At 51.5% G+C, this 69,649-nt stretch overlaps 2 protein-coding genes and 1 pseudogene across 6 annotated transcripts; 1 reads left to right on the plus strand and 2 right to left on the minus strand.

The window, feature by feature from the left end:
• The first annotated feature begins 825 nt into the window (after positions 1-825).
• On the plus strand, positions 826-27,330 carry NUB1 (negative regulator of ubiquitin like proteins 1). Of its 4 annotated transcripts, none has more exons than XM_084897522.1 (15): positions 826-1,076; positions 5,512-5,629; positions 8,348-8,515; positions 9,227-9,285; positions 10,207-10,277; positions 12,334-12,516; positions 12,834-12,922; positions 17,104-17,210; positions 21,121-21,307; positions 21,937-22,044; positions 23,376-23,528; positions 25,065-25,211; positions 25,640-25,735; positions 26,251-26,428; positions 26,623-27,330. In XM_084897522.1, exons 2-15 carry the CDS (start codon positions 5,513-5,515, stop codon positions 26,799-26,801), a joined length of 1,842 nt encoding a protein of 613 aa, XP_084753648.1. In that variant the 5' UTR covers positions 826-1,076; position 5,512; the 3' UTR covers positions 26,802-27,330. The 4 variants fall into 4 exon arrangements, with proteins under 4 accessions (XP_084753648.1, XP_084753647.1, XP_084753650.1 ...); XM_084897521.1 differs by lacking the exon at positions 826-1,076 and adding an exon at positions 1,542-1,668; XM_084897524.1 differs by lacking the exon at positions 826-1,076 and adding an exon at positions 1,990-2,010.
• A 7,031-nt stretch (positions 27,331-34,361) lies between these two features.
• On the minus strand, positions 34,362-48,881 carry WDR86 (WD repeat domain 86). Its single transcript, XM_084897550.1, has 7 exons — positions 48,648-48,881; positions 47,649-48,070; positions 43,006-43,147; positions 39,026-39,434; positions 38,260-38,395; positions 35,150-35,253; positions 34,362-34,855 (listed from the first exon to the last, which is right to left on the minus strand). The coding sequence occupies exons 2-7, from the start codon at positions 47,809-47,811 to the stop codon at positions 34,718-34,720; spliced, it is 1,092 nt and encodes a 363-aa protein (XP_084753676.1). The 5' UTR covers positions 47,812-48,070; positions 48,648-48,881; the 3' UTR covers positions 34,362-34,717.
• A 7,444-nt stretch (positions 48,882-56,325) lies between these two features.
• On the minus strand, positions 56,326-58,741 carry LOC311628873 (small ribosomal subunit protein uS5-like; annotated as a pseudogene). Its single transcript has 2 exons — positions 58,649-58,741; positions 56,326-57,253 (listed from the first exon to the last, which is right to left on the minus strand). The product of its transcript is annotated as a small ribosomal subunit protein uS5-like (transcript).
• Positions 58,742-69,649: the final 10,908 nt, after the last annotated feature.

Below are 69,649 nucleotides of genomic sequence, written 5' to 3' on the forward strand. Positions count from 1 at the left end.
TTCTATTTCCTAACTTTTGCCCAGCTTTCCATTTTGGTCTCTTATTTAATTGCAAGAGCTCTTTACATTCCAAAGAGATTTCTATTTTGATGTGAACTGACAATATTTCCCCCCATTTTAACATTTGTCTGCTGCCTTGACTGAGAAGTTCATTTGGCTCAAGGTAAAGGACTTTAATTTCAAAGATTATGTAAGTGGGTGAAAGGAGGCCATCCAGACAGAAAGGTTTTATTTGGAAAGACAGAAATCTGCCAGCTTTGTGGGCACTGCTAGGTCGCTGGGCCGTGCCTGAAAGATAAGGAAAGGGGAACTGAGATTGCTCTGGACCGCGCGCAGGCCCCTCTGTGATGGGCAGGGAGCACTGGCACACGTGGCACCTTCGGGAGCACAGTCCTCTTCCTGTAAGTGGGTGTAGGCGCACAGTCCACCTAAGGCTTCCCACCAGGGAACGGGAGGGCCCTCTGTTCCGGCCAGTGTCAGAGGCTATCCACAGCTCTTTTTGGAGCGGTTTAGGCTGGGCTCCCCGTGTTATTCCAGACCCAATACATACATTTTTGGAAATGTACCGCTGGGGCTAATCCTGGGAGTTGTCCTGCTGTAACGACAGGGGCAGGTCCTAGCCCAAGATTTTACCCCCGCCCCGGTGGGCAGTGTTACAATGAGACCGAGCGCTTCGGGGCTTCCCCAGCTACCACCGCCTGCAGGCAGGGCCTGTGCGACAGCCCCACCCAGGACAGAGCCGAGCAGGTCCGAGGAGGGGCATCGGGACTGGAAAGGAGCGGCCAAAGCTTCAACCCAGCAAACTCTGCGTCCTGGGCTGGATGCCTTCTGTCTTCCATGCCCGTCTGCCAGCCAGAGGCCGACCGCAGCCCCGCCAGAACCTGTGCTCAACCGCCTGAGCTCCGCCCGGTTCTCAGGAAGCGTCTCCCGCAGCCTTAGCTGTTCCCGAGCGTCAGACCCCCTCCCCGGACGCACCGCCACGGCCCGGGCCACAGGCTGGTTGCATTTACCGCAGCTGGGCGCCCTGGCTGGCGGACCTACGACACTGAACGGGTCTGAGAGCGTGGTGCACCGAGGTTAGCGGGCCTGCGGCGGAGCGGGTTGCTGGGCGGGGATGGAGGGGGGGCGTGAGGACACCGGAGGCTTAGGACGGGGGAGGGGGCGGCACAGGCTGCAGGAGGTCCAGACCTCCCTCCGCTCTTCCTGCCAGGCACTCTGCCTCTTTCAAGGCTTTTGGGAAAATGAAGCCAGACTCAGTTTCCTCTGAAGTCGGACTAACTGGGTCGGGCCCACGGTTCCCCCTCGGTTCCCAGGGGCGCGGTCCCGGGTCTCCACTGCCTCGCGCTAGGCCAGGTTCCCGCTCCGGCCCCGCCCCCAGCACAACCAGGCCCCGCCCATCTTTGCTCCGCCCCCCGCCCCCAGCAAGCCAGTCCCGCCCATCTTTGCTGAGGCCCCGCCCCCACAGCCTACTCGCAAATCCGTCTTCTCCCTGCCTAAGGCCCGCCCCGCCTAGCCCCACCCACAGCAGCCCTGACCTCGCGAGGGCGGGGCGGGGCGGGCCGCGGCGGTGACGGCGGCGGCGGAGGGGCGTGGCCGGGCTCACCCGGAATGAAAACCAACGGCATCCGGGCACTCCGCAGTCCTCCTGGTGGCGCAGCGGTGGCGCAGGTAGGGAGACAGCGGCCGAGCCTCCCGCCCTGGGCCGGGGTCTCAGCGCCGCCGCCCGGGCCGCCGGCCCCGGCGCGACCCCGACGCCTCCCCGCCCGCGGCGGGCGCTGGGCGTCCTGGTGGAGGCCGGGCCGGGGCCGGGGCTGCGGCTGGGCGGCCGGGCGGCCGGACGCTCCCGCCGTTCGCGGGCCCTCGGGGTGCGCTCGCTGGGCTGAGCGGGGCAGGGCGGTGAGGGGGGCGGGGGCACCTCAGAAAGACCGGTGCTGTTTGGAGGGAGCAGTGTGTGTCCATAAACACCAGCCTCAGCAGCCGAACAGCGGGAATCCGAGCGCTGGCATTTCAGTATGCCATTGCGATTTATTTGCAATCAAAGCCAGATTTTCTTTGCTATTTAATGGGAGAACACGGCTGGTTTTCTCCAGCCTTGACGATCTGATGCAGTATTTCTTCCTTCCTTCCCTTACTCTTATTTTTTAAACACGGGAACGTTTAACTTTACGTATATATGTATATATTTGAGAAGCTCTGGATAAAGATTGCGTAGATCAGCCTGTTGCAAAAGCGAAAGTGAAAAATTTAGGGAGTGGTTGGTAAGGTTTCACTTTCAATTTGGAGCAGCAGATGGGTTTCTGCTTTGGGGGCTGCAGTGGGGAACACTGGCGCCCACGGCACTTTCAGTTCCCCAGTTCCAATGGAAAACGGGCGTTTTAAGCCTTTTTTCTTTTGGATTTGATTTGAAATCTGTATCCTCGCTTTTTCTGTTGTCTGTAGCCGACGTTTTGTTGTTTCACCTTCCTCTAAACATGGAGTGGGCTGTGGAGGCCCCCGCTCCTTGCTGTGTATTTGCTCGTGGGCGGAGTGCGGGGCGCCCGCCAGGTGTGAGACCCTTTGGTCCTTTGGTCCGGAAATGGCAGAGAGCTGTGCGTTCAACCTTCTAAATATTTTATTCAGAATTTCTGAAATTTTATGAGTCGGGAACTAGCTTTTGTGTAGTGGTCATGTAAGTTATTTGCTTGTAAAGCGAATACACATCGCTCTACCCTGTGCTTTTACAGTGTGAGAGCAGTTAGGTCACCTGGACAGATGCACCAACCCCCTCCTCATGTGCTTGCTCCTTCCTCCCCTCCCTCCTCCCTGTCCTGGTTAACCCTCCCCCCCCCCCTTCTCTCCTCCAAACTGATATAAAATAAATAGATTTGGAGTTTTTTGTTTTTCCCCCCTGAAATTCTTGTTTATGGGATACACTGAAGGTATCACACTTGATTTAAAAATAAGGTGAATTGGGGCCCCTGGCTGGTGTGGCCCAGTCAATTGGAGCGTCGCCTGGTATACCAAAGGGTGGCAGGTTCTATTCCAGTCAGGACATACACCTAGCTTTCAGGTTTCACTCAGGGTGAACAGGGGAGGCAACCTATTGATGTTCCTCCCTTCCTCCCTCCCTCCCTCTCCCCCTCCCTCTCCCCCTCCCTCCCTCTCCCCCTCCCTCTCCCCCTCCCTCCCTCTCCCCCTCCCTCTCCTCCTCCCTCTCCCCCTCCCTCTCCCCCTCCCCCTCCCCCTCCCCCTCCCCCTCCCCCTCCCTCTCCCTCTCCCTCTCCTTCTCCCTCTCCCTCTCCTCCTCTCCGTCCCTCCCCCACCTCCCTTTAAAATTTGTAATCCTCACCCGAGGATTTGTTTTACTTTCTAAAAACCTGAGCCACATTGGTCAGAGCTGATCTTTTAGCATCATCCTATGCTTTGTGAAGTTGCTGGTTCCAGGCACATTACCTGGTTGCAGGCTCGATTCCCAGTGTAGGAGGAGTGTAGGGGGCAGCCAATTGGTGTTTCACTCTCACATTGACATTTCTCTCTATAAAAATCAATAAACTGTTCTTTAAAAACATCAGATGAATTGGATTTTGGGACTATGGCTGTGGAATACAGGTCCTGAATAGAAAAGTTACTTATCTAGATTACATTAGATCCTATTTTTCCTTTTTTATCCTTACCTGAGGATATTTTTTCCATTGATTTTTAAGGAGTGGAAGAGAGAAGAGAGAGAGAAACATCAGTTGGTTGCCTCCCACACATACCTCAACCAGACCAGGGATTTAATCTGCAGCTGAAGTATGTGCCCTTGAGCAGGAATCAAACCCTTTGCTCACTAACCACTGAGCAAAACTGACCAGGGCTAACTCCTATTTTTTTTTTTTTCCCTCTCTCTAGAACTTATCTTCATCCTCAGTACCTAATAACTTTCTTTTTTTGTTCTGTTAATCCTCACCTAAGGATATTTCTCCATTGATTTTTAGAGAGAGTGGAAGGGAGGGGGAGAGAAACATCAATGTGAGAGACACATCCATTGGTTGCCTCCCACTTGCATGGCAACCGGGGCTGGGGATTGAGCCTGCCACCGAGATATGTGTCCTTGACCAGAATTGAACCTAGGACCCTTCTGTGGGCTGACCTCTATCCACTGGGCCAAACAGGCTAGGGCCCAAATAATTTTGTTTAAAACATTTTTTATTGAGAGACAGAGGAAGGGAAAGAGAAACATTGATTTGTTGTTTCACTTACTTAAGCATTCATTGGTTGCTTTTGACCAGAGATCGAGTCCACAGCCTTGGCGTATGGGGACAACACTCTAACCAACTGACCTTCCCAGCCAGGCAGGACCTGGTACCTTTCTACTTCTTTTCCTGCTTGTCTGATTTGGCTGCACTATCCCTTCCAGCTGTTCCCTGACCCTGGCAGCCTCGCCCAACCCTTGGACTGCTCTGCTGCTGAGGTCCCCTAGCCACCTCCATTGCTTGCAGGTGCTTCTTGGGGGAGAGAGCAGTTACGTCATCTGACAGAGAAGCAGCAGGAGACTTTGAGACAGAATGTAGAGTCCGGCGTTGTAGGCAGAAGTCCCAGTGCTAGTGATGGTGCTGGCTAATTTTGTGAGCTCCGCTGGCTATTTTACAAACCCGGGGCCGGGGTTTTCTCTGCTGTAAAATGATGGCTCAAGCAGTTGGTGTTAAAGATGTAGGTCTGCTGTTGGGTTATTGTCACAAAGTATCATGCAATACTCTTCCAGTATTGTAAGTACTGAATTTTTAAAATTCAGATACAAAGAATATGTATTATTCGTAGTTCACATAAAGTTTTTCTTTATGCTTATCTACCAGAGTAGTTATTTGTTTCATGTTAAACTAGCCAAAATATAAGCTGGATGTTGAGTTTCTTAGAAAAGTTCACTACTATAGGGATTCATCTTTCTCTTATTTTATCTTTTTACTTAGCTTAGAGAATAATAGGTTAATAAAAAGGTGTAATAAACCTTGCTCTACATATTGGCAACTTTGAAATACATATTTAATGTAATGTATAATTGACTGAATAAGAAATATATACTGAGTGGCCAGCTTATTATGATCTCTGAACGCATAATAATCTGGCCCCTTACTACATATATATATATTTTAGAGGCCTGGTGCATGAATTTGCATGGGTGGGGTCCGGCCAGCCTGGCCAGGGGCAGTGGACATGGGTGTTGGCCGGCCTGCCTGCGGGTCGAATGCCTGGTCTAGGGGACAATTTGCATATTAGCCTTTTATTATATAGGATATACACTGAATGGCCAGATTATTATGCATTCAGAGATCATAAAAATCTGGCCACTCAGTGTATATGCCAATATATATAAATATGTATATTTTAGAGAAGTCTGGAGGTGGTTAAAACCTAACCTACAAATAATTTAGATTAAACTGGAGTGGGAAGAGTGAAGGAGCTCTGCTTATGCTACAAACACATCAGCACGAAGGTAGGGATAAAGCACCTTGAGATGTGGGGGTATCATTGCTGTACCGTTTTGCTTTCAAGGATGGCTCAAAAGAAATATCTCCAAGCAAAATTGACCCAGTTTTTAAGGGAAGACAGAATTCAGCTTTGGAAACCTCCATATACAGATGAAAACAAAGAAGTTGGTTTGGCATTGAAGGTATTTTTCTTTTAAGACATAGATAATTAGCAGTGTCTCCTTGGTGTCGACATAAGAATGTCCAAACCTGTAGAAATTTGTACAAGTTATTAGAGTTTTTATTTGAACCAAACAGAGGACATACCTGGAAGCAAGATCTTAACAGACTGAGAGAAATGCTTCCCAGAATGACAGTTTACAGTTTCTTACGTATATTTGGAATTAAAGAAGGGACTTTAATGGAGATTACATGAAATGAAGGGAGAAAGCAAGGTGGTGGATGATATTATTTTATTTTAAAATATATTTTTATTGATTTTAGAGAAGGGAGAGGGAGAGAATAGAAACATCAATGAAGAGAGAATCATTGATTGGCTGCCTCCCGCTTGCCCCTACTGGGGATGGAGCCTGCAACCTGGGCATGTGCCCTCTTGGATCATAGGTCCATGCTCATCCCTGAGCCACATGAGCCAGGCCATATACTTCTTTTAATGCCTTCACAGCATTACCTAAGGGTATTCATCTGAAGAATACCTTTGACCTGCTTGTGTGGCAGTACCAGTGCCAGTGAGTGATGTTACATGTGCAGGTGAGTGTCTCTGCTAGGAGACAATTGCTCCCCTCTCCAGACTTCTTTTACACTATGGCTCTTCATTTTCCCAGACTACCATATTTTTCTAATGGTTGTGTCTCAGTTTTTCATGGCATCAAAAATGGCCTTATTCGCTGAGTCTGGTTTGGCTCAGTGGATAGAGCATCGGTCTGCGGACTAAAGGGTCCCGGGTTCGATTCCGGTCGGGGGCATGTACCTTGGTTGCGGGCACATCCTTGATAGGGGGTGTGCAGGAGGCAGCTGGTCGATGTTTCTCTCTTATCGATGTTTCTAGCTCTCTATCCCTCTCCCTTTCTCTCTGTAAAAAATCAATAAAATATATTTTTTAAAAATGGCCTTATAAGTGAAATTTCTGGAAATTGAAAATTTTCTGCTTTTTTGAGCAGAGAAAAATGTTAATAATTTTTTTATAGAAATCTATTGGAATATTCTAGCACACACTTTTCTGCTTTCTCAGTCTGAGTATCTTGAAATCAGTGATGTAAATTTGTCAGGGATGAAGGATTGTCAGGGTGTCAGATTGTCCTGTGCTGTGACACAGTGATGCACTTGGAAGGTGACAGCTGTGACAGGGTCTTAAGAGTTTTCTGTCTCCTGTCCCTGACAGACCTCCCTTTTACTTTTTACAACCGCCTTCTGACTTTTCTGGATTTGCTTACTATTGTCTCTTGGCTCAGAAGTTAGGTATGGCAAGATAAGAAAGCTATTTGGTGCCTGTCACAGAACTCCTAAAGCCTTGGGCGATAGGAGTGCCTTTTGTTCTAATTAGGAAGCTCTTTTTTTTTTTTAATTTAAAAAAAAATGTATTTTATTGATTTTTTACAGAGAGGAAGGGAGAGAGATAAGAGAGCTAGAAACGTCAATGAGAGAGAAACATTGACCAGTTACCTCCTACACACCCCCCACCGGGGATGTGCCCACAACCAATGTACATGCCCTTGACCAGAATCGAACCTGGGACCTTTCAGTCCACAGACCAATGCTCTACCACTGAGCCAAACCAGCTTCCTCTGTTCTAATTAGGAAGCTCTTGGCTGCAGCTTCAGGATGGGGCTGGTCACCAAAAGTCAAGACTGATTAGGGGCTTGGAACTCAGCGAGGGCTGGAGAGCCAGTTAGTCATCTGCAGCCAGTGATGTAATCAGTCATGCCCACATAATGGGACCTCCACAAAAACCCGTAAGTGGTGGTTTTGGGGAGCTTGCAGATTGGCAAACATATCCTTGTGCTGAACCTCAGACCTTTTCAGACTCCACCTGTTTCCCTCTTTATCTAGATGTTCATTTGTATCCTTTAAAATAAACCATAATACGAAGTAGAGCATTTGCTTGAGTTCTGTCAGATAAGTCTAACAAATTATTATTTTACAAGCAGTATCAGTGATTCAGAATTTTCTGTTAAGAAAGTTATTTATGTTTACCCTGACTTGTTCTCACAAGTTAGAAAACTTAGAATGTTTTCTGTTTTGTTTTTCCCCCTCCAGTGGAGTTGATTAATTAGTTCACTCTTTTTAAAAATTTTTATTTGTAGATTGATTTCAGAGAGAGGAGGGAGGAGAGAGAGAAACATTGATTTATTGTCCCACTTATTTAATGGATTTATTGATTGCTTCTTGTATGTGCCCTGATGAGAATTAAACCTGAAACCTGGCGTATCTAGGACAATGCTCTAACCAACTGAGCTACCTAGCCAAGGCATGTCTTAAAGTAATTCTTATATATTACAGTCACAGAAGTTATAGTCCACTTGTCTTGTCTCCCTAGAATAATCTCCGTTATTTTCACTTTTTTCTTGGGTCTGTTTTCCTATCCTTTATTTCAGTTGCAGGTTCAATCCCCAGCCCTAGTCAGGGTGCAAGGGGAGACAATCAATAGATGTTTTTTTCTCTCTCCCTTATCTCCCCCACCCCTCACCCTTCCACTTTCTCTAAAAATCAATGGGGAAATATCCTTACTCTGTGGGTGAGGGAGGAAAAAAGATATCAGGCCAGACTGGATTTCGCTATAGTGTGATCACCACTCATCAAAGACTTTTGCCTTGGAGCCATGCCTGTGCTATTCTGTATTTTGACCTCCATCTTATTTTGGATTGGTACTACGTTGATCTGTGTTTTCTGGTTTTTCTTAGGACCTTGCTAAGAAGTACTCTGACAGGCTAGAATGCTGTGAAAATGAAGTAGAGAAGATAATAGAAGAAATACGTTGCAAAGCAATTGAGCGTGGCACAGGAAATGAAAATTATAAGATAACAGGAATTGCTACAATTGAGGTATTTTTACCTCCACGACTAAGAAAAGTGAGTAATTTCCTCAAGTTTATGTAGGTAGTAATGCCTAGTTAACTCAGTGAGGTTATCAAATAAATTATGATATACTTTTTACTTTTTTAAAATATATTTTATTGATTTTGTACAGAGAGGAAGGGAGAGAGAGTCATCGATCAGCTGCCTCTTGCACACCCCCTACTGGGGATATGCCTGCAACCAAGGTACATGCCCTTGACCGGAATCAAACCCGGGACCCTTCAGTCCTCAAGCCGACGCTCTATCCATTGAGCCGAACTGGTTTCGGCGAGAGTTAGAAATATTGATGAGAGAGAAACCGACCAGCTGCCTCCCACACACCTCCCACTGGGGGATGTGCCCGCAAGTAAGGTACATGCCCTTGACAGGAATCCGAACCCAGGACCCCTCAGTTTGCAGGCTGACGCTCTATCCATTGAGTCAAACCAGTTTCGGCACGATATACTTTTTAAAAAGCTGTAATCCAGCCCTGGCTGGTGTGGTTCAGTTGGGCATCACCCTGTGCCCTGAAAGGTTGCCAGTTCCATTCCAGGTCAGGGCACATGCCCAGGTTGTGGGCTTGAAATCGATTGATGTTTCTCTTTTACATCGATGTTTCTCTCTATATATCTATCTATCTCCCTTCCTTCTCTCCCTAAAAGTAAACAAAATAATAATAATAAAGCTATAATCCAAAGTTATTTTATTTGTCTGATTTTTAAATAGGATAGGAAGAACCTCTTAGAAACTCGATTGCACATCACCGGCAGAGAATTGAGAGCTAAGTAAGTATCTGTGTGCCTGGTGCCCCAAACCTTTTAAGGTGGGTCATTGGATTCTGGTGGCAGTCTGGAAGAGAGATAGGGCAGGTGTTAGTCTCTGCTCTCTATGGAAGGGAAACTGGAGGCTTTGAGGCTGCAGTACATACTCAGGCTCACACGGGTAGGAAGGACAAATGAGAGCTGACTGCCACCACTCTTCTCCATTTCTAGCTGAGCAGCACTCCCCTTGTGAGAGCGCACTGACCACCAGGGGGCAGCTCCTGCACTGAGCATCTGCCCCCTGGTGGTCACGGCACATCATAGTGACCGGTTGTTCTGGTTGTTCTGCCATAATGGTCACTTAGGCTTTTACTATATAGATTGCCCTGATAATTTCTGAGCCATTCAGCAAACTGTTTTAGCCTATTTCAGACCATTGGCCCATCTGTAAAAAAAAAAAAAAAATACCTGCCTGTCTCCTACTAGTGTAATTCTAACTTTTGAGACCTAGTCAGTTGTTTGACTGGTGAGCATCTCCAGGGCTAGCCAGCCCACATTTCTGAAGCAGATCTTTCTCATTTTCTTCTTTGGTCTGCATCAGGGCTGTGAGGGCTGGATTCAGGACTGTATGGAGTCCCCTGTTATGGGCTCCTCCAGGGCCTGCAGAAGGCACAGAGAATGGATCCTCTCCTGATGGCAGCTGGGGCCCTGCTGTTTAAATGGCTATCCTGCACCAGTGTCGCCACTCCATGAGGAAACAAGTAGCTAAATGGCTAGTTTTAAAAGGGACATTGTCTCTTGCATATCATGAAGTGATGTTTGTGAGTCAGTAAATTGAAAATACTGGGTGTTTCTGAGTAAAATATATAAAATAGCTAATCATGGTTAAACTGCTTAATGGAAAATAAATTTAATATCTACAGTTTTCATTTGTTTATTTTACAGAATAGCTGAAACCTTTGGATTTCAAGAAAATTATATTAAAATTGTCATAAATAAGAAGCAACTTCAACTAGGTATGTTTTGGCAAAGTGTGCAGAATTTAAAAATAAAGTTAATTTAGAAATAATGGCTTTGGATCTTTTTTTTCTCTTCCCCTATTCACAAATGTCTAGTGGTTTATTGCATATATAATCCAAAGCCAATTATCTTAGAGTTTACTAAAATAAAAAGTAAAGCAGCAAGCAGCTTTTCTGATATTCATTGTCTACTCTGTGCTAGTGGGGAAGAAAGACATTCACTGTTATAATTCTTGCTTGGTGGTGGTCAACTCATTTAGCCTTTTTTTTTTTTTTTTTACTGGGAAGCTCTTTCACCATCTATTTTTAAATATATATATTTTATTGATTTATTTACATAGAGGAAGGGAGAGGGAGAAAGAGTCAGAAACACTGATGAGAGAGAAACATTAATCAACTGCCTCCTGCACACCTCCTACTGGGGATGTGCCGGCAACCAAGGTACATGCCCTTGACCGGAATCGAACCCAGGACCCTTCAGTCCACAGGCCAACGCTCTATCCACTGAGTCAAACCAGTTAGGGCTTCACCATCTATTTTGAATGATAGTCTTGCTGGATATAGTAATTTATATATATGTCTTGCTAGATACAGTATCTAGGGAATTCATCAAAATCGAAAAGATTTTATATATAGACTAGGGACCCAGTGCATGAATTTGTGCATCATGGGTAGGGTCTGGCTGGCCTGCCCCGATGGGGGCCCATAGGACCAGGGGGGCGGGCAGTTGGCCCTGCTTCTGATCGGGGTGTTGGGGGCTGGGCTGATCAGGACCCGGATCATGCTAGTTGGCTGCTGCAGTGCCATCATAGCCACTGGTGGTTCTGGTTGTTCCTCTGTTTCAGTTGCTGGGCTTTCATATATATAGATAGCCCTAGCTGGTTTGGCTCAGTGATAGTGTGTCAACCTGTGGACTAAAGGGTCCTGGGTTTGATTCTGGACAAGGGCACATGCCCGAGTTGCAGGCTCGACCCCCAGTGGTGGGCATGCAGGAGGCAGCCAATCAATGTTTCTCTCTCATCATTGATGTTTTTCTCTCTCCCTCTTTCTTCCTCTCAAATCAATAAAAATATAGTTAAGCATATGTATACACACACACACATAAATACATAAAAGTGTGTGTATCTATATATATATGTATATATATATATATATATATATATATATATATATATATATATTATATATCCAAATAGCATTTTCCAGAACAACTTTTATTTTAAAATCTGTTTGCATTTATGTTTACCCTTTTTCATTTTGGTAGTGGTTTATTTGTACCTTTGATTTAATTTTTGTTAGGTTTATATATTTGATTATTTTTTAAATTGATTTCAGAGAGGAAGGGAGAAGGGAGAAAGATAGAAATATCAATGATAAGAGAGAATCCTTGGTCAGTTACCTCCTACATGCCTCACACTGGGGGTGGAGCCTGCAACCCAGGCATGTGCCCTGATGGGGAGTCAAACTGACCTCCTGGATCATAGGTTGATGCTCAACCACTGAGCCATGCTGGTTGGGCTTTCATTTTTTTCATAGAGCCAGCTTATGTATGAGAAAACCGGGTCCTAGAAGATAAGTAGCTTACTCAGGGCCTCGGAGTTAGAAAGGGATAGAACCCAGGGTCTTTGTTCTTAACCTCGATAGTAAGTGACTTCTCTCAGTGCACTGCTCCGGTGGGTTGTTTCTGAACTGGGTGGGTTACTTCTCTAACCAGGAGGTAGGAAAATTCACTGATTACATTTCCTCATTTTCCTGTTCTGTTGCCTAGTGTAGTGCTCTCCCAGTGGTAGTCTCAAATATGTATTGCTTCAATCTGACCTAATGATGAAAATATGAAGATTGGAAAGAATGAATTAGCTCAATTTTCACTGGCCGATTTATCCATTGACTAATGGTCATAGAGGTATACAACCAAATTTAAGCGTGTCCTCACCATGTGACCTGGCAGTTTGCAAGTGCTGAGGCGGGTATAAGAATCCCGTTGAGCGTGGAGAGTGGCGTGTTGCCAGGTGCGTGGAAGGACCTTTACAGCGTGCGTTTCTGATTTTCACAGGGAAAGCACTTGAAGAGCAGGGAGTCACACACAATGTGAAAGCCATGGTGCTGGAACTAAAGCAGTCTGAAGAGGACGCAAAGAAGAACTTTCAGGTCGAAGAAGAAGAGCAAAATGAAGCCGAACTCAAAGAAAAGAGAATTCAGAGGACAAAGAGGGGCCTGGAGATCCTGGCAGAGAGAGGTACATGGGGCTGTGGGCTTTTCACCTCACTGACTGCTTCAAGGTAGCAGCCAGTCCCACCATTTGGGGACATTACCGTTCTCATGGCTTTTCTTTTTTAATATTTTTATTTCATTTATTCATTTAAAATGTATTTTTATTGATTTCAGAGGGGGAGAGAGAAACATTAAATCAGTGCATGGGATGATGCCTAATCAACTAAGCCACACCAGCCAGTGCTCTCATTGGTTTTCTTCCCAATAGTCTTAACATTTTAAATATAACCATCATTGCTTTTTAGCAGTGAATTCATAAAGTTCCCTTTGGTCTTCTTACAGGTGAGATGGTGGATTCAGAAACTACACCATACTTAGAGATTGCTAACCAGACGGGCAGATCAATTAAAATTCCTCCATCAGAAAGAAAAGTAAGTACTGTAAGAAATTTACGGCCCTGGCTGATTTGGCTCAGTGGATAGGCCTGTGGACTGAAGGGTCCCGGATTTGATTCTGGTCAAGGGCACATGCCTAGATTGTGGGCTTGATCCCCAGTAGGGGGCATAAAGGAGGCATTGGATCAGTGATTCTCATCATTGATGTTTCTATCACTCTCTCCCTCTGAAATCAATAAAAATATATATTTTTAAAAACTTATGGCTTGTTTTTGTTCGTTTTTAAGAGGAGTGGAAGAGACGGGGGCGGGGGGGGGGGAGAGAAAGAGAGAGAGAAACATTGATTTGACACACGCACTGATCGGTTGCCTCCCACACATGCCCGACCAGGGGTGGGGATCAGACCTGCAATCCAGGTACAGGTCCTTTTTTTGTTGTTATATATTTTTATTGATTTCATTGAATTAGGGAGAAGGAAAGAACGATAGAAACATCAGTGATGAGAGAGAATCATTGATTGATTGCCTCATGCATGCCCCCTACAGGGGATTCTACCCCAAACCTGGGCGCTGGGAATTGAACCCTGACCTCCTCGTTCATAGGTTGACACTCAACCACGGAGCCATACCAACCAGGCCAGGAATCAAACCCGCAACCCTCCAGTGCCCAGGCCCACATTCTAATAACTGAGCCATACTGGCCAGGGCATTTATAGCTTGTTCTTGGGTTTGCTGTTGGAACGGAGCTGCTTTTCTAGTCATTTTATCTTGGAATGTTACAAAAGGATCAGAAACAGTTTTCTGTCTCCAGCTTGTAAACAGAGAATATAACCATGCAATGCACAAAGCATATTCACTGATTTCCAGGGCAGAGGTACACAACAGCATTACCTCACTGTACGTAGCAGTGACTGAACATTCCCGAGTGATGCGACGCTCTGCCTTCAGTATGGTGGTTCGGTGGGGCTGATTTTACTAGAGGGCCACGGCCCCTGAGGGATGGATTAGAGTGGGTGGGTGGGGAAATGGTAGTTTGGGGGAATAATGACAGATGATTCTACAGTGTCTTTCCTGTCTCCCCCCCTCCCCCCGTCCCTGTTCTAGAATTTGGAACAGACAGGAGGGTGGCTTTACCTTTGGACACATCTAAGGGTTCTGTATGTAGCAGCACTGTACAGCCTGGACCCCGAGCTCTGTCTCTGAGCTGGAGTCCAGTAACTTCTTACAGCAAAAAAAACTAGTGACTGTGTGTCTAGGTGATTTTAACTTTTCTATCTTTAAAGGACAGTCTTGAGGGGTTTCACTATATGAATTATTATGTTAAAACTAGAGGCCCGGTGCATGAAAATGTATGCACTGGAGGGGGGGACCCTTAGCCTGGCCTTCTCCCCTCACAGTCTGAGAGCCCTCAGGGGTGGGAGGCGACCTGGTGATTAGGAGAAGGCAACGCCTCCAATAGCTCTGCTGCTGCCACTGCGGTAACAGCCTTGGCCGGCCCTGCTCACCTGAGCCTCAGGCGGCCCTGGGCAGCTGGGCAGCCGCCAGCCCAGGCTTGCCTGTGCTTTGGGCAAGCCCTGGGGGGTTGGGGGGCTGAGAGGACTGGGGGACTCAGGAGGTAGGTGTGCTGAGTGGCCGGACCTGCCTGGGGGTAGGTTTGGCTGTCACCCAGTGGGGCTGAGGGGACTGGGCCCTGCCATATTGTGGCTGTGGGCACCTCCATCTTTGAGGGCATGGAAGTCAATTAGCATATTCCCTCCTTATTGGCTATGGGCTCCACCATATTTGTGAGGGTGTGATGGTCAATTAGCATATCCCCTCTTTATTAGGATTATTGAGGATTAAAGTTAAGTTTTAATAAGATAACTTTGTAACTGCCGGTTGATTGGTGTTTGCTTTATTGTTTTTTTATTAATGAAAATAAAATATATTTAAAAATATATTTAAAATAAAATAAATATAATATATCTTTAAAAATATATTTTTATTGATTTCAGCAACAAAGGGAGAGGTCTAGAGAGATAGAAACATCAATGATGAGAGAATCATTGATCGACTGCCTCCTGCAATCCCCACAGAGGGATCCAGCTCAAAACCCGGGCATGTGTCCTGACTTGGAATCGAACCATGACCTCCTGGTTCATAGGTTGATGCTCAACCACTGAGCCAAGCCGGCTGGGCTATTGTTTGTTTATTTTAAATATATTTTATTGATTTTTTTTTTTATAGAGAGGAGGGGAGAGGGATAGTCAGAAACATCAATGAGAGAGAAACATTGATGTGGGATGTGCCCGCAACCAAGGTACATGTTCTTGACTGGAATCGAACCAGGACCCTTCAGTCTGAAAGCCAACACTCTATCCCACATGTGTCAAACACAAGGCCCGCGGGCCAAATCCAGCCCGCCAGGCCTTGCAATGTGGCCCGCACCGCGCTGTCATCACTGCACTCCGCTGTCAGTTTATGACATTGTCAGTTTATGACTGTTCAGTAAACCATTCGGCCCGCGATTTAGGCTGGATTTTAGATTTTGGCCCCTTCTCTGATTGAGTTCGACACCCCTACTATCCACTGAGCCAAACTGGCTTCAGCAGGGCTTTTTTTTTTTTTTTTTTTTTTTTAATATATTTTATTGATTTTTTACAGAGAGGAAGAGAGAGGGATAGAGAGTTAGAAACATCGATGAGAGAGAGACATCGATCAGCTGCCTCTTGCACACCCCCTACTGGGGATGTGCCCGCAACCAACGTACATGCCCTTGACCAGAATCAAACCCGGGACCTTTCAGTCCGCAGGCCGACGCTCTATCCACTGAGACAAACCGGTTTCGGCAGGGCTTTTGTTTTTTAGCTGTTGGAATTATTTGTCCATTGCTTTCTTATATAAACTAGGGGCCTGGTGCGTGGATTCATGCACATGGAAAGGAAATTAATTAGAATTCCGGGGGCAGCGCCGTGGCTCGAAGGGTGTCTGTGGAGTGAGTGGGGTCCCTCTAGCAGGTGGGGTCTCTCGGCCTGGCCTGTGGGGATCTGGCTGAAACTGGCTCTCCGACATCCCCCAAGGGTGAGTTGCTGTTGTACAGGGTGTGGAATGCAAACGCAAGTGTGCAGTACACCAGGTTCTGGGCAGCAGTGCCCCAGGAACAACATAACTCATGGCCAAAGGTGGAGTCGCATGGCCCAGCAAGGAATAGAACTCCCTCCCCTCCAGTTTGCGGTGTGTCACAGAGAACTGCTGCTGCCAAGTCACCGCAGCTCGGCAGCTCCTGCATTGAGTGGTGGTCATTGTGCGGCATAGGTACCAGACAGTCAGATGGTCAGACGGTCACAGCCTTTTATATATACACTAGAGGCCAATGCATGAAATTGTGAAAGAGGAGGCCTTCTTTTCCCTAACTGCCGGCACTGGCTTTCCTCTGGCGCCCAGGACTGGGCTTTCCTCCAGCTGCCGGCGGCAGGCATCGGGACCTGGGCTTCCCGCGCAGTCCCGAGTTCATCCAGAAGGTTGCCCATATTAGCATATTACAGTTTTATTATTACAGAAGATAGATGATGACACACAGTCATTTTGGAAAACCTTTACATGGTTGAATTGAATTACATAAGTGAAATAAAACTTTAATATATTTTCTTACTATTTAAAAAAATGTTTTTTATTGATTTTTTACAGAGAGGGAGGGTGAGGGATAGAGAATTAGAAACATCGATGAGAGAGAAACATTGATCATCTGCCTCCTGCACACTTCCCACTGGGGATGTGCCCACAACCAAGGTACATGCCCTTGAATGGAATTGAACCCGGGACCCTTCAGTCCGCAGGCTGACACTGTATCCACTGAGCCAAACCAGCTAGCTATATTTTTTTATTTAAAAAAATATTTTTATTGATTTCAGTGAGAAAGGGAGAGGGGGGGAGAGAGATACACACATCAGAGAGAATCATTGAATGGCTGCCTCCTGTATGCCCCTACTGGGGATAGAACCCACAACTCAAGGATGTGCCCTTGACTGTAATCTAATCTGGAAGGAACCCTTCTGCAGGCTGATGCTCTATCCACTGAGCCAAACCAGCTAGGGCTAATTATATATTTTTTAATTTGGGCTTTTAAATTAGTTCTGATCCTTTTTTTTAACTTTGATTTCTTTAGACTAATATGCTTTTAATATAATGTTTTATTATAGTTTGAAGTGATGTTTTTAAAAATCCTATTGTTTTTCTTAGGCCCTTACATTAGCTATGGGATATCATGAGAAGGGCCGAGCTTTCCTGAAAAGAAAAGAATATGGAATAGCCTTGCCTTGCCTTCTGGACGCCGACAAATATTTCTGGTAGGCACCTTTGTACTTGGTGAACCCGAGGTATAAGGAAGATGGCCCCAAATTATCCGCAGCACCCTCCCAGCTTCTGTTCGTCTCAGACTTCTGGTTTCACCCCCTCAATGGTTAATGGGAAAGAGTAGTTTCCGGGTAGGCCGATTTGTAAATTCTTTCTTTGATCTCTCTTCCCTGTAAAGAGTGTTATAAACACATGCACTTAGGTGTTACAACAAGCATGTAGGACATCACGTTTGTTTTCTGCGACGTGTTGTCTGCCCGAATGGCCCAGTCTCCAGTCCCCATCAGCTTTCATCCATTGTCTTTGGTGTAGGTGACCTTTCCCCAAATCCATTGTTTCTCTGGGGATGCAGAAGCGGTACCTTTCTACTCCTGCATTAGTTGCTAGAATTCTTCTGAAAAGTAGTTTTTCTCATCAGCCGTTTGGTTATTTGTACTGAAAGAATAAAATGCTTGGTTCTATTTCCTTATTTTCTTGTCCTCCAGGATAAATGAGTGTATCACTTCTCGGCCTTTGCCCAAGATCAAGTGCAGAATAAATGAGTGGCTTTCCTAGCACCCTCCAAACATGCCATTACCAATGAGGTTTTCCTTCTTTCTAAGTATCAGAATGGATTTTAACACTTTTGATGTGTTTCACACCTCAGTGTTAAATTGGCCATCTGTGGCCGGTCGGGCAGGTCTTGCCTCCTTTGACCTAATCCTGGTAGGCCTGGTCTCTGGTGCCCACGGTGTTCCAGAGTCATCGTGGGCATTCCGGCTCCACACCAGGAGCCAGCAGCTTCCCAGCGACTCCTGTCCTCATAATGGGAAATGGTACTGAGACACTATGCCCCGGGCAGATGAGACATTTGAAAAATAGATGATGTTTGAAATGATCAGAATGATTTCAGTGCCATTTTCTTTTTGATTTTGGTGAATTCCTAAGATACATTGTACAGTTCAGGAAGATAAATACAAATGTGTATTGTTTGCCAACTGTATTGGCAGCACCCTTGGGTTTTAAGTGAGTAAATCCCAAATTAAGCAAAAAGGGAGGCTTATTGTCTCAAGTATTTGGGAGGAAGGCCAACACTTGCAGTTGCTGGGACAAGGGCTTGGGGCCCCAGGCTTTTCTGCCTCGCCTCTGCTGCTTGCTGAGCGACTGTCACCCCACTGCTGCCGGCAGTGCTGCCGGAAGTTAGGTCCTTAAGATGCAGCATTTCTCATTTCCTCCCATCGCTAACTCATTAGGGAAAATTTCGAATCTATATGAAAAATAGGGACTGGTATAATGAATTCCCGTGAACTCATAATCCACTTTCAGTGAGCAAGACATGGCTGGTCTCTGTTGGTCCGCATGTGCCTCACTCCTCTGACCCTGGGCAAGTCCTCCCAGTGGTTCCTGGGGAGCTCCTGAGCAACAATGGCCATCCCTTTATTTACAGCAACACGCTCAGTAAGTAGTCGACATAATCCAGCAATACCTGTCAGTGTCTTTTTAAGTAGAGAATGACTTTTTTCTGAGGATCTGTTTATTAGGCCAGCTTATTAGCATAATTTTTGTGAGTTCCCCTCTTCATTGAGGAGATCAAATCTAATGCAAGTTGGTCATGTAACTAGGAGAAATTTCAATTCATTTCCTTTCGAACACTTTGCTTCCCCTCTCTTCTCCAAAAGGGCTAAAAGTTCTATCAAAACTTTGTCATACACCTCGGTGAGTGGTCTGTAGTATGACCAAGAATAGTTTCTTTCCCTACTTAAAATAAGAAATGGGGGAGTTGTGCTTTTGGCCAAGAGGGAATAACCAGGACTAGATTTACCCTCCCACCTGACGTAATTGAAAAATTGGGCAAAATGTATGAAAATGTAGGTGTTCTGCAACTCAGGACAGTGATCCCTGAGGAGAAGAAACCAAGGTGGGAGCCGTGGTGTGGTGGTTCCAGGCTGCTGGGCAGGGAGCAGCCCTATGTGGTCTCCCTGAGTGGAAAAGGAGCTGGGAATCAAGGGAGACAGACCAAGGTGGCAAAGGAGAGAGCTTTGTGGAGGCCTGTGTCTGGCCTTCACCACCCTCTTGTCTGTGTCCATAGGTTATACATATATGCATGTAAGCTCTTTGGCTAATTTCTCCCCACACCTCTCTCCTCTCCTCTGAGATTCGTCATTCTCTTCCATGTTTCCATGTGCCTCTGGCTCTATTTTATTCACTGGTTTATTTTCTTCATTAGATTTCTTATTCATTTATTTTGATTTATAGATTCAGTTGTTGATAGATGTGTATTTAGTACTATTTTAATGTTGTTCTTCCACTTTTTCCTCCTCCTCTTCAACATTTCATGTAACACTGGTATGGTGGTGATGAATTCCTTTAGCTTTTTCTTGTCTATAAAGCTCTTTATCTGACCTTCAATTCTAAAAGAGAGCTTTGCTGGCTAGTGTAATCTTGGTTGTAGGTTCTTGCTATTCATCACTTTGAATATTTCTTGTTACTCCTTCTGGTCTGCAAAGTTTCAGTTGAGAAATCAGCTGACAGCTGTATGGATGCACCCTTGTAGGTAAATAACTGCTATTCTCTTGCTGCTTTTAAGATTCTCTTTGACTTGCCCAGGCAGCATAGCTCAGTGGTTGAGCATAGACCTAAGAACCAGGAGGTCAGGGTTTGATTCCCGGTCAGCGTACGTGTCTGGGTTACAGGCTCGATCCCCAGAGTGGGGTGGGCAGGAGGCAGCCAGTCAATGATTCTCATTATGTTTCTATCTCTATATACCTCTTCTTCCTCTCTGAAATCAATAAAAATATATTAAAAAAACAAAAAATTCTCTTGTATCTTTAACCCGTGGCATTTCAGTTATGATGTGCCTGGGTGTGGGCCTCTTTGGGTTCCTCTTGTTTGGACTCTCTGCACTTCCTGGACTTGTAAGTCTATTTCTTTCACCAGGTAGGGGAAGTTTTCTGTCATTATTTTTTTAGATAGGTTTTCAATACCTTCTCTCTCTCCCCCTTCTGACACCCCATAATGAGAATGTTGTTATGCTTGAAGTTGTCCCAGAGCTCCTTATACCATCCTCATGTTTTACTTTTTTTTTTTTTTTGCTTTTCTAATTGGGTGTTTTTGTTTCCTCGTATTCCAAATCATTGATTTGATTCTTGGAATCCTCTACTGTTGAAACCCTGTAAATTATTCTTTATTTCAGTTAGTGTATGCTTAATTTCTGTCTTGTCCTTTTTTATGTCTTTGACATTCTCACTTAGATCCTTGAAAGTCTCACTAAGTCCCTTGAAGCTCTCATTGAGATCCCTGAGTAACCTTATAACCATGGTTTTGAATTCTATATCCAGTTTGCTTGCTTCCATTTCTTTCATTTGTGACATGTGTCTTTGTCTCCACATTTTGGCTGCTTCCCTGTGTTTATTTCTGTTTTTAGGTAGATCTGCTATGTCTCCTGAATTGGTAGAGCGATCTTGTGTAGTAGGTGTCCTGTAGGTCCCAGTTGCTCTGTTATGATTTATCTATCAATAGATTGGGTCTCAGCATCAGTATTGAGAGAGAGAGAGAGAGAGATATGGAGAAGAAGAAGAGAGAGAGAGAAGTAAAAGAGAAATTTCTCATATCTAGGTCATTCTCATTTGCACTCAGGGTTGGAAACCACTGCATTAAAGCATGGTCTCCCCATGTTTGCTTGGGGATCTGACACAGTGATCCCAACTTCCACTTTATGCTAGCTAGCTAGGCCTCTTTCCCAGCATAGCAGTGTGTGTGTGTGTGGTGTGAGATTATAAATATGGCTCCCTTTATAGACATCCGGGTCTCTGTTTTAGAGCAGCCAGTCTTTGGAAATACACCAGAATTGAAGAAGAATTCCCGGAATTCCCAAAAGGGAGTGTAAGGCCCTGTTTCGGTGATGTCATACCTTTCTCTCCCCAGTGAGTGTTGCCGAGAGCTGCTGGACACGGTGGACAACTACGCAGTGCTCCAGCTGGACATAGTGTGGTGTTACTTCCGTTTGGAGCAACTGGAATGCCTTGACGATGCAGAAAAAAAATTAAACTTGGCCCAGAAATGCTTTAAAAATTGCTATGGAGAAAATCATCAGAGACTGGTCCACATAAAAGTACGTTACTGTAATTGGTTAGAGGTGTCATTGAGCCTGTTTCTGGAATTTGAGTTCATTCCTATCACAGTGTTTATACTGCTGCCTAGAGGCAGTTAGCTGTTACTTTGGTCTGTGCAGCATTTACCCCAGAGGAACATGGTTACCTCTTCATGGAACCCCTCTGATCACCTGACTGAGGGGGCAGGAGACTGTTCAGTGGAGTCTATTGGGAGATTAAGATGTAGAAAATAGGTATTTCGAAGAATAACAGTTCCCATGAGTGAGTCACAGCTCAAGTGCTGTGATTTGAGTAAGGATTTTTCTCAGGTGATTTCCACACCATCGGAATGCTGCTTGGGGATGACAGGGAGCATAAGCTATTCCTGGTTTGGGTTCTGCATTCCTCTCACTGACCACGGGGCCATTGCCCTGGAGATCTGGAGACAGGTTTTCTGATACCATTTCTTCATGTTGGCCAGAGGATGTCATTGTCCTCTGGAATCTGCACCGTGACCATCGGCAAGAGTAAAAATACAGACATCTTCGTAATCCCATTTTACTAAGTGGAGGTGAATGGAATTACAAATGCAACTAACATTAATTAGAAATAAGACAGTTTTATCCTTTTTCCCTCCCAATAATTTTAGGGAAATTGTGGAAAAGAAAAGGTGTTGTTTTTAAGACTTTACTTGCTTCAAGGTATCCGAAATTATCACAGTGGAAATGGTGAAGAGGCTTGTGAGTATCTCAACAAGGTAAGAAAATGAACACTCAGAGCAGTAACCATTTCACCTATGTTTTGTTTTGTTTTTTAAATCTTCACCCGAGGACATGCTTCTATTGATTTTAGAAAGAGAAACATCTATTTGTTGCCTTCCATATGCACCCCAGCACTTTGGGGATCGAACCTGCAATGCAGACATGCTCCCTGACTAGGAATTAAACCCACAACTTTTTGGTGAACAGTGCTCCAACCAACTGAGCCACCTGGCCAGGGCCATCTACATTTTTTTTTAATCCCTAGAAGTTAGGTATTTTATGAACTCAACTAGAGGCCTGGTGCAAATTCATGCAAGGGTGGGATCTGGCCAGCCTGCCCCAATTGGGGCTGATCTGGCTGGGCCAGGTGCGGCTGGCCGTTGGCTGGCTGGCTGGCCCCACCTCCTGGTCAAACTCCTGGTCAAGGAGACAATTTGCATGTTAGCCTTTTATTATATAGGATAGTTTGTGACTTGTGATGACCATATATCTGTTTCCCATCCCTTCTCTCTTAGATAAACCATAAGCATATTTGTATTTATTAGGGGTCAGGCCAGATGCCACACAATAAGAAAGCCTTTAAAAGATGGTGACTTTGATTGGCTAGAAGTTTCTGTGTGTCATCCAGCCACCTAGAGGGAAGCAGGCCAGGGCAGCAAAGGCCCTGCTGTGGCATTGAAGGTTGGTCCTGTCAGTGCCTCTTCCAGCCAGCAGAGGGGGCAAGTGAGTCTTTAGAGAGAGGATCAGAAGTTATGCCCCTCAATACTGCAGAATGCAATCGCCTGGACTTAACCAGATAGCTACCCCCAGCTCAGGGGAGGGTGAGAAACACCTGTGCACAGCTCAGATTCAGGGAATTTTTTTTTTTAATTTATTGATTTTGTACAGAGAGGAAGGGAAAGAGATAGAGAGTTAGAGACATTGATGAGAGAGAGACATTGATCAGCTGCCTCTTGCACACCCCCTACTGGGGATATGCCCGCAACCAAGGTACATGCCCTTGACCGGAATCGAACCCGGGACCTTTCAGTCCCCAAGCCAACGCTCTATCCATTGAGCCAAACCGGTTTCGGCAGATTCAGGGAATTGATTGCAAAAAGGAGAGGATGAAGGAACCAGCCCCTTCTACACTATGCAGCCTATTTTCTCCTGTTGCCTTGTGGATAAGTCATGTGAGCAGTGTTGCCTGTCTGCATTTTCGTGGAGTTTTTCAAGCCTGACACTCCCTAATTCCCGTTGAGAATAGTCTAATCTCCTCCAGGCTTAGCTCTGTGTTAAATATTAATGTTGCATTGGTTTTATGACTCTTCTGTTTTCCTGTCAATAGGCTCGTCAGCTCTTTAAAGAGCTATATATTGATCCATCAAAAGTTCACAATTTGTTGCAGTTGGGCTTTACTGCCCAGGAAGCCCGGCTTGGCCTCCGGGCCTGTGACGGGAACGTGGACCACGCAGCCATCCACATTACCAACCGCAGAGAGGTACCGTAACGTGGTCTCAGGACCCTGGTTTGCCGCCTGTGCTGTTAGTAAGTGTGAAACCTGAAGCATAGCCAGCTCATTTCTGAAGTGCCTTAGCTCGGACATGAAAGAACAGGAAAAGATAATTCCATAGTTAGGTATTTACAAGGAACTCCGCCACCTCAGGCTGGAAGTCAGGGAGAGCCGGTCATTTTAGCTGTGTTCAGTTTCAGACAGTGTAGTCTCATGGCCTGCTCCGGTGGCAGGTAGTCCTAAGTACAGTGATCCAAGCAGTCTTCTCTTGTTTTCTATTTTTATCATAGCACAGTGCTAGAAACCCTTTCCCATAGGGCCATGGTTGTGGTTTGAGATGGTATTCTTGCCTAGAAACATAACTCAAATAATAACAACCAATATTATGATATGGAAGTAAAGGCACAAAACTACCGTTTAAAACAAGTAGAAATAAGTACAGTAAAGGAACTAGGGTTTTGGGGTTGGAAGGAACATTACATGACTAACATGCTAGTTTTACGGTAAAGAGGCTGAGGTCCAGGGAGCGTTAATGATGGGATATAGAGAGGTGGAACCACTTTCTTCTCTGACACACAAGGTTGGTGTAGATTGCCTCAGGCCCAGTAGCTGTGAACCCACCACAGAAAGCTCCGGTGAAGGCAGAGACTCCAAAGAGCCCGATTCTGTGTACTTACATTTGTCGTGGGCTACTTCGTATTAATGGAAAGCAAACACTGCTGAAGCCGTATTTACTACTGGACCATTACTTAATTATCAGTAAGATTTCTTTAGCATTTGGATAGACAGTGTTTTAAAATGAGATAATTTGAAAAACAATTCTCATCGTTTCTTGCTCCTTATAAACCCAGAGTGTGGTAGGGGAATCAGCAGCTATGGCATCACCAGGACCCCTCCCCCATTCAGAATCCACATTAAAAAATTTTTTATTTTATTGATTTTTTACAGAGAGGAAGGGAGAGGGATAGAGAGTTAGAAACATCAATTAGAGAGAAACATCGGTCAGCTGCCTCCTACACACCCGCTACTGGGGATGTGCCCGCAACCAAGGTACATGCTCTTGACTGGAATCAAACCCGGGACCTTTCAGTTCCCAGTTTGGCTCTATCTACTGAGCCAAACCAGTCAGGGCCAGAATCCAGATTTTATCAAGAGCCCAGTGATTCATTCAAGGCTGAGCAGCCCTCCCACCCATGCAGAATGTTCTTCCAGCTCCTTCCTAGAAGGCGTCCGTCTACCTCTGGGACCCAGCAGTGAGCTCGCTGGTTGTGTGTGGCAGTTCTGGTGCCGGCTGGAGGTAGCTATGAGGGGCTCTCGTCCTCTCTGACTGAAGTCTCCTGCTCCCACTGGCCTGCACCGGGAGCCCCTCCGGGGTGTCTGCCCTGCAGCCCTCACGCTGTTGACCAGCCGAGACTGGCAGGGGGTCACCTGCCATCAGCCCCACAAATCCTGTGGAGGGTAGATTGAAAAGGCTTTCTACAGCACCTCAGCCCCCACTTAGTGAATTCTGCTGTCTTCCTGAAGGAATTGGCCCAGATAAGAAGAGAGGAAAAAGAGAAGAGAAGACGCCGCCTGGAGAACATCAACTCTTTGAAAGGAATGGGCTACTCCACTCACGCAGCCAAGCAGGCCCTGCACCAGGCCAGCGGGAACCTGGACGCGGCCCTGAAGGTAACGCCGTCCCCATGGCGCCGTGGCTGCCCTGCGCAGCCCCTCCCTGGGCCCAGGCCGCCCCCTCCACTGCTCCACTTACGCTTCTCTCCCTGTCCTTCCCACTGCGTGGAGCCCCACTCCTGTGGGCCCTCATTCCTGGTTTGGATCTGAGGGTCAGTACTGTCCTGTTCTCAAACCCATGACAGACAGCATGATGGGCCTCATCTCATCCCTACCTTTGGCAGGAAGCCTTTGAACGCCTGCCTGCCCACCCAGCTCCCTTGGGGTCCCTGTTCTCTGCTTCCTCAGCACCTTTGCCTAGTTCACCACACTGTCCCCAGGGGTGTGAGCCTGTGGTTGCGTCCGCCTGGCACGTAATAGCTGCTCGGTCTCTGCACAAGTGAGCAGGTGCTGGTGCTGAGTAAAGGCTATTCTGTGTGTTTTAGATTCTTCTCAGTAATCCCCACATGTGGTGGTTCAGTGATTCTGATCCCAACACCGACAACCATCAAGAAAGCCCTTCCCAGGAGCATATTGACCAGGTAAGTGGGAGTGATCTGTAACCCGCTCGCCTGCCCGGCCTCGGGTGGGGTTGGTGGGCTGACAAGGCTGGCAGTGGGGCAGGGCTGAGCCTGGCCCCCGGCCTCCTGGTGTGACGTAGGCCCAGCCCAGGGTCCAGCCCAGCACCAGGAGGTGTGGTGGGTGGGAGGGGAGCAGGAGGAGGAAGGAAGGTCTGTGGGGCTCCTCGGTCCACATTTGTCCCCCTTCGCACGAGGCCGCCGAGCTGTGGCCGCTTAGTGAGTGGCCTTAGGAGCGAGGTTCGGGCAGCACGCTCCTCAGCCCGTGAGCGCGCCGCCTTTCTGACCACCAGGCGTTCACTTCCTCCACGCTCCCCAGGCCCAGCGATGTGCTGGCGGGCGGCGGGTGCGGAAGGCCGTGCTGGGACACGCGTGCCGAGGGGTTAAAACCTATTCCCTTGGCAACAAGGCTGTCCTGGCTGCCCGGGGGGCAGGAGTGTTGGCTGTGTGCCAGCTGAGGCAGCCCGTGTTCTCCCCAGCTGGTGTACATGGGCTTTGACACGGTAGCAGCCGAAGCCGCCCTGAGAGTGTTCAAGGGAAACGTCCAGCTGGCAGCTCAGACCCTCGCTCACAACGGAGGCAGTCTCCCTCCTGAACTGCAGTTTCCGCTGGAAGATTCTCCATCAACGCCAACCACGTCCCTCTCTGATTCTGCAGGTGGGTCGGGGCCTCTGCACACGGAGTAAGTGGAGGGTGGGGATTCGACATCGGTAGACCTCCCTGGGCACTGAGCATCCCACCCGGCTGCGGGGTGTGTGGCCGAGCGGACGTGGATCAGTGCGGGGTCTCGTGGGGTTTCCCCGCTTTCTGTTCTCCGTTGGCTCACTTGTCACTGCGTGACTGTGTTGCAGGAACCTCTGGTGTCTCCACAGATGAAGACATGGAGATAGAGGCCGTCAATGAAATACTGGAGGATCTTCCAGAACATGAAGAGGATTATCTTGACTCAACTCTGGAAGATGAAGAAATTATTATTGCAGAGTACTTATCCTATGTAGAAAATATAAAGTCAGCAACAAAGAAAAACTAAGGGACAGAAAGAAGCACTAAGTTTCTGCTTATAAATTCCATCATTATGAAAAGTATAATGCAGGTTTTCCCTTTTTTCCTTCTTACTTTTCATCTAAATTTGCTCCAGAGTGCTTTCTACATGAGTGTAGGAGGGAAGCAGGGGACAGGAATGGATCACGTTAGTGGAGCCTCGGGGAGGGGCCGGGTGTGGTCCCTCAGGGTGATTTCTTTCCTCAGAGAAGAGGGGGCTGGGGAGGCTCAGGTGAGGTCTGGGGAGGAGCGCTCTGATCGGTCTCCTCGCCTTGCCTGCTCTCCTGCCCTGAGCCCACCGCTCACCTTCTCATCCTTCCCACGATGCAGCTCTGCCTTGTGCTGCACTCTGCCCCGTCCCTGAGGTTCTGTAAATCTCCAACCATTCCATGCGCTTTGGGGGCATAAAGATGGGGCATGAGCTTTAGCAGCCAATCCGGATTATGCCAGACGCTTCAGCCTGCAACGTCGGTGTTTTATGCTCTTAGTTTAGTAAAATAGGCTCTTGAAATTCAGAATTTATATGTGTTCAAATTCTTTACAAAAATAAAAGTTATTAAATAGGAAAGTCTTAAACTCTAACAAAGCAACTTATTTTTAATTAGCATTTTCAGATGCTGTACTGCCACATGAAACTCACTGCTGACTGAGTTACCTACAGAGATTAAGATGTTTTCTGCAGGTTTTGTGGGATTTGGGGGGATACAGATATTACAGAGGACTCTTTCTAAAGGTACAAGAAAGAGTATTGGCTCAGATGACCATTCTCACTGCGCCATGCGGTCCTCTGTAGGTGGACATTGATGAAAACTGCCGGCACCAGGAAAGCTGGTGGCAGCGGCCCTGCCGGAGTCAATGGCCAGTGTGTTCCCACGCCCCTGGCTGAGGGCGGTGGGCACTGCCCTGTCTTGTCGGGACGGGCTGCAAGGCTGTCACTTTCCCACTAGTCGTTTTCATGGGCAGCCGTCCAGTTGGAATGGGTGGAAATCTCTTCTTGTTCTAAAATGGATGATACAGAGGGAAATAAAGGAAAATATATTCAAAACCTAACTTTGCAGTAAGTTACTCAAACTCCTAAACTGTTAAGTGTTGAAAATGCGTGGGTGGCCTAGAGCATCATTTCGATTAGAAACTTTTGCTTCCACCAAGTTCATGTGGAAATCAAAACATGGCTGCCTGTTACAGAAAGGTGCGTGTAAAAGGCAGGGCAGGCAGGTGGTGGGGAGGCAGAGTGAGTGAGGAGGGGAAGAGGGGTTGTGCTGACAGCCCAGGGGAGGGCTGCTGGGCCTCGTCCTAGACCATGTCAGACTCAGATTTTGGCTAGTAAGTTACTGACCTGGGCTTGGGCCAGGCATGCTTTTTAAAAAAATTAAAAATTTTTTTTAAAAATATACTTTATTGATTTTTTTACAGAGAGGAAGGGAGAAGGTTAGAGAGCTAGAAACATCCATGAGAGAGAAACATTGACCAGCTGCTTCCCGCACCCCTCTCCCTCCCCACCGGGGATGTGCCCACAACCAAGGTACATGCCCTTGATCAGAATCAAACCTGGGACCCCTCCGACCGCGGACCGACGCTCTGTCCACTGAGCCAAACCGGTTTCCGCTGCATGCTTTCTTAAGGATCATGGAAAAGGAGAGGGAAGCAGAGCCACACCAGCAGGTCCCTGCTCCATTTTCCCCTGAGGAGACGTAGAGAGGCCAGTTGAGTTGGAGGCAGTCCCAGGTTCCACTGCCCACTGTGGGGCTGCTCGCCTCCGTGAGCTGGGAGGCGGGCTCTGGCCTGCCTTGAGCTGGTGGAGCTGGGCAGGCGGCGGCCACGTGCCACTCCTCTGGTGAGCGAGGTTAGGAGCAAAGGGCATTGGTGATGAAAAGGTACTAAAGTGACAGTGGGAAACGGACTGAAAGAGGAGATGGGCCTGGGGTGGGGGAGGGGGTGGCTCCTTGGGGAGAGGAGAAAAGAACATTTCAGACCTGGGACAAATGGTGAGATTGGGGGAATGGCTCAGGTTGGCTCAGTGGTTAGAGCATCGGCCCATGGATTAAGGGTTGGGGGTTTGATTTCCAATTAAGGGTACGTACCTGGGTTGGAGGTCAGGGTGAGTGTAGTCTCGCTCTCCCACTCTCTAAAATATCCTTGGGCGAAGATGAACAAAAGGGAAGTGGGGGTAGGCCAAGTGTGCCATGCTCACAGGGTCGCAGGGCTGTCCAGAGCCACCAGAGTGTGTGTGGGGAGGAGAATGGGGTTGAAGGCTGCTGAGTCCCGCTGCAGAGCACCCTGAGAGGCACCTGCTTTTGAGTGGCAGCACTCCTGGGGCCGCAGGGTCTGTGAGGCGGATCTCTCAGCCGGACGGGGGAGGCGGTGGCAGGGACATGCCCTCTGTCAGATCTGATGCCCATTACTTTCCTTTGAAATCTGTCTGCTCTTGACTCTGGTGACACTGCCCTGACCTTTCCCTGTTCCCTGCCCCCATGTCCTTTACTTCCTGCCTTTGTTGCCTTATCAAAGGCAAGAAGATAACAAAAGCAAATAAATAGCTTTTGGTTGGTCTTTATTAAAGCTCAGCATCTAGCCAAGGCCTCTGAGGTGCAGTTTCCTCAGTGCTCTGCTAGATAAATGCAAACGGTGCTTTTCTGTTTCCTCCTCGTTGCCGGAGAGGCAGGCCGGAGGAACGAGCGCAGTGACCCCCGACGACGCAGGGTCTGCACCCAGGGGCTGGCCCCTGGCATGTGTGCATATTCTCTGTTGTGTGTAGATATGACGGGGGATCTGATGACGTAGGAGCTGGTGATCCAGGAATGCAGGGTCAGTTGGTAGCATCCCCAATTTCTGGTGCTCAAGGTGGTGCTCCACCTGCCCTCTCTGACGTGAACGGCAGCGTCCTGAAAACCCTCTGGCTAGGATGTGCGTGTTCCCAGGGAGCCCCACACCTGGACCGTGTGCTTTGAGTCCCACCCAAAGGATGCCTGCTGAGCGATGTGGCTTCTGCAGGTTCTCACAGCAGGCCTGTCTTTCTGGGCTCCTAGCGATTGAGGGTGTGCACCTTTCCTACCACCACGGTGCCAGTACTGCCCCCTCATCGGCCTGGACCTGAGCACGGGAGCAGGTGACGCCCACCCAGCAGTGCATCTTGCTCATGGGACACCTTTTGCACTGAGACAGTGGAGCATCTACTTATCTGTATCAAGGGTTGCCCTTCACTCTCATCCTGTGTGTCTTTTGTTCTGAGGTGAGTCTATTGTAGGTAACATGTATTTGGGTCACGTTTTTGTATCCATTCAGCTACCCTATGTCTTTTGACTGTAGCATTTAACCCATTTATACTTAAGGTTATTATTAATTCCGTATGCCTAGGTTTCTCTATTGCTGCTTCTCATTACAGCAGTCCCTTTAGCATTTCTTGTAATGCTTGTTTGGTGGTGATGAACTCATTTAGTCTTTTTTTTTTTAATCTGGGAAGCTCTTTATTTCACCATCTATTTTGAATGATAGCCTTGCTGAATATAGTAATCTTGGTCTCAGACCCTTGCTTTCCATTATCTTGATTACTTCATGCCATTCCCTTCTGGCCTGTAGAGTTTCTGATGAGTGTCAGCCTTATGGGAGCTCCTTTGTAGGTACCAGTTTGCTTTTCTCTTGCTGCCTTTAAGATTCTCTTTGTCTTTAATTTTAGGCATTGCCAGTCTGAGTTCTTACTTGGGATTTTCTGTGTCTCCTAAACTTGTGTGACTTTTTCTCCAAGTTAGGGAAGTTTTCTGCCATGATTTCTTTTTAAAAAAATATATTTTTATTGATTTCAGAAAGGAAGGGAAAGGGAGAAACAAAAACATGAATGATGAGAATCATTGATTGGGGATTGAGCCTGCAACCCGCATGTGCCCTTGACCAGAATCGATCCGAGACCTTTCAGTCTGAGGCTGACACTCAATCCACTGAGCCAAACCAGCCAGGGTTCTGCCATGATTTCTTCAAACTCATTCTCTATCCTTTGCTTCCTTTCTTACCCTCTGTCACACCTACTATGCAAATGTTGTGTTTCATGTTGTCCCATACCTTCCTTAAGCTGTCCTTCTGTTTTTTAATTGTTTTTTCTTTTTGGTTCTCTGATTGATTTTTTTCTATCCTGTCTTCTAACTCAGAGTTTGCCAATCTTTTGGACCTCATGGACCACCGGTTGGTGACCGCTGCTCCAAAGGTTTCCTTTTTTTTTTTTTTTTTTTAAATAAATCTTTATTGTTCATATTATTACAAACATTCCTCATTTCTGCCCCCCCTCCATTGCTCCCCTCCACCAGGTTCCCACCCCACCCTCTGCCCTTTCCCCACCCCCCATTGTCCTCATCCATAGGTGCAGTTTATGTTCAGTCTCTTCCCACACTCCCCTCTCCCCCTTTCCCCCGAGAATCATCAGTTCTCTCCCCTTCCATACCTCTGATTCTATTATATTCAACAGTTAATATTCATCAGATTATTTTTTTTATTCCCTTGGTTTTTAGATTCACTTGTTGATAGTTATATATTTGTTGTTCATAGTTTTTATCTTTATTTACTTTCTCTTCCGAAAGAACCCCCTTCAGCAATTCATATATTTCTGGTTTGGCGTTTAGCTTTTGTTTTTTTTTTAATAGTGAAGCTCTTTATCTGGCCTTTGATTCTGAGTGATAGCTTTGCTGGATAGATTATTTTGGCTGTAGGTTCTTGCTATTCATCACCTTGAATATTTCTTGCCATTCCCATCTGGCCTGCATGGTTTCTATTGAGAAATCAGCTGACAATCGTAAGGGTGCTCCTTTATAGGTAACTACCTGCTTTTCTCTTGCTGCTTTTAATATTCTCTCTTTGCCTTTTGCTCTTGGAATTTTAATTATGATGTGTCTTGGTGTGGTCTTCTTTGGATTCCTTTTATTTGGAGTTCTGTGCGCTTCCTGGACTTGTAAGTCTAATTCTTTCACCAGGTGGGGGAAGTTTTCTGTCACTATTTCTTTCAGTATGTTTTCGATATCTTGCTCTCTCTCATCTTCTGGGACCCCCATAATTCTGATGTTGGTTCGCTTGAAGTTGTCCCAGAGGTTTCTTACATTATCTTCAACTTTCTGGATTCTCTTGTCATCTTGCTTCTGCGGAGTGTCTTCTGGCTCTTTATGTTCCAAATCTTTGACTTGATTCTTGTGATCTTCCATTCTGTTTTTAGGACTCTGTATAATATTTTTTATTTCAGACAATGTATTATTTCTTGTTGATCCCTTATTAGTTCTTGTTGATCCCTTATTAGTTCTTATTGATCCCTTTTCATCTCCTCATATGTTTTATCAACCTTTTCTAGGAAATTCTTGAAAAACCTTATAAGTGTGGTTTTGAACTCTATATCCAGTCTCTTCTTTTCCTCCATTTCTTTTGTTTGTGCTCTATTTCCTTGTCTTGGCATTTTCACAGCTTCCCTGAGTTGGTAGGGTGGCTTTGTGTGCTAAGGTGTCCTATATGGTTCAGTGAGTCAGCCTCCCAGTTACCTGTGGTGGACAGTCTTGGTGTAGCCCTTTGTGGGCTGTGTGTGCAGTCTTGTTGTTAAGCCTTGCTTGTTGTTGGTCTCACTGGGAAGTGTTGATCTCCAAGCCAATTGGCTATGAGGATCAGAAGTGTCTCAGCTAGGAGGGTTTCTGTATTCCTCTTGAATGGGGCAGAGTCTCGGGGTGGCACAGACAAGCTTTGTTGAATCCCACACATTGGTTGCAGACAAGCTTTAGATTCCTGTCTGTACCTCCCTAGGAGAGTCCTATTGGCAGTGAACGAGGAAGCTAGCCACTGGAAGGGCTTCTGTGCTCCGCTTGGGTGGGGCAGAGTCTGGGGTGGTGCAGACAGGCTTTATTTAACCCCTCCCTACGAGGGTCTGGTTTCTGAGTCCCTCAGTAATGGCCGCTGGCTTCACACACCTCCGAGAGATCTCTGCCCACTGCCTGACAGTCTGGCCTCTCCCTGTCTGGGGCCGTCTATCAGCGCAATAGGGTGGTTCTGTTTTCCTCCCGAACAAGAAAGCCAGCATTAGCTATCCGCCTTCTCCATGCTCCGCAAGCAAGCCGTCAGCGAACTCTGTGGCTGCCTTTTTGTGCGCATAGTTCTCCACACCTTCACAGTTCCTGAGGTTCTCTCTCCTTCCCAGATGGTAGAGCCTCCTCTCAGCCAGCCGTCCGGCGCTTCAGGGTGATGTTTCCTGTTTTTCAGTTCTAAATTCAAATTTGTTGTGGTAGGCTGCATTCAGGTGTCTACCCTATGCCGCCATCTTGGTTTCTTATCTCCAAAGGTTTTCTTATACCAGTAGTTGCCTACCTTTCAGACCTCACAGACCGCCAGTGGTCCATGGACCACTTGTTGGTGACTGGTGTTCTAATTCACTGATTCGATCCTCAGTTTCCCCTCATCTGCTGTGTATTCTTTCCAATGTGTTCTTTATTAGTGTTTTGTGATTCTTTATTCCCAACTGTTCTTTTTCCAGTTACTGTATCTTCTCATGCTTTATTATTCTGAACTCTGTTTCAAATAAATTTCTTATCTCCATTTCATTTATCTCTTCTTCTGGAGAACTATCTTGTCCTTTCATTTGGGAGGTTTTTTGTTGTTTGTTTTCTCTCTCTCCATTTTGGCTTCCTGTTTTCATTTAGTAGATCTGCTATTGTACACTTTTCAATCTCTGGTGCGGGACTGTGTCAAACGTTGTTTCTCTCCTCCACCAGGGGCCAGCCAGGGCCTGGCACACAGGGCAGTATGGGTGCAGAAAGCTGTGCCAGCTTCTGATGATGAGGGGCTGCGGGGGCATTCCCCTCCCAGCCTCTCCAGAGTCTGAGCCCCACTCCCCATGAAGCACCTCTTGGCTAGTACTACCACCTTGTTCCTATGTCTATGCCCTCCCTTCACCCACAGAGGACGGAGCTGGCTGCTGTGCATGGCCAGGGAGCTACTGCCCCAGACTAAGAGGCCCTCCCAGACCCATGCAGAAATGGGTTGGTGGGTCCCTGCTGGAGAGCTGGTCCCTCGCTCCCTGACTCTTCCACGGCCACAGCCCCACATTTCACCCCTGGGAGGAGCAGGTGTGCAAGGCCCCAGGAGCTGAGACTCAATGTGCAGAACAAAAGGAATTCCACGGCATTTTCCCCCGCCCAAGTTGACTTAGGGAGAGGAAGGGAAAGGGAGAAAAACATCTACCACTGCCCTGGCTGTTTGGCTCAGTGCACAGAGCACTGGCCTGTGGACTGAAGGGTTCTGGGTTTGATTCAGGTTGGGGGCACATACCCAAGTTCTGGGCTCTATTCCCAATAGGGGACGTGCAGGAGGCAGCCAGTCAGGTTCTCTCTCATCACTGATGTTTCTCTCTCCCTCTCCCTTCCTCTCTGAAATCAATAAAAACATACTTTAAAAAATCTATGTTGCTTCCTACACGCCCCCTACCAGGGATCCTGCCCTCAACCCAGACATGTGCCCTGATCAGGAATGGAACCAGCTGCCTTTGGTGTATGGATGATGCCCAACCAACTGAGCCCCATCAGTCAGAGAATCCAGCGCAGTTTGAAGGACATTTATTTCAGTTCTTGACCAGTGTCCTCGGGACAAACAATTTGCAAAAATAATCATCTGTGGCTCAAAGGCTATTTGAAGAAACATCTGTTTCCTCTCAGTAGGAAGGGCGAGGTTTCTGGCGGCTGGAGACCATGGAGGGTCCGGAGCAGGCCTCCGTGCAGGGGCCTGGGTGAAGGCGGCGGGAGGCATCCCCGCAGGCGAGCAGTGTCCTGTGGGCAGCTCGCAGTGGACGTGAGCTCCCAACGCCCACGACCACGAAGGAAAGGCAGAACTTTGTCCCCTCCAGGGGCGCTCCCTCTGTGGGTCTCTGGATGGCCGGTGGGTGGGTGGGTGTCGGGCTCAGGCCGGCTGCAGGGGCGCGGTGGCACAGCCCACCTTGTTGCTGAAGAGGCGGGAGCGGCTGCGGGGGAGGCCGCGCACGTCCCAGAGGCGCAGATGGCCGTCGTGCGAGGCGGTGAACAGCACCTGGCCGTGCACCTGCGGCGGGACGCGGGGGCGTGGGAGGCGGCCGCTGCCCCCTCCGCCCCGTCCGCGACCCCAGCAGCTACAGGACGGACCACGCAGTCCCTGCTCTGCCGCAGCCACTGGGCCCGGCATCCGCGGGAACCTCCGCTGCCGAGGCGACTGTTGGACGGGTCAGCCCCGCGGACCTGGGCCTTGGGGAGGGCGGCCTGCGGGGTGCTGGGGCTGGGGCCGCGAGCTCCGCCCCCTCCCCGCCAGGCAGGTGGGCACAGGCTGGCCCAGGGGTTGGGGGGTGGGGGGTGCGCCTACCTGGATGCAGTTGATGACGAAGGCGTGGCCGCGGAACACCCTCTGCAGCGCCCCGGACTGGGCGTCGAAGGCGCGCGCGCGGGCGTCCCCGCTGCCCGTGAACACTGCGGACACAGCGCACTGGGCTTCCCGCCACAGCGTTCTCCCCCCACCCCCCAAGAATGCGCAGGGCAGGCTGGCCCCGGGGCCCCACCCGCCCGCCTCACACGGTGTCCTCAGGTCCCCGTGGGGCCTGGAGGAGCCCTGGGCAGGAAGGACGAAGCACCTCCATCCTCTGACCACATCCGAGTCAGGGGGAACCTGGGGGCCGGGAGAGGCCCTCTGCGGTCTGCAGGCGGCTCGGCGGGGCTCTGGCTGCTGAGCCCCTCTTCCTTGGGTGCCCATCGCCCTGCGCTGCCCCACTCCCCCCCGCCCACCAGGGGCTGCTGTCCCTCCCGAGTACCCCCTGGGCCCAGGTCCCCTCTCAGGCGCTTGGTGGAAGCCATTGGTGAGACTGGTCTCTGGCCCTGCCTCAGGGGCATGCCCTCCCTGCCACGTGAGGCCAGAGATGCTCCTCCCTCATTAATGAGCTTCGCCCACCAGCCAGGCCTCGGCCGCAGTGCCCCTGCCCGGTCTCTTCAAGGACAAGCCCGGTTTCTTAGAACTTAGTGACGCCCTCAAAGCCCAGGGCCATCAGAATCACCTGCTGGGCTTCAGACAGGCTGTTGGCTCACCGGAGGCTCTGGTGTAGGCGGCCTGGGTGGGGCCTGGGGACGTGCATTTCTAACCAGTTCCAGGGGCTTCTGATACTGCTGGTCTAGCCTGGGTTGTCCCAGAAGCCGACCCCAACACTAAGGTTTTAGAGCCAATAGTTACCCTGGCAAGGCATTCCAGGAAGTGGGAGAGAAGCACAGAGGGACACCCATGCCCCGGCACTAATGAGCCCTGGGAGAAGGTCAGACCACGTGTCAGAGTTGTCCCGCCTGAGGGCAAGGATGCTGGGCTTCCATCCAGCAATTCTCATTCCTCATTGGCTGAGGGCCTCTCTGGCAGGTGTCAATCCCAGCTCTCTGCCCTGCCCCTCACACATGCGGGCTGAGGACCTTAGGTGCTGCGGCTAGAAGCACCCCTGCCAAAACCGGTTTGGCTCAGTGGATGGAGCGTTGGCCTGCAGACTGAAAGGTCCCAGGTTCGACTCAGGTCAGGGGCATGTAGCTTGGTTGCAAGCACATCCACAGTGGGGGTTGTGCAGGAGCCAGCTGATCAATGTTTCTCTCTCATCAATGTTTCTAACTATCTTTCTCCCTTCCTCTCTGTAAAAAATCAATAAAATGTATTAAAAAAAAAAAAAAAAAAAGAAAAAGAAAAAGAAGTACCCCTGAACATGGTACCCCCAGCATCCACTACACCCACCTGCCGCCTGAGCAGGTCACAGCCAGCAACCCAGGGCTCCCTTTCTTACCCCACTCCCTGTGTGCCAGCCTCTCTGCCAACGCTACCTGGATGGGCAGTTCCCTTCTGGGTTTCCAGCTCCTTTCCTGCGTCCCCTCCCACCAGCCCAGCCTGGTTGCCATGCATCCCATGGGCGGGAGCAGGGTCAGGGATAAGTCTAATCATCCTACAATCTGTGGGAACGACCAAGTCCAAGTTCCTTACGGACTGGCAACAACAGGGAGGGTCCCTGGGAGCCAGTACAGCGGCAGCTTCCACCCCCGCGGCTGCCAGGCGAGGTGCGGAGGTCACAGTCTTTTTAAGTGCCCCGACGTGGGGGCTGACACACAGTTACATTCACAGGTTTGGATACAGGAAGGAGGAAATAATAATTTGCCCGTGTCAGACACCTAAGTCCTGGGGGCACTCAGAGCTCCACATCCTCTTCACCTAACGCCTGTGCCTGTGCTGGGAAGTCCGTGTGACTTTCCCGCTGTGCCTCCTCCTCCACCCCGCCTGCTCCCTCACTCCAGAGCTAGGAAGATGACACGCAGGCTCAGTGTGTGTGTGTGTGTGTTTGTGTGTGTGTCCACGCGCACACATGGGGAAGGGAGGCTGATGGTGTTGGGATCACTTTGGGGTGCTCAGGAACCTGGGGGCCCCTGCCATGCAGATGTGGTGAGGGAACAGTGTCTGTCCCTTGGTGTCTAGGGTGAAAACACACAAGCCAGTTGGACAGAGCCGCAAAGCCCAGCGTGGCCATCTGAGCCTGTGGGAAAACGCCATGTGCCCTCCTTCCTTTACCACATGTGTCAAACACAAGGCCCGAGGGCCAAATCCAGCCCGCCAGGCCTTGCAATGTGGCCCGCACCGCGCTGTCATCACTGCACTCCGCTGTCAGTTTATGACATTGTCAGTTTATGACTGTTCAGTAAACCATTCGGCCCGCGATTTAGGCTGGATTTTAGATTTTGGCCCCTTCTCTGATTGAGTTCAACACCCCTACTTTACACAATCCTGTTAACCCTGAGCTACTCCCCAGAGAAGAGGTTTCACTGTCCAGCCGCCCTGCAGGCAGCGGTCTGAGATGCAGGCAAAGCCTTCGGGTGGGGCTTCCAGGAGAGTTTTAAGGGGCCTTCTCAGCCAGACAGCCTTTTGCCCTTCCCTCTTCTTCCTGCACAAACAGGAGAGCTCCAGCCGCTGCGGGGACCAGCAGGCCCCTGAAGGTTAGACAGTATGTGTGATGAAGCAAAGTGACAGAAGGAATGCCTGATGACTGAGTGCCCCTAACATTCTTCTGAGAGGAAAATAAACCACCATCTCATCTAAACCACTGCTCTCTGCGTTTTATCTGTACGCAAACCTAAATGCCAAGTGAAGCCAAACCCACGTGGCCCTCAAGCTGCTGGAGTAACGTCACTGTCTCACTTTGAGAATTGGAATGTGCGCTTGGCCCTCGGGCCTCCGAACACCAGGTGGTGCGCGTCCTTGTGGGTGAAGCTGGGGCGGAGCCCGCACCCCTCTGGGCGTTCTCTGTCAGTAACGCTGGAGGAACACGTGAAGGGGGTGACCGGCCACAGCTCTGGGTGCTGCCCGCCTCCAGGAGGGGTCTCGGGGAGAAGGAGAGAAGCACAGAGGTGCTGCGCAGGGAGGGTCTGGGGAGCGGAGTGGCGGGCAGGCGGGCGGCGGGAGTCACTTACAGGTGCCGGCGTGGTACTTGAGGGCGCTCACGCTGTGCCTGTGGGCGGGGAAGGTGCGCACACACTCCCCCGAGTCCGCCAGCCAGCACTTGACGGTCCTGTCCGCGCTGCCCGAGTACACGTGCTGGTTCACGAGCTGAGGGGGGACCCGGTGCTGCGCTCAGAGGCCCCCCAGCCGATCTGAGTGGAGGGGAGGGGAGGGGAGCGGGTGTGCCGGTCTCAGTGGAGAAACCGTGCGGGAGCCAGAAACGCCGTCAGGGGGTCCCACCTGCCTGCCTGCTCGGGCTCCCAGGACCTCCCTGCCCCTCCCGCTTCCCGGGCAGCGGGGGCCGGACAGGCGGGCAGACCTGGCTTCAGGTCTTGGCTGTCACTTGCCCTTGGCCAAGTCACTGCTCCTCAGCAGCTTCACAGGAGATAAGTCTGTGCCGGCGCCATACTGATAAGAGCAAGGACCCCCAACATTCACTGGCACTTCTGACAGGTGACACTGGGGTGATTCCTGCCTAACCCAGCAGGACTGGTGTCCTTCCAGGGTGAGGAAATGTGGACACAGAGGGAAGGCTCAGTGTGGCCAGAGAGAGGCCTCAGGCGAAACCAGCCCTGCAGACACCTTGATCTTAGACTTCCAGCCTCTAGAACTGCAAGACCACCGAGCTCTGCTGTTTCACCCCCACCCGCCCCCCCCAGTGGCACTTTGTCAAGAAGGCCCAGAGGCTGTACACTGGGCAGGGCAGCACAGACGGGGGGAGGGGGGACGCGGTCTCACCTCCAGACAGATGACAGAGCCCTGGTGCTCCCGGAACACCCGCAGCTGCTCCCCGCTCAGGATGTCCCAGGCGCGGATGGTGGTGTCCATGCTGCCCGTGAAGGCCGTGTGGCTGGGAGCGTCCAGCACAAGGCACAGCACGGCCCCCGTGTGGCCCCGCAGCGTCTGGTGGCAGCAGCCGCTGGCCACCTGCCACACCTTGGCCGTGCCATCGGTGCTGCCGGTCACCAGCAGCCCGCCGGCCGCGGGCTCCTCGAGGGGCGGGTCCCGGGGGGCGGAGTAGGCCAGCGCCAGCACGCAGTTGCGGTGGCCCCGGAACTCCCGCGACGCCTGCCCCTTGTCCACACTCCAGGCGCGAGCCGTCCGGTCGTAGGAGCTGCTGAAGAGCTGGTTGTTGGCGACCAGGATCCTGGAGGCAGAGGGAGGCGGGTTTGGCCCAGGGCTGGGGCAGGCCCTCACAGGCCCCTGTGGCAGGCGTTCTCTGCTCAGCGAGCCCAGGCAATGAGAGCATGAAATGCCCCCAGAGGAAGTCCTGGGCTGGAGTACCCAGGCTCCTGCTTCAGGGGGGCTGTGAGGGGGTCAGAAGAACACCCCCGAAATCTCGGGGCCCAGGCAGAGGCCACCACCCACAGAGCAAAGCCCAGACTCAAGGCGTCCTGGGCCACTGCCACCATGGCTCCATCGCCTGCACGGACACCGGCCCGGGCCCGGCCGGGCTGCCTCCGCCTGTGGTGAAAGAGACTCCCTCTCCACCCTCACCGCCGGGCTTCAGCTCGGGACACCTCCTCCAGGACGCCACCCCGAAGCCCACCCTGTGCGGAGCTTGTGGTCACTCAGACCTTCCCCTCAGGGGCCCAAGGCTCCGATGCCTCCATCCCTCCCAACGTGTGGCCCGCAGCAGCCGCTCCAGTTACGTCACATAAGTGGGGTGGGGAGGACCGGCGGGAGGCCCACCCTCCGGGTTCGCCCCAAACTCAAAGGCTTCTGGGAAGTTGTAGTTTAAAAACCAGGAAAGTTCTGGGCAAAGTGGGACACACTGGGGACAGGTCAGACAAGGGCTGGGCGGGGCATTGGGATGGCAGAGCCTTGGGGAAGCTGGGCCTTACGCTATTTTCTGGAAGGCCTGTGTGCTACCCGCCAGAGGCCAGCCCTGCTGTCACTCCCAGCCAGGTCAGCCCATGAGTGACTTCTATAAAGCCAGCTCCACGGGAGGCTCAGACAAGTCTTGGTGGGTGGGGGTCGGGGTGGGAGCAGGCTTGGGCATCTGCTGTCAGCTCATACAGCCGAATGTCATTTGGGCTGACATCTGTTGACAACACTCCACCAAGGGCCCCAGGGAATTCTGGGTGAGAGGAGCAGAGGTCTGGCCACCTCCCCCCGCCCCAATGCAGGAAGAAAGGCCTCTCAGCAGTAGAAATCCATTTCTCCTTTTGGTAAACGCTAAGCCTTCTTCCCATAAAAATACCCGTTTGTCTTCAGTATGGAACCTTGGGTGTGACTTCAGGGCCGGTGCTGAGGAGGCTGAGCCCCAGGAGCACAGCCCACGAGGGGCAGAGGCCAAGGCGGGGGCTGGAGTAAGGCCGCGTCCTCAGTGTGGGGACAGAGGGGTCAGGGCAGACACCCGGAGGCTGGCACGGCGGGAGGAGGAGACGGACCACACAGAGAACAGACCTGCCTGCGCCGCACCCGGGAGACTGAGGAGACACTCACTAACCCGCTCCTGCCCTGCTGGGTGTGGTTTCCACGGTGTGTGAGCTGCTCTCACGGCACCATGGTGATGCTGGGGGGCCTGCAGGCTGCCGGGTGTGGCCTGGCCTGAGAGCAGGGAAGCCAGGCCTGGGGCCCCCCCAGAGGCTCTCGCACCTGGCCCAGCTCTGACAACACGGGAGAAGTGGATTCCTCGTCCTCACCTCAGGGGTGTCACACACGTGCAAGCACAGTTAACAATGCAAATGTCTTCCCAGATCCACCGCTCAAAAGCAGTGGGTGCACTGGCCGGTTTGGCTGTGAATAGAGCGGTGGCCTGCGGACTGAAGGATCTCAGGTTTGATTCCGGCCAAGGGCACATGCCCAGGTTGCAGGCTCAATTCTCACTAGGGGGTGTGCAGGAGGCAGCCGATCAGTGATTCTCGTCATTGATGTTTCTATCTCTCTCTCCCTCCCGCTTCCTCTCTGAAATCAATAAAAAGCAGCTGACAGTTTCCGGGCACAACCTGAGAGCAAGCTGGTCACCGAGGTGTGGCATCTGCCACCAGTCAGCACTTCCAACCACTCACACCCACAAAAGGAGACCCCCTCCCCATGCTTTTCTTCCGTCACAAATTTTCTCAGGAAAGAGTGCTGGGGCCTGGCTGGGTCGCTGTTAGTGTCATCCTGACACTCCAAGGTGTGGGTCTGATGCCATCAGGGCACATACAAGAACCAACCAGTGAGTGCGTAAGTACGTGGAACAAGCTGATGTTTCTCTCTCCTTCTCTCTCCCTCTCTGTCTCTCCTCTCGCTCTCTCTGGGAAGAGCCTGGCTGGCATGGCTCAGTGTTTGAACGTCGATCTATGAAGGTCACAGTTCGATTCCCATACCTGGATTGTGGGCTCATTCCCCAGTGTCTCTCTCTCCCTTCTTCTCCAAAATCAATAAAAATATGTTTAAAATAAATAAATAAACAAGAGAAAGAGGGAGGGAGGGAGGAAGGGAGGAAGAAAGAAAGGAAGGGAGGGAAGGAGGGAGAAAGGAAAAGTGGGAGGGAGGAAGGAAGGGGGGAAGGAAGGAAGGAAGGGTGGGTGCTGGGAGAGGCCAGCAGAGCTGTGAGTCCAAGCCCTAATTCTAGCCCCTTTGCTACCACTTGTCTGCTCGGCCCTGGCCTCCCAGGTCTCCGGCCTTGCCTGCTCCAGCTAAGGGCAGGGGACAAAAGTTGGGCTGCACCATTGTGTGTGTGTGTGTGTGTGTGTGTGTGTGTGTGAACATGTGGCATGGGGTGCCAACACAGCTCTTTGCTGTCTTTCTGCTTAGGGGTGTTGTTGATTCCTGCCCTGTGGGTGCACCATTCCGACTGCAGGCAGCTGTACTCGGTCAGTTAACGGTCAGTCTGGCCATTTCTGGGGACCTGACCACTAGGCAAGTCAGGTCCCACCGACCCAGGTGTGAGGAAAGGCCGTGCTGGCAGTGTCCCTTCTGGTCGGGCACATCCTCGTCCGCCAGCCCAGCCGGCCCAGCCACTGTCCCCCACACACTGCCCGCTCCGGGTCTCCCGTGTTCCCTCCCAGGCAGGTGCCCTCCGCAGTGAGGCCCCGGGCAGGCCGGGGCGGGCGGCCAGAGGCCCGCTCACCCGGCAGCCCCTCGGGAGCCTGAGATGCCGCAGCTACATAAACAATGTCAAGTTGATCTGATCAGCAAAGGAATTTCATGGCTCAGCTCAGACCCAAATTCAATAGGGAAAACTCACACTGAGGCGGGGATGGGGGGAAGGGAGGAGAACGCTTTCAAGTGCGACATGGAAAGGAGAGGTTTAAAAATACCCCGGCTCCGTCTCCAGAGCCATCCCCATTGGCTGCTCCACCAGCCCCCGGCCCACCATCGGGGACCAATTAGGCCGCTTCCTCTGGAATCCTTCCCTCCTAGGAGCGGTGGCCTCCAGATGCCTTCCTTGCGCCAGCAGGGGGCAGCATGCAGCCACGCCATGTGACCACCACCTGGACCTCCCAACCCCCCCTGAGGCCTGGGGAGTGAGCACTGGTCACAGCTGGGGACACTTCTGTCCTGAGCTTCCCACTGCTGTGTGCTCCCAGTGCCCAGCCTGGTGCCCACGGGTGGCTTTCCCAGAGCAGCTCCGTCCCTCCGGGGCCGCGGCCGGGGCTACACCCTGCCCCGCGGGGCCCAGCTGGGGAGGAGGAGAGGCAGAGGCTACACCCTGCCCCCCGGCCCCGCCCGGAGGAGGGGAGGCAGAGACCGAGGCAGCACTGCCCAGCCGCCGCCAGGCTCACCGGTTCACGATGGACGTGTGTCCGCGGAACACCTGCAGGCACTGCCCGGTCCGCACGTCCCACTTGCGGATGGTGCGGTCGGCGCTGCAGGTGAAGGCGGCCTCGTCCTCCAGCTGGCAGAAGGTCACGTAGCTCTCGTGCCCTGAGGGAGGGAGACGTGGCTGGGCGCCGGCCTCTGCTTTTCTCCGGGAAGAATGCGTGAGGCGGCGCGGGGAGGGCGTTTGAGACCAGCCCAGAAATGACCAGCCCTTTAAAATGAAAAATTAAGTCTGGGAGAGTCTCTGGGGTGCCCGCAGCAACTCAGGGGACACTCTCCCTGCCCCCCGATCCTTCTGTTCCCTCCTCTTCATCATTGTCTTTCTGTCTTCTTCACACTACCAGTCATTCCACAAGCTGTCACAGAGCAGGAAGCTCAGAGGCCAAGGGCATGGTCTCCAAAGCCCTAACGGCTGGGCTAGCGCCCCCGAGCTACTGCTGACTGGCCGCTGGCAAGTCCTCCCGCGGCCCTGTGCCTCGGTTTCCTCATCTGACCCGGGAGAGGACACGCCTATCTCACTGGGCTGTCAGATTGAGCTGCTAGGAGTTAGGTGATTCCACGCTTGGGGAGAAACACTATGGCGGGCAGAATACCGAGTCCTAATTCCTGGAACTAGCAATGTCACCTTGCTTGGGAAAAGGCACATCGTCAGATATAATTAAGTGAAGGATCTTGAGAGTCGGAGATCAGCACGGGCCCTAAATGCAACCACAGTGTCCTCATAAGGAAGCAGAGCCCCGACTGGCATTGCTCAGGGGTTAGAGTCGGCCTGCACACCAAAGGGTCACAGGTTCGATTCCGGTAAAGGGCTCATACTGGGTTGCAGGTTCAATCCCTGGTCATGGCTGGGCACGTGCGGGAGGCAACCAATCAATGTGTCTCTTTCACACTGATATTCCTTTCTTTCTTTCTTTCTTTTTTTTTTAAAAAATATATTTTATTGATTTTTCACAGAGAGGAAGGGAGAGAGATAGAGAGCTAGAAACGTCGATGAGAGAAAAACATCGACCAGCTACCTCTTGCACACCTCCCACTGGGGATGTGCCCGCAACCAAGGTACTTGCCCTTGACTGGAATCGAACCCGGGACCTTTCAGTCCGCAGACTGACGCTCTACCACTGAGTCAAACCGGTTTCGGCTATATTCCTCTTTCTTCCTCTCTCTCTCTCTTCCCCTTTTCTCCTCCCCCCTCCCTTCCACTCTCTCTAAAAATCACTAGAAAAAATATCCTCACCTGAGGATTAACAAAAAAAAAAAGGGGAGGGGGGAATCCTTAGATAAGGATTAACAAAAAAATCTTTTAAAAAAGGAGACAGAGCCCTGGCTGGGTAGCTCGGTTGTTGGAATAAAATGCTAAGGTTGCAGGTTCGAACCTTGGTGGATAGATAACCAAGATAATCGATGTTTCTCACATTGGTGTTTCTCTCTCTCTACTCCTAAAAAAATCAATAAACATATCCAAGGGGTGAAGAGTTAAAAAAAAAAAAATCAACCAATGAATGCAAAAATAAGTGGAACAACAAATCAACCTTTCTCTCTCTCTTTCTCCCCCCTCCTCTCTCTCTCTCTCAAATCAATTTTTGAAAATTTAAAAAAAGAAAGACTCTGTCTTCTTGGACAGCCTAGATCAGGCCTCTAGGAAAACAACGTTTGTGCGAATTAAACAAACACTTGAAGAAACTGCAGATCATGTTTCCCTTCAAAACAAGTCAGTTTAAAAGTTGAGGGCAAAGTTTGTTTGGCAAAACACAGCCCGGCTTTTGGCCAAACCCAGAGTTTATAAAATACGTTAAGGTTATCAACAAACTCCCTGGGACAGAGCTGTTGGTGGGAAGGCTCAGCATGCAGGGAGGGCAGCGGGTGCCCTGAAAGCAGGGAGGTGCCACCGAGGGGGCCACACACAGGCTCACTCAGGCCTAGCAGTCCTCCAGGACCCAGCGCGACTAACCCAGTGTGACTAACACATTGTGGATTAACCCAGACCTAACCCAGTGCGACTAACCCAGACCTAACCCAGTGCGGACTAACCCAGTGTGGACTAACTAGTGCGGATTAACCCAGTCCTAACCCAGTGTGACTAACCTAGCCCTAACCCAGCCCTATCCCAGTACAACTAACCCAGCCCTAACCCAGTGCGGACTAACCCAGTGCAGACTAACCCATTGTGGACTAACTAGTGCGGATTAACCCAGCCCTAACCCAGTACGGCTAACCCAGGCCTAACCCAATGTGGACTAACCCAGGCCTAATCCAGTGTGGACTAACCCTGGCCTAACCCAGTGCCACTAACCCAGGCCTAACCCAGTGAGGCTAACCCAGGCTTAACCCAGTGCGGACTAACTCAGTGTGGACTAACCCAGGCCTAACCCAGTGCAAACTAACCCAGGCCTAACCCAGTGTGGACTAACCCAGCCCTAACCCAGTGCGGCTAACCTAGCCCTAACCCAGTGCGGACTAACCCAGTGCAGACTAACCCATTGTGGACTAACTAGTGCGGATTAACCCAGCCCTAACCCAGTGCGACTAACCCAGTGCGACTAACCCAGTGCGGCTAACCCAGGCCTAACCCAGTGCAACTAACCCAGTGGGGACTAACCCAGGCCTAACCCAGTGCACATTAACCCAGTGCAACTAACCCAGTGAGGCTAACCCAGGCTTAACCCAGTGCGGACTAACCCAGGCCCAACCCAGTGTGGACTAATCCAGGCATAACCCAGTGCACATTAACCCAGTGCAACTAACCCAGTGGGGACTAACCCAGGCCTAACTCAGGCCTAACGCAGTGCCAATAACCCAGGCCGCCCAGACAGGCTACCTTGGAGGGCGTCATCCCCATGCAATCTGCTTCCTTCCAGCTCACAGGAAGGCCAAGTCAATTAGGTCAAACACACTGAGATGTTAGTGCCCCAGGACACCGGAAACCACGGGTGCTGAGGACCATGAGACACAGGACTGCTTTTATGACACACAGAAGTAAGAAGAAAAAAAAGAATATAAACACTGATTCCGAATCAATAAAAATACAACTCATAAACAAAAGCTTAAGAGGTGATAATGAAAAGAAGTTTTTCAATGTAAAAAACCTCATTTCGCCAGGCTGATGTGGCTCAGTGGTTGAGCACTGACATATGAACCAGAAGGTCATGGTTCGATTCCTGATCAGGGCACATGTTCAGGTTGCAGGTTCGATCCCCAGTTGGGGGCATGCTGGAGGCAGCAAATCAATGATTCTCTTTCATCATTGATGTTTCTATCTCTCCCTCTGAAATCAATAAAAAAATATTTTAAAAAACCTCACTTCTTAAGCTGGGCCAGATTGACCCTCTGTCTTCTGGGGACCTGGCTCTGAGCTGGCCGAGGCTCCCTGCAGTGGTCAAGGCTCCCCAGTGGACAAGCCCCTTCCTCTGTGCGCCCAGCACCCACCGAGAATCTGAAAACACAAGCCCACGAGTCCTGGCTCACAGCCTCCCCAGCAGAGGCGCCCTGCAGGCTGCCCAGTGCGTCCCTGACCCCTGACCCTGTTCTACAGACCGGAGACAGGGTCACCCAAGGCCTTCAGGGTCACCAGGGAGCAAGGCCTCCCCCCATCCTGGGGAGGGATGAGGGAGAGCGAGGGAGAGAGAGGGCATGGAGGAGGGATGGCCGGCCCATCCTGTCTCCAGGGATCACAGCGCCTTGGAATCGAGCTGTTGGAATTGTGCAGAATAAGCAAAAAAGCCAAACTAAAAATATTTTCGAAGGGAAGAAGAGTGCAGATAAGATGCAGTTATTATGTTCAAAAGAACATGCTGAGGCTTGGGGTTCCTGCCAAGGTAGTGGGCCCTCCCAGCCTCCCTGGCCCTCCACGGACAGGGGGCTCAGCGCTGGGTCCAGGTGGGCTGGAGGGGGCATGACAGCGGTGCCCCTGCCCTGATCTATCCCGGCCGGTCTTCTGTCTGCCCTCCAGAAACCTCTTCTCCAGCCTGCTCTCTGCGGCTTCTCCAGCCCCTATCGACACCCCCTATCGACACCCCCTATAGATACCCTGACCCCTGCCCCCGGGGTTCAGAGAGCTGGGAGCCCCGGCCCAAGGCCCGAGATGAGGTGACAGGGACCCAGGTGAGAAATATATCCACTTCCAGTGAGTAAGTACAGAAATGTAAACCCAAGTGTATTTGTAAAGCTTTTATGAAATTCCTGCCATTTCACCCAGGTTTCAAATAAGCTGAATTAAGGATAAAGCGAGGCAGCAGAGAGCAGGGCGGGTGATAACATTTCAACTCTGTCTTCCCCGCCTTGGTCTCCCGGTCTGGCCGGGCTAACAGCTGGGGGGATGCCCGGCTGGAGGCGCCCCGGCCGGCCGGTGAGAGGCCAGGGAGGCGCTGCCACCTGCGGGGGAGCCACCCTTTGTTGGCGGTGGTGGAGGAGGCTTCTTCCCGCTCCGGGCTGAGTGACAGCCCCGGAGGGCGCCGCTGGCCCTCCGCCCCCAGCACCCAGCACCCTCCCTGTCCTCACTGCCGGGGTGGGCCGGGACGGTGGGCCGGGCTTTGGGGGGTCTGTGGGGGCAGGTCTGAGGCCGGAGCGGAGGGAAGGGACAGAACGGAGGCGCGGGGGGCGGCGTGCCTACCTCGCAGGAGGGCACAGCACCGGCCGTCCGCGGTGCTCCAGAGCCGGGCCGTGCCGTCCTCGCTGCCCGTCAGCAGGCGCTGCCCGTCCGGGCTCAGGCTGAGCCAGTTGATGCCCCCGCGGTGCTCAGCGCAGACCCTCAGCGCCGACCCGCCGCCGCCCATCCCGCCGCCTGCGGGGGGCGCTGCCGGCCGGGAGGGGGCGCTGCCGCCAGGAAGGGGCACTGCCCGCCGGGAGGGGCGCTGCCCGCCGGGAGGGGGCGCTGCCGCTAGGAGGGGGCGCTGCCCGCCGGGAGGGGGCGCTGCCCGCCGGGAGGGGGCGCTGCCCGCCGGGAGGGGGCGCTGCGCTAGGAGGGGGCGCCCGGGCGGCTGCGCTCTCGGCGGCTTCGTCCCACGGTCATCGCGGGGACCGGCCTCCAGGCTCCTGCGGGGCACGGGCGCGCGCGGTAAGGGGGGACAGTCCACTGGGGACCCGTCCTCCGATGGGCAGTCCCAGCCCCCCAGGCACAGGGCGCCCCCACCCGAGCAGCCCCTCCGGGCCCGGCGAGCGGGCGAAGGCGCTTCGGGGCGCGGCGGTGCGGGGAGCGCGGGCAGCCGAGCGCCCACGTCCCGCACGCGTCGGGCGGCCGCTCGCCGGGGCGGGAGGAGGAACAATACGCCCGCCTGGCTCCTCCTCAGAGACCACCCCGCCGCCCCTCCTCCTGCCCCGGCGCTGCGCCTCCCCCCAGCCTGGACCCCCGAGGCCAACCTCAGCCCACGGCCCGCCCTGGCGGGACCGCTCCACGTGCACGGCCGGCTGCCCTCCGGGGCGCCGCCCTCTGCCCCCCGCCGGACCGGGACGGGGGAAGGAGGACCGGGACGGGGGAAGGAGGACCGGGACGGGGGGAGGAGGACCGGGACGGGGGGGGGGGGGTGGAGGAGGACCGGGAGTCCGAGAGGGCGGCGCGCGGCCCGGGGCTCGCTGGCGGGCGGCTGCGCGCTCCCACCGGCCCAGGACCTACCTGGGCTCCGGGGGCTCCGGATCGGTCTCCGGTCCGAGAGGGCCCTATCCGCCCCGCTGGGCAATCAGTGCACCCCGATCTAAAGGAGTCCCGCCGGAGGGAGGGGGCGGGGAGCGAGCCCCGGGGGAGGGGGTGGGCTTCCCGCGGAGGAGGTGAGGGTCCCGCCCGGAGCAGTCCCCGGGGGGCGGAGCTCCAGTCCCCCTGTCCCTGCCCCCGTCCCCCCGACCCCAGCTCAGCTCCGGCCCCTGCCCCCCAGCCGGCAGCGGCGGCCGCCCCGCCCGCCCCGCGCCCGCCCCGCTCCGCTCGGAGGGCCCGGGCGCCCGCAGGAACCCCCGCCCGGCGCCGGTCCGCCGGCTCCTATAAAGCAGTTCCGGCCGGGTCCGCGGGGGGTGGGGTGGGGCGGGGAGTGGGCTGAGCGCGGAGGGGAGGTCCTGAGGGTTTCCGGAACCGCAGGCTCTCTCCAGAAGCCGGGGAGGGGTGGCACACCTCGGGTGGGGTGTGTGACTGTGTGTTGGGGGCGGGGGCGGCGTTGGTGAGCAGGGGGCTTTGGAAAGCCGGCCCACATCCCCACAACGGGAACTTCTCCCAAAGGCTGACCATAAAAACTGAGAAAACAAAACAAAACCCACAATGGGGTCCCCCAGGGCCTTGGGCGGTTAGTCCCCGCGTGACCTAACTGGAGACACCGGGGCCTGTGAGTCCGCTGGCAGCTCAGCTGTAGGCGCAGGACTATGTGTGGGCAGTGAGGGGGGAGGGTCACCAGAAAGAGGGGTCACGGGAGGCGGGAGTGGGTGGGACAGCAGGTTTGAAGTCAAAGACGCTGGTGGAGGTGAGTTAGTCCAAAGGAGGCGGAGAGGGGAGGGCAGAGAGCGGAGCCTGGTCCACAGGTGGAGTGTTCAGAAGCTGGAAGTGTGCAGGAGGCAGAGAGGACTCTGGGAGTCTCCCCTGAGCTGGACTGGATCTTTTTTACCATGCACAAGCACATGGTGCCTTTTTTAAAGAAGGCTTTAAGAAACTTCACCATTATTACTACTATTATTAATGCTTGGAGGACAACCATCAGAGAATTAAAATGATTGTTGGGAGAACAATACATGGCCATATATCCTTAAACCCTGTATGTCTGTGTTCCACACTGTCCGCGTTGCCAGGGTCCAGAGAGGGAGGGGACAAGCATGAGAAGGCAGAGTGCCTGGTCCCTGGTCCCGGGGTGAGGGTCCAGAGCCAGGCTGAGCTGCACCGCTGGGCTAGACCCTCGGCCTGCATCCCTCATTCCCAGAAGGACACTCCGCCCGCTTCAAGCGGTCACTGACCATTCCAATCAGGTTCAAGATTAAAAAGGAAGCAGGCTTAAAAATCAGGTCACCCTCTCACGCCAAGACAATCTTTTTATTGGCCACTGCCGCTAGCCGCTGGCCTCAGAAGTCAGAAGTCAGGCCCTCTGAGCAGGAGAGCTCTGCTCAGACACTGGCCGGGGGGGGGAAGTGAGGAGTCTGGACACGCACACAGCTCTCCGCGTCACCCCAGCACTTGGGACTGGAATGTGTGGGCCTTTCCTGGGTGTCTGACCAGGGCTGTGTCAGTAAAGACATGAGTATGAAAGCCAGCTGGTAAACATTCCCGCCGCCCCAATTTTCACTTTATCTCCCCCACACACGCTTCCTGGCAGCCTCAGAGGAATGTCAGAGGCTGACTGGACAAAGGGGTGGTTTTTTTTGTTTTGTTGTGTGTGTGTGTATTTGTTTTAGGAAGGCGGTTTTAAACAACTTTCAGAATTCACTAGCTTTGACTTCCATCTCAGGCCAAGATAGAGTCGTAAGGATTAGATTTACCTTCCACCTGAAACAGCCACAAACCCAGCATATGAAATATGTGAAGCAGCAGTCTTCAAGGAGAGGGATGGCAGGCAATGAGAGCAGCAATCCCTGAGAGAGAGCAAAAGCTGAGGTGAGCCCGCCACTGGCCCAGCTCACTGCCCTGAGAGCATTCCAGACCAGAGAGCAGGGAGCGGGAACCCAGCAGGAGCCAGTGGACTCGCTGAGCTGCAGAAACAGCTGAGTGTCTGGGAAGAACCAAGTGGCTAAAGATGGCAGGACAGAGTTCCAGAGAGGAGAGACCGTGGAGACCTGCCGAAGACCCCTCTCCTGTACGTAGCTGGGGACTGGTTGACACATGTATGAATGAGCAAACTATTCCAGGTGGGAAGAGAAATAGAGGTAACTGCCCCCCACCCTCCATGGGGTTGAGGGGAGACCAGAAAGGACAGGAAAACCATTATTATAACTGTATTCCATGTGCTCACAGGTGTAGATGCACAGATGATCTCAAAAAATCCCACCTGAACTTCTAGAGATGAAAACAATGTCTGAAATTAAAACAACGAGAACCCTGATTGGGATTAACAGCAGATTGGGTATGACAGAATAAAATAAAATATTAGTAAACTTGAAGACATAGCAGCAGAAACTATGCAAAATGAAAAATGGAGGAAAAGGAATGTTTAAAAAAGGAAAGAACAGCAGTGAGCTGTGGGATAACTTCAAGCAGCATAATATATGAGTAATTGGAGTCCTTGGAGAAGAGGAGAGAAAAGAAGGAACAGAAAAAGTATTTGAAGAAATAATAGCTAGGAGTTTCCAAATTTGATAATAATTATAAATCCACAGATCCAAGGAACTCTCTAAACTCAAGCACAGAAAACATAAAAGACACAAACCCCATCAATAATATATAATCTGATTAACCCTATATCTATTTTTTAAATTGAATTTGTAGCTAAAACCTTCCATGGAGAGATGGAAGAACATACCATGTTCATGGATTGGTAGAATCAACATCATCAAAATGTCCATACTTCCTAAAGCAATCTATAGGTTCGATGCACTCCCCATTAAAATACCAACGGCATATTTCACTGACCTAGAAAGAACTCTCCAAAAGTTCATTTGGAACAATAAAAGACCCCGAATAGCCACAGCAATCCTGAGAAAGAAGAGTAAAGTAGGAGGGATCTCAATACCAGACTTCAAACTATATTACAAAGCCACTGTTCTCAAAACAGCCTGGTACTGGCACAGGAACAGACAAATAGATCAATGGAATAGAATCGAGAACCCAGATATCAACCCAAATCACTATGCTCAATTAATATTTGACAAAGGAGGCACGAATATAAAGTGGAGTCAAGACAGTCTCTTCAATAAATGGTGTTGGGAAAATTGGACAGACACATGCAAAAGAATGAAACTAGATCACCAACTTACACCATTCACAAAGATAAACTCAAAATGGATACAGGACTTAAACATCAGACGGGAAACCATAAAAATACTAGAAGCATCCACAGGCAGCAAAATCTCAGACGTATGCCAAAATAACTTCTTCACTGATACTGCCCCTAGGGCAATGGAAGCTAAAGAGAAAATAAGCAAATGGGACTACTTCAAAATAAAAAACTTTTTTACAGCAAAAGAAACCATCAATAAAACAACAAGAAAGCCCACGGTGTGGGGGAGATCATATTTGCAAATATTACCACTGATAAAGGTTTAATCTCCAACATTTACAGACAGCTTATACAACTAAATAAAAGGAAGATGAATGATCCAATTAAAAAATGGGCAATGGACCTAAACAGAATATTTTCAAAAGAAGACAGAAGGAAGGCCAAAAGGCACATGAAAACATGCTCAAAGTCACTAATTGTCCGAGAGGTGCAAATCAAAACAACAATGCGGTACCATCTCACACCTGTCAGAATGGCCAACATCAACAAATCAACAAACGACAAGTGTTGGCGAGGTTGCGGAGAAAAAGGAACCCTCGTGCACTGCTGGTGGGAATGCAGACTGGTGCAACCACTGTGGAGAACAGTGTGGAGTTTCCTCAAAAAACTGAAAATGGAACTCCCATTTGACCCAGTAATCCCACTCATAGGAATATATCCCAAGAAACTAGAAACACCAATCAGAAAGGATATATGCACCCCTATGTTCATAGCAGCACAATCTACAATAGCCAGAATTTGGAAACAGCCTAGGTGCCCGTCAGCAGATGATTGGATCCAAAAACCATGGTACATCTACACAATGGAATACTATGCTGCCATAAAAAAGAAGGAATTCTCATCATTTGCAGCAACCTGGATGGAATTGGAGAGCATCATGCTGAGTGAAATAAGCCAATCAATGAAAGAGAAATACCACATGACGTCACACATTGGTGGATGATAAAGATCATTATAAACTGATGAACCAAGAGACAGATATAGAGACAGTAAAGCAACAGGCAGACTGTCAAATTACAGTGGGGAGGGGAGGGAGATCTGGGGGAGATAATAGATCAACCGAAGGACTTGTATAAATGCATATAAGTACAACCAATGGACATAAAACTATGGGGAGGGAGGGGATGGAGGGAGGGAGGGGGGCAATAAAAAAAATCAATAAAATATGTAATAAATAAATAGATAAATAAAACCTCCCACGGAGAGAATTTAAGGCCCATATGGCGTCCCTGGGGAGCTGTACCAAACAGTTAAGGAAGAAATAATGCCAATTCTCTACAAATCCTAGGAAATCGAAGAGGGGAGACACTTCTCAATCCATTTCCCCAGGCTGGTGTTATCCAATGCCAAGATCAAAGGCATTGTAAGAAAAGTGCACCAATGTTCAGTATGGATGCAAAAATTCTAAATAAAACCTTAGCAATTGAATTCAACTATATGTAAACCATAGACATCATGACCATGTGAGGTTTATCCCAGGAATTCAATGTCAGTTTAACATTCAAAAATCAACCAATGCATTTTATAAGAATAGAAGTGTAGACCAGTGGTCAGCAAACTCATTAGTTAACAGAGCCAAATATCAACAGTATAACGATTGAAATTTTTTTTAAAAAAAATATATTTTATTGATATTTCACAGAGAGGAGGAAGGGAGAGAGATAGAGAGCCAGAAACGTTGATGAGAGAGAAACATTGACCAGCTGCCTCTTGCACACCCCCTACCAGGGATATGCCCGCAACCAATGTACATGCCCTTGACCGGAATCGAACCTGGGACCTTTGAGTCCACAGACCGACGCTCTACCACTGAGCCAAACAGGCTTCGGCTGAAATTTTTTTTGAGAGCCAAAAATTTTAAACTTAAACTTCTTCTAATGCCACTTCTTCAGAATATACTTGCCCAGGCCATGGTATTTTGTGGAAGAGCCACACTCAAGGGGCCAAAGAGCGACATGTGGCTTGCGAGCCGCAGTTTGCCAGCCTCTGGTATAGACCAATGGAATAGAATTGAGAGCCCAGAAATAAACCCATACATCTGTGTTCAATTCACTTTCAACAATGGAGCCAAGATAATTCAAAGAGATAAAGAACAATCTTTTAAAAATAATGGACAGCTCATGCAAAAGAATGAACTTGGACTCCATATCTCATACCACCTACAAAATTAACTCAAAATGGAGCATAGACCTAAATGTAAAAACTAAAATTTTACAACTCTTAGGTGAAACATAGGTGTAAATTTTTATCGCCTTGGATTAGGAAATAATTTCTTAGATATGACATCTAAAGCATAAGCAAACAAACTAACAGGAAAAATTGGACTTCATCAAAATTAAAAACTTTTACATTTCAAAGTACCCTCTCAACAAAGTGAAAAAGCAATCCACAAAATGGGAGACGGTATTTGCAAATCATCTCTGATAAGGGTTTTGCATCCAGAATATACTTTAAAAACACAAAACTCTTACCGCTTGACAATAAAAAGATAAATAACCCAATTTTAAAATGGGCAAAAGATTTGAGTAGACATTTCTCCCAAAAGAGATGTACTAATAATCGATCAGCGCATAAAAAGATCTCAACATCACTAGCCGTCAGGGAAAAGCAAATTAAAACCACAATGGCACATCAGACACACCTATTAGAATGGTTAACACGAAGGTCTGATTGTTCCAAGAATTCTTGTTGGCAAGGAAATGGGGCCACAGGAACTCTCACGTAAGTCTGATGAGAATATAAAATGGCACAGCACTTGGGAAAACAGTTTGGCGGTTTCTTAAAGAGTTAAGCACACCTACCATATGACTCATCCATTTCTCTTTACCCCAGAGAAATGAAAGCATATGTCCATATGAAGACTTACACATGCATTTGCGTAACAGTTTTATTTCCAATAGTCACAAGCTGGAAACAACCCAAATGTTCTGTCGAGAGTGTAGCTAAGCTACTCCACGTTACTGCTGCCTCACCATCCATCTTATTGGCCTGTGGGGGCCTTCCTCTGGTTGCTGCTGCTGCAGTGATGCTGGCTCTCCTTCTCTGTCAGGGTCCTGGTCTGATTCCTTATTATTATTATTATTATTATTATTATTATTATTATTTCTTCTCCTTCTTCTTCTTCTTCTTCTTCTTCTTCTTCTTCTTCTTCTTCTTCTTCTTCTTCTTCTTCTTCTTCTTCTTCCTCCTTCCTCCTTCTCCTTCTCCTTCTCCTTCTCCTTCTCCTTCTCCTTCTCCTTCTCCTTCTCCTTCTCCTTCTCCTTCTCCTTCTCCTTCTCCTTCTCCTTCTCCTTCTCCTTCTCCTTCTCCTTCTCCTTCTTCTTCTTCTTCTTCGTCGTCGTCTTCGTCGTCGTTGTCTTCGTCGTCGTCGTCTTCTTCTAATACTACTACTACTACTACTACAGGCCTGGTACACAAAACTGGTGCATGGGTAGAGTCCCTAGACCTGGCCAGCAATCAGGGCCAATCTGTGGGGCAACCAGCAGAGCAATCGGGACCCCTGCTCACTTCCAGCTGCCCCCAAAATCAGGGCCACTGCCTTGGCCTGGCACTGCCAGCTCACCTGCTCCACCATCCTGCTGTGGTCCGTTCTCGACCTGGCCCATCAGGGCCAGCTGTGCCTCCGCTGCCAGCATCAGGTCCTTGATGCCCACCATGTTCTGCACCGCCCCCTGGTGGTCAGTGCACGTCTAACTCCCAGTAGGTCAACTTGCATATTAGCCTTTTATTATGTAGGAAGGAGGGGGATTGGGTCTGATTCCTTCTTAACTACAGAGCTTCCATCTGCTGGGAAGGGGACGCAGACAAGCTTCGTCCTGCATTCAGATTCCCGCCTTTCTGAGGCAGGAGACCTCCCGAGCCCCGTGCCTGCCGCTGGGCAGTGGGTTCATGGTTTCAGGCAACTCCACGAACTCGCGTGCAAGTCATCACCCGAAGCTACCCCCTTCCACACTTGTCACCAGCATCCCGCCTGCGGCAGGTCCTGGGGAGTGAAAGCAGGTCTCTGTATGCACTGCCTGATGGGAAAGTGACAATTTACAAAGCTGGTGGAAACTTTCTATATATGTTATTCCCCTAAAAACAGAAATTCCTGTGCTATATAGTATTATTTCACTATATTCAAGTAACAACTATAAGGCAGGCACTGTGCTCAACACTTTTAACTTTATTAAAAAAATTTTCTAAAACACACATATATATATATTTTATTGATTTCAGAGAGGAAGAGAGAGGGAGAGAGAGAGAGAATCATTGATTGGCTGCTTTCTGCATGCCCCCTACTGGGGATCAAGCCTGCACCCAGGGCATGTGCCCTTGGCTGGAATGGAACCCGGATCCTCTCAGTACACAGGCCAAGGCTCTATCCACTGAGCCAAACCGACTAGGGCTAACTTTTTGTTGTTGTTGCAGGCTTAAATCATCACTTTATTTTTCTTGTATAAAATTATGTGGTGGCCACAGCTGGAGCTGGGTCCTCTGCACAGAAACTCTGGTGTGGGTCTGTACAAGAGGCCAGTGATTCCTGATGGGGAGACTGGTGAACACAGTCTCTTTCCGGAGACCCGGGTGGGAGAGCTGTAGGTCTCAGAGATGGCATCAAAGGTGGCCGTGGCGAAGTTGCACAGGGTGCCCGACAGCCCTGGCCAAGGCATAGCAGTCAATACCAGCCATCATCAGCAACTTCTTAGACACAGGGGCCGAGACAATGCCGCACCCCTGGGGGCAGGGATGAGGCACCAGGACAGAGCCACAGCGGCCCGTCACCTTGCGAGGAGCCGTGTGGGGCTTGCCGATCTCGTTTCCTCGCAGCCTCTCCGCACAGGCACAATAGAGAGCTGGGCTGGGATGATGGCTCCACGGATGGCAGTGGCTTCTTCCTTTGAGCACTTAACACCCAGACCAGCATGTCCTTTATAGTCCCCAATGGCGACCAATGCCTTGAACCGGTCCTCTGGCCGGCATGGGTCTGCTTTTGCACAGGCGTGATCTTGAACTCCTCATCCCTGAGGGATGCACCCAAGGAAAAGTGAGCGATCTCTGATTCCTTGAAGGGCAGGGAGGATAGATAGATTTCCTCTAGGATTTGATCTTCATGTCCTTGACCAGGTGGCCCCGCGAGGTGACAGGGATCCACTCCTGTCTCCACCTCGGCCCCTGCCCTGACCCGGCCTCGACCCCGGCCCCGGATGCCGCTGCCAATCCTCCACGGAAGCCGCTGGGACCTCCTATTCCGGGGCCCCCAGGGCCTCCCCCCACCCCCCGCAGCACCGGTGTCATCCACAATTTGGTGTTTGGTCGGAAAAGAAGAACCGGTGAGTAGCTCTCAGGTGCGCCATGATCCCCGTGGACATGAGGCCTTTGCCAAATGACAGGGGATCTGGCGAGAGCGGAGCAGGCCCACACCGCTGTGCCTGCGCCTCGGAAAGCTCTGGTCCTTGTTTCTCTGCAGTCCCACGGGGCTTTCCTACAGAGAGATCTCGAGCAAAGGCCTGGCAGGAGTGCCTTTCCCTGAGCAATGAGATGAGGAATGCGGAGCCACCCCAGGGCACGTCTCTGAGGACCAACAGTGAGAGGATGCACATCTGCTGTCCTCCGTAGCTCAGAGCTGCTGCAGGCGGGCATCTCTGTGAGAGCAGAGTCTCACCCAGCACAGTGAGGCGTGCTGGTCGGAGTGCGTGTGTGCGCCTGCGTGTGCGTGTGCTTGGCGGGGAGTGTGTGGGGGTGCTAGGCGGGACCATCGGGGAGCCTGATGCAGCAGCATCTGTTTCCACTCACTCCAGAAGACTCCCAGCTGCCCGCAAAACGATGCATTTGCTGGCTTCCCGCGGGGATTCTGGAGGCACGCTGGATCGTTCAGGGTTGTCACTCCCACAAAGGGCATGTTACGGGCGGTCAGCGCCCTTCCGAAGGGAAGCCAGGCCCGCTGAGGCCCTCTCTACACCTGCCTGTTTTGTTGGGAACAGAACAGGGGAGCTAGCGGGTCAGTCAGGACCTTTGGTTGTGGTGAAAGAAACTGGAGAGTTGAACAAGAAAAGGGCGGTCAGCCCTGGCCAGGGAGCTCAGCTGGTAGAGCATCTGTCTGATAGGCCAAGGTGGCTTGCTGGAACCCAGGTCAGGGAACTTACAAGAATCAACCAATGAATCCTTAAATAAGTGAAACAACAAATCAGTGTTTCTCTCTCTCCCCTCCCTTCTCTCTGAAGTCAATTTAAAAAAGGGGGGAGGGCATTCAGCCCTGGCCATTGCTGCTCCGATGGTTGGGCTTTGTTTCTCGCATCTAAAAGTTGTCAGTTCGATTCCCAGTCAGAGCACTGGCTCAGGTTGTGATTCAGTCTTTGGTAGGGGGCATGCAGGAGGCAGCCGATCAAAGTTTCCCCTCTCACATCCATGTTTCTCTCCCTTCCTCTCTCACTAAAAATCAATGAAAAAGAAAAGGGGACTCATTGGGAGGAAACCATGGAAGGAAGACATGCACATCCAGGTTTAAAGAAAAGTAAGAACGAGGGGAAGGCCAGGGTCTCAGCAGCCGGAGCTGGGGAATCTGTCTCCAGGATGCAGTGGGCTGACCGGGCTCCAGCCGCCCTCTCGGTGTGCTTTGGCACCAGCTTAACTTCCAAGGACAGAGTTTCATTGCTCCACCTGAGTGTAATGGGCTGGGAGCAGGACCTGTCCCTGGTTCACCACAGCCACAGCCGTCCTGGTGGATGCCGCTCACTGCCAGCCACCGTGTGGCGTCCCAGCGCCAGCACACAGCCGCCTTCTTCCTGCGGATGCAGTGCCAGCTGCACCCTGCTCTCCGGCGAGCCATTCACGCACCGCTCCACTCCCAAAGGCCGCTCCCAAAGCAAGGGCCTCTGGGTAGACAAATGCAGCCCCACTCCTAGGTACCCGCTGTGCGACCACAGCAAATCCCTTCATCGTTTTTTAAAATATGTTTTTTTAAAATTTATTTTAATATTTTTATTGATTTCAGAGAGGAAGGGAGTGGGAGAGGTAGAAGCATCAATGATGAACCCTAACCAGTTTGACTCAGTGGATAGAATATCAGTCTACGGACTCAAAGGTCCTAGGTTCGATTCCAGTCAAGGGCATGTACCTTGGTTGTGGGCACATCCCCAGGAGGGCGTGTGCAGGAGGCAGCTGATGGATGTATCTCTCTCACTGATGTTTCTAACTCTCCCTCTCCCTTCCTCTCTGTGGAAAAAATCAATAAAATATATTTTAAAAAGAGAAAGAAACATCAATGGTGAGAGAGAATCATTGATGGGCTGCCTCCTGCACGCCCCTCACTGGGGATCGAGCTTGTAACCCGGCATGTGCCCTGGACTGGAATCAAATCCGAGACCCTTCAGCGGGCAGGCCAACACTGTCCGCGAAGCCACCCCAGCCAGGTGTGAGTGCCTTCGCCCTGCAGGCCTCAGCATCCGACGGGTCACGAGGAGAGCAGCCCTGCCTGCCCTCCGGACTGGGTGTGCTGCCTGGGCAGCGGGCCCTGCCCTCTAACCAGCAGCCAGGCCCCGCGGTGGCTTCCGACGGGCATGTGGCCTTCGCTCTGGAACCTTTCCCGTCTTTCTCCCACAAGGAGCCACATGGGAGGGGGCGTTTGAGGTTTCCAATAACCTTCTAAGTCTATTTGTTCACCTGTCGCCCACCTCATCACCTGTAAAAACGGCTTCCGCCGTCTTTTGGGCACAGTCGCTGTTCAGTAAATGCTGGTGGAGCAGCTGAGCTGTTAGCATGACTGACAGCCACGTCTGACCGGCCCAGCTTTACAGGCCAATTAGGTTTGCTTGGGATTAGCTACATGTTCCTGTGTAAACAGGGACGTTAGACTCCTCTCCCCGGCAGGACGTTTTCCTTGGCACAGCGCCGCTGGCCTCGCCACGCGGGACGTGATCCAGCCGGGTCCCCGCCGGGCTGTCTCTGCGCGGGGGATGCCCGGGAGAGTCAGCCGGGCTCCTGGCCCGGGTCCCAGGAATCGCTGTCCTCCCGGGAAGTGGCTTCTTTTTATCTGTGGGCCCGGCATCTGGACCGATCCTGCCTCCCTGCTGCTGTGGCAGCCGGAGTCCCACCCAGCAGACTCAGGCCTCCTGCTGCCGATGGCACTGGGGATGCTACCCTTACCCGTCTCTCCTCATTTCTCCTACCCTTCCCAAAGATTTCTTCCGTACCGTTCTCTCTTGTTTTTGAGTGGGATGGATGCCTCCTGCCTGGGCACCAGCCCTCCGTGAGGCATGAGGTGGCTCTGGAGCGCGGCTTCTCTTCCTGGAGGCGGTGCTGTCTCTGGCGGCTCCCCCTCCGCCCGCCTCAGGACCGATTCCCGCCAACAGCCCGCCTCGCGGCCGGTGGTGCCGTCCCGGTTGTGGTTCGGGACTCCCGGGGCCAGTTGTGAGGTGGACATGCTACCCAGACCCTTGTGCCCGGGACCCAGGGACAGCCTCCCCAGCTCCTCCGGGGAAGGGCCCAGGAGACGCCATCTCAGCCCCCAGTCGCGGGAGCTGGGGACGGCAGGGTGTGAGCAGGAGGGTGCTGTCCGGCTGGCCGGTGTTCCTGCCTGTCTCCTAACTGATCCACCAAACGGACCCCACAGAGCCTCCGCCCCTCCCCAGTGCACAGGGACCCCTTCTGCTCTCCACCGGGGTGTTCAGGCCTGGGGGCCCGGGCAGGCACAGGCCAGGGACAGGGGTGTCATCTCTGGCCGCTCAGCCTGCTCCCCACACCCGGAGCGAGGGCTGTCTCAGCTCAGAGAGGCCTCCTCCAAACCCGCGGCCCCTCCCGCCCCCCCTGGCAGAGCCCACACCAGGAGCCCCTCCTCAGGACGACTTCAGTGCCAAACTGGGGCTCCGCTGCAGGCCCAGTGCTCATCTCACAGGCCCAGGCCTCACACTCCACCATGCAAGTCCCCCCACCGTGCCCCAGGCTGCCCCACGTGTGTATGGCTGAGCAGGTCAGGGGTCAGGGGTCAGGGCTCTGTGAGCCCCTGCAGAGGGGTTGGTAAGAGGTGACAGATCTGCAGGGAAGGGAGGCACGGGCAGGGGAGACCTCAGAGTCCTCTGGGCTCAGAGGGTCTCCATGCCCAATGGCCTCCCTCAGCCCCTCAGCCCAGCCGCCGGGCCCTGGGTTCTGTTTGCTGCAGTGAAACGCACACAACAGCTTCGCTGCCAGCCCGCTCACATGTTGCACCCGTTCCACCGTCCCCCCAGAACAGGGTCAGCAAACTGCAGCTCGCGAGCCACATGCAGCTCTTTGGCCCCTTGAGTGTGGCTCTTCTACAAAGCACCACGGCCTGGGCGAGTCTACGTTGAAGAAGTGGCGTTAGAAGAAGTTTAAGTTTAAAGAATTTGGCTCTCCGAAGCAATTTCAGTCGTTGCCCTGTTGGCATTTGGCTCTGCTGACTATGAGTTTGCCGACCACAGTCCCAGAACATTCCCATCTTCCCAAAACGAAACTCCGGAGCTACACTTTTAAAACGTGTTATTCGAGTGTTCGGGAGAGGGATAGAGAGACAGAAACATCAGTGAGAGACAAACATCGGTTGGCTGCCTCCTGCACCGTCCCCCTTCCCCCGCCCCCCCCAGTGGGGATAGAGCCTGCAAACCGGAGGAGCTAAATGTTTAAAACTCTCTTATTCATCACGTTTTCATTGAAAATCCATGTGGTTTCCTGAGGGAACACAGATATGGGGGGTGTTTGAGGGCCATCACTTGGAGGGGCGAAGGTGGAGACAGGAGGCCTTCGCAGAAAACATGGGGAGCCCCGGGGCTGGGGGCCGGCTGGGCCCCTGGAGTGGGGGCGGGGCGGTGGACAGCAGGCTCCTGGGCCCCTGGGGGCCTCCGGGAGGCTTTTCCTGAGCTCAGGCTGACGAACAGCGCACACGGGCCCTGGTCAGCAGCGGGCAGGGGACCAGGCTGAGGACACGAGGGCTGGCGCCCTGGGAGCCAGCGCCCAAACCACAGAGCGGAGACAAGTATGTGAGGCGTGTGGCTCCTCCGGCCGGGCCCCGGGTCCCCGACCCCCGGACGGACTTCAGACAAACTACAGGCTGCCCGCAAGCATGCCGGTGGGGAACTTGTTTTCCGTCCTTCAGACAAAAGCAGATTTGCTGACGATTAGGGATCAGGGGCTGGGCTGAGGGGAGGTCACCCTGAGCACCAGCCGGGGGGGGGGGGGGGGGGCATTACGTCGTGAACGAGGTGCGGCTCCTGCTCAGCCTGGAGGGAGGACAGCTCAGGGGAACCTCTGGAATGCTCGGAAGGGCTGCAGCCCGGGCTGCTGGGGAGCTGGCCAGTGGGAAAGCTCCCCTCATCCGCAGTTTCCATTTAGTCCCCTAAGAGAAGGTGCTGTTGATATCCCCACTGTACAGCGGGGGAAACTGAGGCACGGATCAGTGTGTCCGAGGAGGAGTCCCCAGACCCGGCGCTTGCTCTTAACCTTGCTCAGCTTTCATGTGATCTTCCAGGGCATTGGGGACCACGAGCGTGTCACTTACACCCACTAACCACTCCCCCCCGGGCACCCTCTCCTGGTGACTGGTTCGGCTTTTACAGCTACGTACAGCTGGAACAACGTATGACTGCAGTCATGTCACAGAGCAGGAAATGGCTGGAGAACTCCTAACCCTCAGAACCTCAAGATGGACTGTGCTTGGCGAGAGGACCTTCACAGAGGTGACGAAGCTAAATGGGGTGGTCAGTACAGACTGACCCAATGTGACGGGTGCCCTAAGAGATCAGGACACAGATGCAGAGAGAAGGGCGCAGAGAGAAGACAGCTCTCTCTAAACCAGAGAGAGGCACTAAAGGAGAAACCAAGCCTGCTGACCTGATCTTGGACTTCTGGCCTCCAGAACTGTGAGAAAATTAATGTCTGTTCTCTCAACTCCCAGGGGTGGTATTTGTTACAGCAGCCCACGCTGACTAATACACTTCACTCCCAGTTCCCCCATGAGTGAGTGGAGAAGCTATGTCTTTTCCACTCGTTCTGTAGCAGTTCTAACCTATTTACTGTTACTTTCTCTGAATTACTTGTGGTTTCTTTCAGTGTCCTATAAATGTCATTCTTCTCTAAAGAATGGGACATTTCTACATGTACAAACAACTTCCTTCACTCTTATCCGACACTGAGAAACTGTAAAATTGTCTCTCAACTATGTTTTACACTTTAATTCTACTTTGGAGTGAAGTCTAGGTGTTTCCTAATCTGGTTAAATGAGCTCATTTCTCTATTTAAAGGATAACCCGCATTGTGCGAATGTCCCATTCTTTAGAGCAGAATGAGGGAGGGTGAGGAGGTGGCAGGGGGGAAGAGGGCCCTGGGGCCTTGGACAAGCTACCTACTTGCTGAGGTCTGACCCACCCCAAAGCCTCCACACCTGCCTGGCAGGGCCCGGCGACGGGGGCCACGCCATCTCTATTCACACGCCATCTCTACTCACCGGATACCGTGGTGGCACCGGCACGGATCTGGGCCCAGCCCCGGCTCGGATCCCGCAGGAGGACAGCCCTCCTGCAGCTCCAGGCTCCGGCCCAGAAGGTGCTCCCCGCGCGCGGGCCCCGCGGGCGGGGGGAAGGGGAGGTCCACAGAGCTGTGTCCTCCGGGAGAGAAGACCGAGTGCCCCCGGGGAGTGGCCCCCACACACTGTGACCCAGCACTTCTGCTGTGCGCGCACACGGGTTAGGCTAAAAGCTGCGGAGCCCGAGCAGGCCCGAGCTCCTCCGCCTCCCCCCGCGGCACAGAGCAGGCCGGCCTGCGGGGCCAGCGGCCTCCCACCGGGCCGGCTCTGGGCTCTGCGTGAGCTGGGCTGGGAGCGCCTCAGGCCCCATGGCATTCCTCTCCCCTGCCCGCCCCCAGCCACAGGCCTCCAGCACGCCTTTAAATGATAATATCTGACAAACTGTAACGGAGCCTTTTGTTAAAACCTGAGGCCAAACGTCTAGAGCAGACGCAGATCTCCGCTGCGCCCCTGGGGTGAGGACAAAGACCTCCCTCAGAGAGTCCGCGTTTCCAGAGGACGGACGTGGCCCTGGCGCCGGCGGGGCCCGAAGGGCAGCTCCGAGGAGATCACTCAGAAGATACCTAAGATGCTTCTCATACAAATAGCATTAGGCAAGATCCGGGCCAGCCATGCAAATTCCTTCTCCCAGCTGTCGGTGGCCTGGTGGTAACCCCGGAAAGCACTCTTACAATGTCAGCTGCTGGAGCCCAGCTGGTTCTGCAAGCCTGTAGAAAGGAGACAGCATGCCCTGGCCGGTGTGGCTCAGTGGATAGAGCGTGGGCCTGCGGACTGAAGGGTCCCGAGATCCATTCCAGTCAAGGGCACATGCTTGGGTTGCAGGCTCGATCCCCAGTAGGGGGCGTGCAGGGGCAGCCGATCAATGATTCTCTCTCATCATTGATGTTTCTATCTCTCTCTCCCTCTCCCTTCCTCTCTGAAATCAATAAAAATATATTTAAAAACTAGAGGCCCGGTGCATGGGTTCACGCACATTGAAAGGAAATTAACTAGAAGGTGGCTGGTGGGGTGGGACTGGGCGGGACAGGCCAGATATGCCCTAGAGCCAACCTCCTTTGGTCCCTCCCCAGCTGGCCACACCTGGGGCAGCACCCTGGTTCAAAGGGCCGTCTGCAGAGGGAGCGGGTCCCTCCAGCAGGTGGGGTCCCTCGGCCTGTCCTTTGGGGATGGGGCTGAAACCGGCAGTTTCAGAGTGTGAGAGGACACTCTGCAAAGTTGCTGTGGCTCTGCAGCTCCTGCGTTAAGCATCTGCCCCCTGGTGGTCAGTGTGTGTCATACCCACTGGCCGGTCAGCCAGTCCGTCAGGCAGCTGGCGGCTTAGGCTTCTATAAATATAGACACGGAAACGAAAAGAGAGGGTAACCCCACCCAGGAGGCCCCTCCTCCGGGGTCCTCAGATGTTCACCGGCACCGCCAATCCCACAAGCTCTCACCCGGGCCTCAGGCATCAGCCGTTTCCCACCAGGCCGCCCAGGACTACAGCAGGACGGTTAGGAGCTGTGACTTGGGAAAATCCTCAGGAATGGGGACACCCAGTCCTCAAACCCCACCACGGGGACAACTAGACACACATCCTTCCCCAGGGGAAGGACCTGCACACAGCGCGATGGCAGCCGCCTGCTGGCTCCTGCCGCCAAACTACCGCTTCCCACCTCAGAGCCCAAAGCTCTGAAAACGCTCTTTGCCAGGGGACCAGCCTCGGGACGTGCGGCCCAGAGCAGCCTTATTTATAGCTAAGAGCTCCCCCGTCTGGTAGCAAAGCCAAACTTCCAGTATTTCCTGCAGCATTTTAAGCTGAAAATTCAGCAAGATTTTGGGATCAGAAATGTGAGCGCTTTGCTGAAATGTGCCTGAAAATACAGGCCTAACAAGGCCAGGGTTCTCCCACCGGGTCCCACATCCCACGCACACAGCGTGGCTGGTCTGTGTGCCTGTCTCTGGCTCAACAGCCATGGCCCCTCAGCTCTTCCTCCCTCCCTTCCTTCCTTCCTTCCTTCCTTCCTCCTTCCTTCCTCCTTCCTTCCTTCCTTCCTTCCTTCCTTCCTTCCTTCCTTCCTTCCTTCCTTCTTCTTTTATTCCTTTCTTCCTTTCTTCTTTCTTTCTCCTTATTTCCTTCCTTCCTTCTTCTTTTCTTCCTTTCTTCTTCCTTCCTTTCTTCCTCCTTCCTTCCTTCCTTCCTTCTTCTTTTCTTCCTTTCTTCTTCCTTCCTTTCTTCTTCCTTCCTTTCTTCCTCTTTCCTTCCTTCTTCTTTTCTTCCTTTCTTCTTCCTTCCTTTCTTCCTCCTTCCTTCCTTCCTTCCTTCCTCTTTTCTTCCTTTCTTCTTCCTTCCTTCCTTCCTTCCTCTTTTCTTCCTTCCTTCCTCTTTTCTTCCTTTCTTCTTCCTTCCTTCCTTTCTTCCTCTTTTCTTCCTTTCTTCCTCCTTCCTTCCCTCCTTCCTTCCTTCCTTCCTTCTTTCCTTCCTTCCTTCCTTCCTTCCCTCCTTCCTTCCCTCCTTCCTCCTTTCTTCCTTTCTTCTTTCTTTCTTCCTTTCTTTCTTTCTTCCTTCCTTCCTTTCTTTCTTTCTTTCTTTCTTTCTTTCTTTCTAATTACATCATGCTTTTTATATTTTTTTAGATATATTTTCATTGATTTCAGAGTGAAAGGGAGGAGGAGAGATAGGAACATCAATGATGAGGAAAAATCATTGATTGACTGCCTCCTACCCACCCCACACTGGGGATCAAGCCTGCAACCCAGGCATGTGTCCCTGACCAGAATCGAACCCGGGACCCTTCAGCCCACAGGCTGACGCTCTATCCACTGAGCAAATCCGGTCGGGCCCGTCAGCCCTTAAGGCTGGGAGAGCCACGCTCCCTCATACTGTCCCACGTCGGACAGACCAGCTTGAGCCTCGGTCACCTGGCCTGACACTCGAGAGCATGGCTGTTCCCACAGGCAGGCAGGAGCCGTGCGGTTGCCATGGCTGTTCCGCCGGAAGAGATTGGGGTGAACTTCTGGCCCAGCAGCTGGGCTGGCTGAGGCAGACCCAGGCTCCGCTCTCCACTCGGATGGAGCTCACCTGCTCACTAAGCCTCGGTCCTGGAAGGTGTCACTGGCCCCGAGACCTCCAGCTTCTGCCCCGTGAGGTGCTAACCCTCGGAGAGAGTGACCTGGAAAGGCGGGCCGGCAGGGGGGGTGGGGTGCAGGGTCACAGGCTTCTCTCTGTCAGTGTTGGGAGCAGACCCCTGGGGCCCAGCATCCTGGGCTGGACCCTGACGCCCGGCCGCTGAGCCCCACCCTGCTGTGTACAGCAGGCGCTCTGCCCTCTGCTGACCGGGTGGAGGGAGCCTGGGTGAGGGGCCGGGTCAGACCCAGAACACATCCCTCCGGCCCCGAGCTCAGAGAGCAGACATTCCAGAAGGTGCATGTGGGGCAGGATTGCCCCTTTGTCCGGGGGCTCCATTGAAATTGGGCTTTTTCCAAACTCCCACCGCATTTTTTAAACTCAATTTTTGTTTATTATTAAAACACTAGAGGCCCACCGAGACCGGTTTGGCTCAGTGGATAGAGCATCGGTCTGTGGACTGAAAGGTCCCAGGTTCGATTCCAGTCAAGGGCACGTACGTTAGTTGCGGGCACATCCCCAGTGGGGGGTGTGCAGGAGGCAGCTGGTCAATGTTTCTCTCTCATCGACGTTTCTAGCTCTCTGTCCCTCTCCCTTCCGCTCTGTGGAAAAACAATAAAATGTAAAATAAATAAATAATCTCCTTCCTTTAAAAATAATAATAATAAAAAAAATTAAAACACTAGAGGCCCAATGCAGGAGGATTCATGCATGAATGGGCCTTCCTTCCCCTGGCTGCTGGCACCGCCTTCTCTCTAGTCGGAGCCGCCTTCTGCCTCCCACGCTGCCCAGAGGCTTGGCGCGGCCAGGGGCGGAGCGGAACACCTGGTCATCGCCAGCAAGCATCCTGCCCTGTCTCCGGCCACTCCACACCTGCGTATGCAAATTACCCCGCCATCTTTGTTGGGTTAATTTGCATGCTCACTCCTGATTGGCATCAAGAAGGTACAGTAAATTTGCATCTTACTCTTTTAGTAGTGTAGATAACATCTAAGGAAATGTTTTCAAAAGCTGACACTTCCCCATAACCCACTGTCATAAGCAGCACTCAGTGTCCAGACAGTCAGGTTCTGGGGTCCCTTCCTCAGCGACTGACCGACCCCACCTGCGGAGTCAGGGCCTGGCTCCGGATCATGGCTCAGACGGCTTCTCTGCACCCCGTCCCTGTGCTCCCAGGCCCCGCTTTGGGAGGCCGGCGAGTGTCCGAGCCGGGCCTCTCCTCCCAGTGGAGTGAGGCGCGGGGTGCTGTGGGATGCCACACTGACGGGCTCTTGTTGCCTCGCCCCCCCACCCCCCGACTAAACATGACCCCACTCCCAAAACTCACTTTCTGCCTGGGAACCAAAAATTCCAACCATTTAATAGCTCTTTGGTTTTCAAGAACTGTGCTCCTGGAAGGCCTGGCTAAGCACAAACCATGTTACCTACAGCCCCCCCCCCCCCCCAACTCTTGTAGACCTGGTGCCATCACCCGCCACCACGGAAGCACAGCCCCCCTGTGCCCTGGGGTTAGGCGAGGCACATGCTTCAGCCAAAGGGGGGAGGGCGGGTGCGGAGCCTGGAGAGCCAGGGCACCCTCCCCCCTCTCGCTCTCCCTCAGGGGCTCATGGGAAGGCGTGTGTCTTGGGGCTGTTTGTCACTGAAGCATAACCTAGCCCAGGCAGACTGACACAGAAACCTTGAATGTGGCCCCGGTGACACCGGAGTAGCCAGGATGGGGAGCTAGAGAAGGGGTAGAGACCCAGATGGGTCGGGCCAGCGGCTCCCTCCAGATACTCAGGGGGGCTGCTCACCACAGGACCCCAAAGTCCCTCCAACAGCAGGGTGCAGGGCGGGCCACGTCTCCTCCACTCCAGCCAAGGCCCTCTCAGGTCTGACCCGGACCCTCCCTGCTCCTGACTTGGGGGGTGGGGATGGAGGTGGGGGTGGGGTCGGGCCCCAGAGCCAGCGACTGAGGGTTGGGAGGAGACCTTCCCCTCCCTCAGCAGAGAGGAACGGAGAAAGAGAGATCTATTCGTTGTTTCACTCATGCATTCATCCGTAGATTCTTTTTCTTTAAAGTATTTCAGAGAGGGAGAAGGAGAGAGAGAGAAACATCAATGATGAGAGAGAATCATTGAATAGTTGCCTCCTGCACGCCTTCTACTGGGGATCCAGCCTGCAATCTGGGCCTGTGCCCCTGGCCAGATGGAACCTGGGACCCTTTAGTCCACAGGCTGACGCTCTATCCACTGAGCCAAACTGGCCAGGGTCATTCGTTGATTCTTTTTTTTTTTTTTTTTTTTTGTAATACTTTATTTTTATTTATTTTATTATATTAAGGTATTATGTGTGCACATATCTTACCTTTGCCCTGCCACCCCATTCCCATACATGCCCTCACCCCCAGTGTCTTGAGTCCATTGGTTTTGCTTATATGCATGCATACAAGTCCTTTGGTTGATCTCTTACCTCTCCCACCTCTCCCTAACATTCCAGCTGCAATTTGACATTCTGTTTGATGCTTTACTGCCTCTGTATCTATCTTTTAGATCATCAGGTTATAATGTTCTTTATTATTCATAAATGAGTGAGATCATGTGGTGTTTTTCTTTCATTGACTGGCTTATTTCACTTAGCATGATGTTCTCCAGTTCCATCCAGATTGCTGCAAATGGTAAAAATTCCTTCTTTTTTTTTTTTTTTTTTTTTTTTTTTGGCAGCGTAGTATTCCATTGTGTAGATGTACCATAGTTTTCTGATCCAGTCATCTGCTGATGGGCACCTAGGCTGTTTCCAAATCTGAGCTATTGTAAGTTGTGCTGCTATGAACATAGGGGTGCATATATCCTTTCTGATCGGTGATTCTAGTTTCCTAGGATGTATTCCTAGGAGTGGGATCCCTGGGTCAAACTGGAGTTCCATTTTCAGTTTTTTGAGGAAACTCCACACTGTCCTCCACAGTGGTTGCACCAGTCTGCATTCCCACCAGCAGTGCAGGAGGGTTCCTTTTTCTCTCGCCAACACTTGTTGATTTGTTGATGGTAGCCATTCTGACAGGTGTGAGATGCATTCGTTGATTCTTGCTTGTGGCCTGGCCCGGGATCAAACCAACCTTGCTG

Source organism: Pipistrellus hanaki (genome assembly GCF_964339955.1).
Source record: "Pipistrellus hanaki genome assembly, chromosome: 10".
Taxonomy (NCBI): domain Eukaryota; kingdom Metazoa; phylum Chordata; class Mammalia; order Chiroptera; family Vespertilionidae; genus Pipistrellus; species Pipistrellus hanaki.

Coding starts and splice junctions, on each gene's coding strand:
- NUB1 (XM_084897522.1), top strand. CDS start 5,513: ATGGCTCAAAAGAAATATCTCCAAGCAAAATTGACCCAGTTTTTAAGG. Junction 8,516..9,226: donor TACCTCCACGACTAAGAAAA/GTGAGTAATTTC, acceptor ATTTTTAAATAG/GATAGGAAGAACCTCTTAGA. Junction 12,923..17,103: donor TTCCTCCATCAGAAAGAAAA/GTAAGTACTGTA, acceptor TGTTTTTCTTAG/GCCCTTACATTAGCTATGGG.
- WDR86 (XM_084897550.1), bottom strand. CDS start 47,811: ATGGGCGGCGGCGGGTCGGCGCTGAGGGTCTGCGCTGAGCACCGCGGG. Junction 39,435..43,005: donor CACACGTCCATCGTGAACCG/GTGAGCCTGGCG, acceptor CTCTGCCTCCAG/GATCCTGGTCGCCAACAACC. Junction 38,396..39,025: donor GCTCTGTCATCTGTCTGGAG/GTGAGACCGCGT, acceptor GTCCCCCCTCAG/CTCGTGAACCAGCACGTGTA.